Source organism: Centropristis striata, chromosome 19 (genome assembly GCF_030273125.1).
Source record: "Centropristis striata isolate RG_2023a ecotype Rhode Island chromosome 19, C.striata_1.0, whole genome shotgun sequence".
NCBI lineage: Eukaryota > Metazoa > Chordata > Actinopteri > Perciformes > Serranidae > Centropristis > Centropristis striata.
In genome coordinates, this window is record NC_081535.1 from 24,148,735 (window position 1) to 24,220,290 (window position 71,556).

Below are 71,556 nucleotides of genomic sequence, written 5' to 3' on the forward strand. Positions count from 1 at the left end.
AATGGAGAATTGATTAGTGGCAAAGTAATGTGGCAAAAAGTGATTTTTATTATGATTCTTATTCTTATTTACAAACATATAAAACCCCACATAACTTTATTATTTTAACAAAACATTTTGTAACACAATAGCAATTCAACCTGCCATCCAGTCCAGTTGTTAAAGCTCAAATATTTGAATAAAGAGACCAAAAAGAAAGTACAATTTTAACATTAATAAGTTACATCCTGTGTGGTATCACTTTTTTCATTGCAATTATTCATAATGGCATACAGTTCTTCCAGTCTGCTCCCATTGAAGGCATAGTGCTGGATCTCTTTCAAGCCATTGCTGTTCAACATGCTAAAAAAAGGTGGGAAAAGAGAATATCTTGTCAACCTTACTATTTTCTTTTGCCTACATTAAAGTGGTTCTTCTTATTTCATACTTACTAACTTATTTTATACTTACATGACCCTTTGTACTGTCATACACGGATATAGCAAAAACAAAATAAAAGCTAGATTGTACACAGATATGCCTAAAATTATTTTATAACTTAACACTGGTTTAATAGGAACTTTAAGAGGAAATTAGAAAAAAACACTATGAAATTGTCATTTAAATGCTGTGAATCAGTGACAATGAGTCTGAAAATGACATTTGCATCTACGTTTGATCCCACTTACATGGTCAGAGCATTCTCTGATATTCCAGTGAAAGAATTAGCAGGTAGAACTTGTATGAAGACATTCTCCACTATCTCACTGTCAGAGAAGTAAAAACATGGTGTATTTTACACCTGTTAAAAATGCATACATTTTTTTTAAAACAAAAGCCATTACAGTTGGGTCTAAATGTAAATGCTACTTACAGAATAAAATCCTCTTGGCTGGACTGAATATGTTGTAGTCCAGGAAAGGAGGTGAGACCTGTGTTGATGATCCCACTGGGTGGAGACAAATCTCAGTCAGCAGCCACTTCACGGTTACAGGGAAATGGCATAGATTTGAACAATTGATGCAATGTTGGAAACCATTTATAGAAAGCAACTGAAATTTTACTTACAGGTACTTTAAATTAGGCAGATCTTTAAATGCCTCCTGGTCAATGTATGTCAGTGTTTTGATTCCAGTTATCTGTCTAATGGAAACACAAGACACACACACACACACACACACACACACAATCGTCATAATTCAAAATATGCTTTGTAGGAAAATGTTCATAATTGTTGAAATATGTAATTTGTATCCATGGCCACATGCTCCACATTCAAGTTTTGCACAATTTACTGAATAATGCATATCCATAATGCAATCCATAATGCAGCTGCCTGTGACTCCGGTTTTCCATCTTATTGACTAGAAGGTCTAATACCCCTTGGCATATTGGCCAGTATAGTTAAAATGTATTTTAGCAGGAATTTATCTACAGTGACATACACCTGAGAGTTCATACAACACAAACAGTTCTTTGTCAGAAGAGAACAACATATTACTAGTATTACTGCAGGACAGAGGCAACAAAGTTTCGACTAGGGGGGGAAAGTGGCCACAGGAAAAGTCTCAGGCCACACCCTCTCAAATGTCGGCTCACTCTGCGTGTCTCCACTATAAGTTAGCCCCCAGAGGGATTTAGAGACTCTGGAGGTGACAGATGGTTTTCACTGTCGCTAACTGTGCACAACGTCAGCAGCTGAAAGCAGCATGGCTAATTATGCTCCGCTGATCATAAAACATAGTGATTGTGAATTAACGACATCACTAACTGTGCACAGAGTGTCCGGTGCTTGTTGTAAACAAACGAGATCACTAAGTGAACACCTCCTGCAGCAGCAGCACATACACACTGTACTGCTACAGAGCTAACTGTAGCTAACTGCCGCTAACATCGGCTCTTCTTAACAAGCCGACTCCTTCTTACTCTCCTTAACAAGCTGGCCTCCAGCTCGTTAGTGGCTCGTTAAGAAGAGTGAGAAGGAGTCGCTGGATCTGTCTTCAGTTGCTTTCTTGAAAAAAAGTCGCTAAGGGGGTCTGACAAGTCGCTAAATTTAGCAACAAAGTTGCTAAGTTGGGAACACTGCTTTGCCGGCTTTTACAATTGGTGTGTGATGTTGACGTGTAGAGTACTACATCACATACCGCTTAGTGATCTATCCAACCAGTAACCAAAAAGACGATTAGGGATGTTTCGGCAAGTAAGACTGGCCTCATTCCGGGTATTGTCCGGCTATTACCCGGTAGTGGAAACAGCCCTACTGTGGTGTAGTAAAGACACACTCGTGGTTGCCTACATGGGAAGTCTACGGTGGCCCTGAAGTGCAAAACATGCCAGCAATTCACACCAAAACACACCAGCAATTCACACAGCACGCCAGCAATTCACACAACACACCAGCATTTCACCACAGCACACCAGCAATTCATCACAGCACACCAGCAATTCATCAAACTGGAAAGGGTAGGTACATATTGGTCACTGATCCTCCTCCTGATTAGTTCCTGCCGTCATTCACTTCTCCATAGTAAAACCAGTCGCCAATGTAGTGCGCCCGTATTGTGATATTTATGGTAAATTCATTGAGCCGGTCCAGAGCGAGCTGACATGAAGGATAAACACTTTACTGTCATTCTTTTTCACTTTGCAGTATAAAACTCTTACCTGCAGAGAGGAGATGAAGTGTTAACTTTACATGGACACTCCACGTGACATAATCAAATTGCGTCGTGCCGAAAATGTATTTGTTGTGTCAGCGAAATTCACAATACAATGCCCTTGTATATTCATTCATTCAGCCTCTCCGCTTATCCGGACTCGGGCCGCGGGGGGCTGGAGCCTATCCCAGCTGACGTTGGGGGAGAAGCGGGGTACACACTGAGCAGGAGCCGCTGAACTGGTGACCCTCTTGCTGTGAGGCAAGAGTGCTAACCACTACACCACTGTGTAGCCCAGTAAATATTACATTACATTAAAAAAGAATCTGTTTCCAATCAATAATTCCAGTCTAATACCGGAGGACCTCGGGTCTTCTCACTCACAAACTCACAGAACGTGTCTCTGTGGAATATCAGAATAAAATGCCCTTTGATATTTACTGTACAGTAATTATCCAAGCGCATTTTATTATGAATTTCGCCGACACAACAAATACATTTTCGGCGCAACCCATGTAAAGTTAACACTTCATCTCCTCTCTGCAGGTAAGAGTTTTATACTGCAAAGTGAAAAAGAATGACAGTAAAGTGTTTATCCTTCATGTCAGCTCGCTCTGGACCGGCTCAATGAATTTACCATAAATATCACAATACGGGCGTACTACATGGGCGACTGGTTTTACTATGGAGAAGTGAATGACGGCAGGAACCAATCAGGAGGAGGATCAGTGTCCAACATGTACCTACCCTTTCCAGTTTGATGAATTGCTGGTGTGCTGTGGTGAAATGCTGGCGTGCTGTGGTGAAATGCTGGCATGCTGTGGTGAAATGCTGGCACGTTGTGGTGAAATGCTGGCGTGCTGTGTGAATTGTTGGCGTGCTGTTTGAATTGCTGGCGTGTTGTGTGAATTGCTGGTGTGTTTTGCACTTCAGGGCCACCGTAGAATTCTCATGTTAACCTCAAACAAGTTGCATTGCTAAAAGGTTACATACATGTGGGTGACCCTGGACAGGTTGTGGAAAGAATGCCTCTCAAGATATCGTATAGCAACATCATCAGAGATGTATCTGGAAAAAAAACACATAAAAAAAAAAAAAAAATACAGGAAAAATAAAATCTACTGACTAAAACAATTGTAGTAGTAGTAGAATAGTAGTTTTGCTTACATTGGCCCTCATGCATTAATAACTCAATCAAACACATTTGATGAGCAGATGTGAGAGATTCTTCTTATATTTTCTTTTACATTAACCAAATGTATTAATAATCCAAGTCCAAAACAGAGCCTGGCTTTCACTACTGTTTGATTTAAGACTGATAAGTAATCTGAAAGACTTCTTTAGTTCTTTATATTTACTTTGGTACTGATGGCATGGATTATGCTCATAATTACATTTTACAAAGCAGAATCACTCACTGATAGGGAGTATTCATCAAGTTGTAAAGAGCAATTTACAACAAACCTGTACTGTTGTGCAGCACCTGTACAAGCAAATTTTAAATGGGAATAAAAAACACTCTTGTACATTGTTACTGTGAAATAATTAATAGTTCAATAGATATTAATAATGTTAATATTAATCGAATATAGATATAATGTTATTTATTATTTATGAGTAATTCTTAATAAAAAAGCAACATCTTTTAATTTGGTGTTATTAATTTGGTGTAATCCTTACTAATGCTTTGAAGTCCAAATAATGAAATACATAAAATAAAATTGAAATTGAATGGAATTTTACTGAATTTGATCCGGTCTCCGGGTACTGTATCGTAATGACTTTTCCAATAGTTCCATGAGGTTGCACAATTGCCGAATCGAATTTCTATTTACGTACATATAATCTTGAAGAATGTCTCCTGAAGAATAAACTGTACTAAATACCAAAAAGACTGAAGTTTTATCACAAGTTCTTATGGAAGACATATCACACAAACAAGTCATTTTAGGTGGGTAGGCCGGAAGGTCACCAATGATGAGGCAGATTATTTTTGGAATTAATTAAAAATGCCTTATCCACTTTAAAAAAATAGTTGTAAGTCTAATTTTCCAATTCATGTTTTATTGTTCCTTAAGAATTGATTGTATGGGTGTGTGGCAGGAAAACACTGTTCTTTGTATTATGCTTGTACTGTGCTTTTGACAAGTTATATGGTAAGAACTTGGGTAACCATGCTAGATTATGATGATCCTGCATGAGCATACAGAAAGTGTTTTCCAATAAGTGGGAGGACCATTGGAGAATTGAATGCTGTCATAATTAATATGGTTCATTTTCAAAAAGGGTTAGTATTTATCTTACATGTGAGAAATGTTGACCAAGTTGGCAAATGCATTCTTAGGAATAGAAGAAAGTTTGGTCCCTGCAAGCCACCTGAACAGAAAATAAACAGCAGTGGGACTTCTGAGTCTTAACAACAAAAATCACGAGGTACAATCAGTTGAAAGAATGTGGTTACTTACACCTCCTGTGTGCTGGAATAGAAATCAGGCATGACCTCAGCTCCAAAACATGACACACTGTTGATGTCCCAGTCACACTGGCAACGAGTTGGACAATATTCCAAAAGGAGAGTGACCTTGACAGCACTGAACATGAAGAAAAGTAGATTAAAATCTGTCTTCATTGTGATGATTGAGTGGAGGAGACTCCCAGGTTGCGCTGCACAGTGAGAGAGGTTAACAAAGAGCCTGGGCTGTCCTGGAATTTGGCCAGAAGGAGGTGTCTAGCAAGATGAGAGGCTTCCACTGCTGCTCAAGACCTTCAAAATAAAAAAATGTTGTGTAAAACAAATGATCTCTTTATGTATTATTATTATTATTATTATTATTATTATTATTATTATTATTATATATCATATTATTTAATTTATTATTACATATTATATTATATATTATATACTGTACTACTATTATTATTAATATTATTATTATTTTTATTATTATTATTATATACTGTCTAGTCACTATAGCATTGTTGTCGTGATATCATCAGTATAATTACCATCATCTTGCCAACCTACGAACTGATCTTTTTTTAACTTCTTAAGTGTCCTTGTTCTATTCTGTGTTTTTTTCTATTGTTGTTTTTATTAATTCTACATCTATCTATCTATCTATCTATCTATCTATCTATCTATCTATCTATCTATCTATCTATCTATCTATCTATCTATCTATCTATCTATCTATCTATCTATCTATCTATCCATCCATCCATCCATCCATCCATCCATCCATCCATCTCAAGTCACATGGAAACTGTCTCAAGTCAACTTTCACCCTGGGCTTTTCTGCCATAAAAATATATTCACCATCGTTATTTGCAATTATTAGATTAATGTATAATGAATTGGCAGTTGTAACTTTTTTCATGGGTTGCGTTCACCAAAGTAGTAAAACTAATATTTCATTTTTATAATACACAGCAGTGCCAAAATCATAAAGTGTTGTTACCAACAATGTAATGAGTTGTACCATCTCAATACCATTAAATTATTTCAGATATTTTAGGGAGGGTTTGGCAGTTAATTTAATTGAGGGTACTGTCGTGAACCGACTCATAGATCACGACAAAACAAGGGAGACCACACATGTATTCAAGTTGTAAGAAAATAATGTTTATTTAAGTAATTGAAAACACAAAGAACCTTAATTATGTGAGTCAGTGGTGAGGTGTGTGCATGCATGCGATGTGTTGAAATGCAGGTGTATAAGCTGAAAGTAACTAAAACAGACCAACTAAAAACAGACCAACTAAAAACAGACCAAGGTGGTGGCTGTGGAGGAGAGAGAGATAGAGGAGAACTGAGACCTCAGCTCCTCTATATAGCCTCAGTGATTGAGACTGGATTCAGGTATGCTTCTCCAGCCTCCTCCAGCCTCTGCAGATTGGAGGAGTGGCCTGATCTGTCGCTCCTCCTGCAAAGGAAGACAAATACAACATGCCACAACACACAGAGGGGGAGGGGGTCATGAATTTCAATCATGAATTTGCAGTTAGGAAAAGTACAGACATTATTGTTAAAGTTGATTCAAATAGGAGAGATATAACCGGATGCGAAAGGTACCTGACTATTTGGAAGATATCCTACAGGAATGGGAGCTGGATTTTTTTGGCTGGGGCTCAGATTTTGAGGTGGACAATTTTTCTTCAGCAGTTCTTAGACAATGGGAAGTGGTGTGGGAAAAAGAATCACAAATAGAGCAGACTATGGTCTCATGACCAGTAAAGTTCCTGCTTATCAGGGCCATATCGACTTAAAAACAGTCTAGTTTCTGATTTAATTTTTGGATGTACATGGCTGCCTTTGAGGAAAATGATTTATGGTACTCATAGAACACGATTGCCAGATAGGTGTCAAGCTCTTCTCTGCGCTAGGGGTACACTTCGCATATTGTGTTTCTAAAAACACCAAAAGCCACATTGAATTCAGCCAGATTAAGAGTTTTTGACAGCCTTGGATCACTGTCTTTAAGGAGAACAAAAATCCCCACAATACACAAATCTTTTTTTCAGCTAATTCAGAGCCACACAAAAGAATCTTCACCAGATTTATGTCCTGGTCTGTCGAGAAAAGAGCAGAGTTTTTCCCAGAGAGGTATATTAATTAAACTATATGATTGTTAATTAATTACTATATTCAAATGAATTATGCATTTATGAAATAAGTGATGATCTTTATACAAATATTTATTAATTTATGCCAGCTTGTTATTGCTATTCAATGCTACTAAAAATGCTTATATAAAAAGTCCTTGTGCATTCGTTTAATGAAGATAGCAATAGATGTTAGAATTTGATTCCTATTTAGAGTCCTTCTGGTAGCCTTTAAGGCTTCTGAACGTCTCCCGGGTGCTTTAAACCTTTTTATACCATAGTTTAACAACTCATTTTAATATTAGCACATGAGCATTGTAGCAAAGCAGCTTACATGATTAATCTATTAGTGCACAGAGAGAGAGTACACACACACAGTCACACACAGACAGAGATGCACACAGAGACACATAGAGACATACAGAGACACACACACGGAGAGAGACATACACAGAAACACTCAAAGGTGCACACACACACACACACACACACACACACACACACACACACACAGAGACAGAGACACAGACACACATGATTATTCTAACAGTATCCAACCAAATGTCTCCCATCTGTTCCTGAGTTATGGCGTTAAAAAAAAGTGTTTATACAAAACTTTATGATGTCATAGTGATGTTGACCTTTGACCTTTGGATAAAAAATGACATGGAATGTAATAATACTAGACATTTTATCTTTGTACATTAGCAGATTAATTATTGAGTTATAGCAAAAAAAACTATTTTGTGAGGTCACAGCAACCATGACCTTTGCCCTCCAAAAATCAGCTTATCCCTGAGTGGGATAGTGGACATATGCGCCAAATTTGAAGAAATTCCCTCAGGCATTCCTATGACATCGTGTTCACAAGAATGGGACGGACTGAAGGACTACATAATGTCTCCGGCCGTGGCTGTCAGGAGGCATAAAAAACTGCATTATATTAATCAGCTCAATTAAATGACAAGCATTCAATGTAAACACTATATATTTGTATTCCTGAATATATATATATTTTTTAACTATAATGTGTGGCATTTAAAAAAAATGAATTGAATGCTGTTATTGGATTATTATGATTACTGTTATATAAATGTACCCATACAGAATGAAATGTGAAACATAATAAAATGTCTTGTGATTACTGACAAGATTGATTTTCATTGTATTGTTCAGAGGTAAGGTGGAAGAGCTGAAAGAACATTTTAACCAGAAATATGTGACACTGAGGCACGAAACACACAGCTGATTTAAAATTTAATAAGAAACAACAGCGCTGAAGGTTTTCATGGTGTATTTACATCATTTGAAGACACTCTTAGAGCAAAAAGCAATGCATTGTGAATTATGTTAAGCATACAAGTGACAAAATATGCAAGTAGTTATTTTTCTATTTCATACTAATGTAATGTAACCATGTGACAGATGGCTATATATATATTACATCTTTAATCATGTTTGTTAAAATATAAATGTGTATATTAAAATCAGTAATTAATGCTTTTAATGAGCAATAATTACCAAATAAATAATAAATAACTTGAATTTAAATATAAAATACAGAAGTATGGCCACAATTAAAACACTAACCATGGAGCTGCACGTCTATATTGTCGTTCTTACTCATATGCTAGGCTGATTGCTGATTCTACATACATACAATTTAACAAACTATGGTTGATTACTGAGCCCAATAATGGTTATTTATTAACTTTTCATAAATCTGTTTATTCTAGAGTCAAGAAGTGGTGACAATCTGTGACAGATTCATAAACAGATTATAAACTATGTTCTAGTTAGCAGATACTATCAAAAACTTTAAATCACACAAACAATGAGAATGCACATGTGAGTACAAGTCGAAAAAATAAATGCATACTGCTTGTATGCACTTTTTGGGAGGGAATTTTAACAAGTTGATTTTGGAGAAAAAAATGAATGTCTTTCATACCAAAGATATGATTGAAGAAACAAAACAAGTTAACCATTATGTGTATATTTAGTAACTCCTTGATCCCCAAAATGCATTATTCAGGAACACATGTATGTCCTCACAACGGACAAAATAAGCCATATATTCAGACATAATCCCTTCAGTACACACACGTAGAGATTCTCACATTTAAATATGCAATCAGTAATATCATACTGGTGATTGAAGTGTTCTTTTGAAGAAGTTGCTGGTCTCCATGCTAGAAGTTATATTCTTTGATGGCACCACCTTATCTGAGTCTGTTTGTACTCTGTGAACATGTGGATACCTGCCAGCATAGCAATAAATAAAACTTTCAAATAGATACGTTCAAGCGTTATGGGAAATAAGGATCCAGCATCGAACTTGATTCATTCTCTGAACTATAAAATCAGGATATTTAGGCCTCTGATGTTTCACTGACTTTATTTTTTTTTTTTTTATCCGGCTCTTGTACTGTAACTTTCTACACATTTTGTAAGTGCAATACTACACCACTGCAGTACCCCTGTAACATATAAATAGTAAACTTTAAATATGTATCAAATCCCAGTATAGAGTTCACTAAAAAGAAAAACCTACAGGGTTATTTTATGCAAAAAAAGTGAAAGTATCAGTAACACAACAGAGTCAGACTTTAGTGATTGCACCTTTATCAAACAGACATAATATTCATTCATTCTGGATTAGACAGTGATGAATAAAACCACTTTTTTCTAACATCGTCTCCATCTCTCATTACATGTGGGTAATGAGCTAGTCAATCGTTTATTCATAAACATCAGTCCAGGTGTTGAAATGCATTATCAGGTCAATTGGCTGGAGAGGAAACCACACACACTGCTCATGATTCCCTCACAGCATTCGGGACGTAGCATGCACCTTGTTTAGATTTTCATATCAAACTGCCGTGTCAGTGGAAACGTTCAACTGCAGGACGGTAAAAGCAGCCAGCAAGTAATTTTTGATTGTTAACTGGAATTTAGATGGTGAATATATGGCCCAGTATGCAATGCTGCAGTTCCCTTAAGCATACTAAACAGAAAGGCACCATTGATATTTTATCTGCGCTGAAATACTGTGAACAGTTGCTACATACTAGTGTATGGCACTTTACCTATAAGACATGAACACATTTGTACCTTTTTTTTTATTTATAAAACTCTTTATTTACTACATCACTAAAATAAAAGTTTCATTTTTCATTTATCTTCAGAATCTTTACAGCAAATAATTTATAGAAAATAAAGGTTTAATAGTGACTATTCCCTTTTTCCCTAAATGTAAAGGATTCTCAGCAATTTCTGTTGACTCTACACAGCAACTGGATGTTGTTTGGTGATGGAAATGGATGACATGTCTTGCAGGTCATCCTTTGTCGATGCTGGGTTAGTCCTGCTGCTGTCCATAGCCCTGAGCAACAGGGTTGCAGTGTTATCTGTAGTAAGGAAGGGTGCATGTTCCCCCTGAGGCTCCTCTGATTCGCTCACTAACATGCTATCACCACTGACATGACCGCTGGTGACATTGGTGCTGCAGTTGTTGATGTTATTGTTTGTATTTAGTATCTTCTCAGGTGATGCTGAGAACATGTGGCTGACAGCTGCGATGTCAGGGTCTCCTATGATTTGGTAGTAACCATTCTCCATAGTAAACAATGGGCTAGGTGGTAGGCTATCTACCACATGGCCATGGTTGTAGTGGGCAGAGGTCCTCTTCTGTTCATCTCGGCTCAAGGACTTGTGTGGCTGACATGTGTTTGACAACAGCAGAGGCCGCTCCTCCTCACCAGATGGGCTTAAAGCCACTGAGGGCACGGAGATAGCCAGGCTGGACAGGGGGGCTGACATCTCTGATGGAGGAGACCCTGGAGTTGTCGGACAAGTCCGGGACACCGGAGACAGAGGAGTTTCAGTTGTCATAGCAGGCACAAACCTACAACAGAAGCACAATGACAAAAGAAACACACTGTAAAAAATGTCTGTAGATTCTATGGTGAAAAACTGCTAAACCATGACAGTAAAAGACCATAAAATGATAAATGGGTTAATTCAGTTTCAGTCATAATGAAACACCGTAAATGTATATATCAGCCAAAACAGTATTTTTTACATTTAAAAAAAAAATACATTACTCCACTGTAAAATACACTGGCACCGTGTTTGTAGCAAAATATACTGTTATATATATGTACATCATTTTTGCATTTATTTTTTGTAAAAAATACATTTTCTTGCTGTTAAATGTACTAAACACCATATCTCCAACAGAAATATACTGTAGATTTTACGGTGGAAAAACTGCTAACCATGACAGTAAAAGACCGTAAAATGATAAATTAATAAAATTAATTCAGTTTCAGTAACAATTTGAACACTGTAAATGTATAAATCAGCCAAAACATTTATTTTTTTAAAAATACATTACTCCACTGTAACAAAAATATGATGTAATATATATACAAGCCATCACTGTAATTTTTGCATTTATCTTTTGTAAAAAATATTTTTTTCTAACTGTTAAATGTACTAAACACCATATCTCTAACAGAAATATAGTGTAATATTTAATGGTAAAATCTTTAATTCATGCAGCATTTATAAAGTATTTTCTGGTCAATTATATGGCAGAACAGTGTTTCATTTGATGGAGAAGCATTTTAATTTTTAGGGTAAAATATGGAATAAAAAGGCAATATTAAACGTGAAATCAACAGTGCTAATATAATTTTACCATAATATTACAAAAAGTTGCACCGTATTTATTACGGTAAAGTTCTGGCAACCACAGCTGCTGGTTTTTTACTGTAAAAACAACAGTTTTTTTTTTTTTTTTTTACAGTGCACACTAACTTAAAGATGTTTATGTGCAATGTTTAATTAATGCAATAGAGTTAAATTGCCTATGATACTGAATTACCCTGTTGGAGGTCAGGGGGTCAGAAACATTAAAAAATAATGAGCAACCCAAAAGAGTTGCATAGATTACTTTACTTACTTCATCGACATAGATATAAGTGATTACACAATTAAGATTAAACTGTATATTTGCACCAAATGTATGCATATTACCTCTTTAATTACATGATAATAGAACCAGAGCACTGACATGCAATTTGCTTGGTAGTGCAGTTTAGGGGTTCAATTTAGCCTTTGCAGGTGCTTCGAGACTTACATCAGGGATGGGCAACTTAAATGCTGGAGGAGGCCTGCCAGAGGGCCACATATAGGACAGATATGTTGAAACTGCAATTTTAAATATGTTTACAGTGCAGTAACTTAACATATTTTATGCTCTAATGCATGTAAAACAGTATAAATAGCAATACAAAAGGTTTGAAACAAATAAAAAATAACCACTTACTGTGATTTATTTTTTTTCAGTGCAAGAACAGCAGACCAACATTAATTGCAAGAAGTAATTTTGTGCATTTTTACACTGCACTTTTAAGATTTCATGCTCAAATGCATGTAGTTGTACTGAGGGCCACTTTAAGTGAGGGTGCGGGCCGTATGCAGCCCCTGGGCCTCCAGTTGCCCATCCCTGACTTACAGTTTGTTTTTCTCTTATTTGCGCATCTTTGATGCCCCTCAGTGTACGAATCGCTGACTGACTGATGCCGAGGCAGAGAGACAATCAGGGCTCCTGTTCACTCTACTATTCGAGTGTACAAATCACTTTTCACACATCTAGCGTTTATCTCTGAAATCAAGGGGAAATCCTTTGTGGGTGGGAGGAGGCGTCACATTGATCTGTTAAAGAGATCAAGGCTTATTGTTTCATTAATTGTTGATGAGATAATGCCACGGACAAAATATGAGTAAGTGTACTGGTGGTGGGTTGTGGGGACAGATATTGCTGACATGAGCCCCTCTGCAGAAGGAGAAAGTGTGCAGGAAGCAGGAGTTGGAAAGAGAACAGCTGAGTTGGATAAAGTTGTTGTGCATTATACCTAATAGAGAATTTGCCCTGCCTATTTGTCAAAGCTTTTTGCGATGGAAACATTGACTAAAGCAGTGGTTCTCAAATGGGGGTATGCATACCCCTGAGATATGTGAGATTTTAAAATATACATTTAAAAAGTAGCATCCATGCAAATATCCTTTAAAAAATAATTATTTCATAAATATTTTAAGAAAATATAAGTATAAGTTCATAAAATTAATTTTATATTCAGTAGGCTATTCAATTTAATTCTCCTAAAAACCCAGAGTGTCCCCCATACCATGATGATTGGACCCAACCTGTCATATGCCACCTGGCATCACCTGTCAATCACTGGAAAACTCAAAGATGGAGTCGTGGTTGAAGCGTAGCAGTTATAGTTTTAAATGGTTATATGCTCACTGTTTTTACTATATTAGTTTGAATCACTACATTTTAGTGATGAAAAATATTTGCAATAAATTTAGTCATGGAATATCTACCCAGTGTCAGCTGGGATAGGCTCCAGCCCCCGCGACCCGAGTGTGGATAAGCGGATAAGGATAATGAATGAATGAATGTTTGAAATAGTTTTTTTTTTTCAAATCTTTGAATTTTGTATGTGTTTATCAGTTCCAAATGTTTATAAATCAGACACTGATGGCACAGTGCTCTGTTTGTAAGTGTTTTTTTTTTTTTCAACCAAACATGCTTTGCCCTGGTTAGGGAATACTTGGCTGAAAAAATATTTCACAGGGAGTACATCACTGAAAAAAGGTTGAGAACCACTGGTTTAAAGGATGTATGTTGATAGGCTATGGTGCAAGGCGGGGGCGCAGAGGAAAGGGGACTTGAGTGAAGTGGAGGTTTGATGACTTATTATTGTTAGCTTTTCCCCCAAAATTTTTACATTAGTATGTATTGCACAGACTGTTCAGAGCTAGAGTGGCTGACATCACAGCGAGAGTGGAGAGGAGTATTCAGGTTTTTGAAAAAAAGATTTTAAACTTACATTTAGATATAGATTTTAAACTAAATTCATTTCCATAGTTTTGATTCTCCATACATAATTTCCAGCTTAAACCTTGGGAAATGTGTGCTTGTTATGGACAAGTATGAAAGTATTTTAAAAAAACAAACATATTTCAACTTCTTGCTTTGTGCCCTTCAGTGTGACAGGAAGTCCAAAATCTCTCCCATAGACACTAATGTTAACTGGGAGCAAAACATTCTGCAAGAAATGAGAAAAGGCAATTTTCTTTACTGTGCTCATGAAAACATTTGTTTGCAGAATCCACACACTTTCTCAAGATGCATCACACAGAAATGAAAGTGGAGTTGGAGTCATGGGTTTTAACTGAAAAGCATATTAATTCTTCCCAATTCTTCTTCTATTATTGTTAAGTATAATTTTGACATCTCTCTGTCTAGTTATTTATTCAGTTCTAATTTGCGTGAACTTTTTTTTAATCAACACTTTATCTATTTATTTATCAATTATTTAATGTATTCATCATAACAGTATATTGTGAGCAAAAAAACAGTGGTAGCATACTATTAAATTATTAAGCTTACATGTACCTGTTTTTAGATTCTGTGGAACAGGATAATTCGTTTCAAATTGCTTCTTGTGTGTCATCTGAATGTCTTTCATTATGTTGTCACTTTATTGTGTTATCGTGTGTTTTTTTGTTTGTGCTGCATAGTTAAAATGTATCAACTAATTACCTTAAACTTAAAGGCAAGTCCCTGTTGGAGCCGGGTGTGTACTTAAGTCTCTGCTGCCACCAGTTGCATTCAGACGACCCCGGCTGCCCTGTGTGGCACGCTGGCTATTCTCCACCAATGACATAACCGTGATAGACTCAGTGTCAGACAAAACACTGTTGCTCCAGTCATTACTCCGGCTGCAGAGACAGGGAAGGGTCTTTTACTTGGAGACAGGTTTCAGACAGGCCTCGGCCATGACATCAATATATTTGGGTCAAAATTGACTGTATTTCTTTCCAGCTTACTTTTAGTCTGAATGAGTTCAAAGTCTGATTTACTAATGCAGCAGTAAATTATATAATTAGCAACTAAAACCCATTTAGAAAAGGCAAGTACATGTTAAGCCGATCAGGAATGAGCCTGCAGAAACTCGTAAACATGATAATGGTGTCTTCATCGATGGATGAGACAGCCTAGTCATCCTGTCAAACTATAATGATTATAATAATGTTAAATAATGTAGTTAAGGATGACTTGGTGCAAAGGAGGCACAGAAAAGAACACAGGGAACAATAGTACACTGCAAAAAAGGTGTGTCTAAAAAACAAGATAAAAACACTAAATCTAAGGGGAAATGATCTTGCTGCACGGACAGATAATTTCACTTGACAAGATTTCTTAAATTAAGACTATTAAATCTAGAAATAAGCATGTTGTACGCTTAAAATAAGAAATTAACTCTTAAAACAAGTTAAATTAAAGCTGCAAGCAGCCATTAACTGGCCCGAGCAGAGTGCACTGCAAATTATTTGTTTATTACCAAGATTAAAAAAAACCCTTTAGATTTTAAAGTGTTTTAGAGTTAATTTCTTATTTTAAGTGTTCAACGTGCTGATTTCTAGATTTAACAATCTTAATTCAAGAAATTGTGTCAAGGTGTGAGGCCCAATGTCCTCACACAGGCTGTTCCTGGACATGTTGGTGTCCTTGGTGAGGCGTCCACTGGTTAACATCCATTACTGAGAGGATAGCTCTTGTCATTATATTTCATGACAAATATAAATGTTGTTATACCTTATTGTTTTAAATGGAACTTAATTCAACTTCAGTCAACTTGTGTTCTGTGTAATATCATCATCTACTTTGCATGCACACTGTAGCCCTTGTTATGTCTTTGGCATATTTAATCTTATTGAGAATATGATATGCAACATAAAAACATGGTTATTTTATATCTTTGATTTTCATATTATATAGGTTCCTGACCATCTCTGACTCCTCAACATCCCACTATATGTAATTTCTATTCTAAGCCTTGTAAATAGTCTGAAGTATTGATTTGATCTTTTTGACAAAAATAGATACAGAAAAGTGAAAAATTTGCATATATGAAATTCAAATTTGTATCATATTTGATCTTTTTAGCATCATTTTTCCATTAACTGCTGCATGTCTTTTGAATTGTCATGCTCAGAATATCTTGAAAACTGATATTTTGCTATCTACAAATACACACAATATATTATTATGCTCAGAATTTCTCCTTAAGAATTCTCTCACTTCTCATTAAATAGCAGATTGCACATATATATAGTTGTATAAATTGTTCTTAGCTTAACTCTTTCTAAATGAACAAAGATTTCTGTGTAAAAAATCTGCAGGTCTGTGAAAGGGCAGCAGGGTCTCGACTGCCTGCAGTGCATTTAACATCCGCAGGGAGCAGATAACCTGTCTTAGATTGTATACAACAGATTTTTCTGTAAAATATTGATCTTGTGGATGACATAGAGGTTGAAGAAAGTCATGTATTTGATATAATAAAAGTGCAGATAGGGTTCAGTATGATACTTTAACACATACATAATATAGTATACAATACTTAGGACGTATCAGTTCTCTAGTAGACACATACTTTTCCTCGGGTATCTGACTGATATGTCTGTTTTTCTTTAAAGCCATAATTCATCCTGTTTAAATGTGTTGTTGTTTGTCTGCTTTGTTTTCTTTTTCAGTTGTTTTCTTTTTTGTATGCAAGTTTACATTTGTGTAAAACCCTTATTATGTTGTTATACTAACTGTTCTGTAAAGCGGAAGAAAATAAAATCACTGTAGGTGATGTAATGGAGTTTACGTTATAATTTCTTCTCTGAGCTCGTTAATCAAAGTCTGAACCATGCCTGTTAAGCTCTCCTTTAATCACATCTGGAGGTCAAGGTGAAACTGGTCTCCCTATAGTTGAGGCATTTTTACCAAAAATTGGGGGTCAACAGCAGGGCCGGTTATTCCTACAGGCCACCAAGGCGGCTGCCTAGGGCGCCAAATTGGCAGGGGGCGCCCCCTTGTGGCGCCCTTAAGCATACATCTTTGTTTTAACAACATTGATTAACAAAACATTTTTTAAAAAGCATGGGCAATAAAACCCTCATTGAATTAAATGAACATGCCCCAACCCATATTTCGAATGAAAATGTAATATTATATTATATAAAATATGATACGTGCATGGGTGTCGTCACTCGTCATGACGATGCAGTTGCAAGTCACAAAACACTAGAACTAGATCACGCTAACGGTCGTAGAAGGTCAACTAGCAAAATGAAAAGGACCAAACTGTCTGGTGCACAGGGGCGAAAACGAAGAAAAGAGGAGGAGGAGAAGAAAGCACAGTATAGAGGTATGTATTTTCATCTCAGACATTAGTTCTAAAGTTTAATTAAAATTGTGTTTTCTTTCACTGTTCATGGTTGACGTTTCATTAGAAGCTAGCTATCACTGCATAATGTTACTCCGCTAGCATTAGCTATTTCTAGAAGGGGGGGGGGGGGCGCAAAATCTCAATATCGCCTAGGGCAGCCAATGGGCTATAACCGGCCCTGGTCAACAGCATACAAATTGAAACAAAAACAAAATTCACAGATTTTATATCCTGAATTTGATATAAATGAAGGGGAAAAAAAAGTTTTGAAAATGCATCTAGATCCCCTGCAGTTTTCACATGTTGGAGTGTATAGCCGTGTTTCCACTAGAGGGAAAAGTGGTCACCGGGAAAGTCTCAGGCCACACCCTCTTACAGTCACTAACTGTGCACACTGTCAGCAGCTGAAAGCAGCATGGCAGAGTCTCCGCTGACCATAAACATAGTGATTGTGAATTAACGGCATCACTAACTATGCACAGAGAGTCCGGTGCTTGTAAACAAACAGAGATCTCTAAGTGAACACCTCCTGCAGCAGCAGCACATACACACTGTACTGCTACAGAGCTAACTGTAGCTAACTGCCGCTAATGGGAGGCTGGCTCGTTAAGAAGAGTAAGAAGGAGTCGCTGGATTTGTCTCCAGATGCTTTCTTGAAAAATAGTCGCTAAGTAGGTCTGAAAAGTTGCAACAAAACTTTAGCAACAATGTGGCTTAGTTAGGAACACTACTTTGCCGGCTTTTACAAATGGCGTGTGTTGTTGTCGTGTAGAGTACTACGTCACATCCCGCTTAGCGATCTGTCCAATCAGTAACCAGGCTGTTTTCTGGGGAGAAAGAAGACCCTGCTCTTCAACAGGGACTAAAAAGGTCCCAACAAAAGCCAGCTCCGGACTGCTCGAGTGAGACCCGCCTCATTCCGGGTATTGCCCGGTAGTGGAAACAGCCCTTGTAAGCACAGGTCTTTTTGCATGTGCATCTGAGGTGCTGCAGTCTCACAGGGATGCTTGCAGGGAGGAGTAGGGGGTAGGGTTGTCTGAAATGGCACAAACACTTCATCACACTGCCATGCCTTCTCTGTAAGACAAGGTCACACTGCCATGCCTAAGACAAGGTCCATCTGTAGATCATCTCCATTCAGAACACATGCAGGCTGTGATACTTGATGTTGGTGGTTAGACCTGTGGCTGAATGTACTGCAAGTTGAGCTAAATGCCGCCTTCTCACAAAGCCAATTAGATCGGAGGGAGAACATTGTGTCAGCTGATTTTCCATTGCACAGAATTACCATCACTTTTTTTCCTGCTTTACCACATCATCTGAAGCTGAATGTGCATACAACACCTTTTTTCCTGCTTTACCACATCATCTGAAGCTGAATGTGCATACAACACCTCAGCCTGCTCTTGGAATATGTCACTCTCTTTCATTTGCTTCCCAATGCTGTGGAGACGGGATGTAGTGTTGCATCATGGAACAGCATGTACAAGTTATGATGACATTATGTCAAGTTGAAGCAGTTATTTTGTAGCTTGATGTTCCACATAAGAACAAGTCATGGGAGTCCCCCCCCTTTACCACAGTACTCTTGGTGGTGTTAAGCATACTGCCCATCTTTCTGAACCATCAGCAGGTCTGCATCTCCAGGTAAGTGCTATGTCTTACAGTTTGTTTTCTGTAGCCCTTTACTCAACATGGAGACAAATTGCGGCTTGTTCTGCCTGTTAGCCAGGAACTGTTCCTTCTGCATTGTGATGTTCATGTTGGCTCTAAATGTCACAGTGGCACCAATCTGTCTGCAACACCTGCAGCCTTACCATACTTCTTCCTTACATACTCTGTATACTGTTGGCATAAAGCTGTAAGAGTAGATCTACTGGACCATGGCTATGTGTCAAACCAACCCGTTCTCATTCCCAAAGCGTAATATACCGACGATTTGTCACACCCCTAGACGTATCATACTGACGCAAAGGGTATCCTTCCACGTCTGTGTGAAGCGCTCTGGGTTCGCAATTGACTCCAATATAAACCCGCTCGCGGCGCTGAGAAACGCTTAGAGCAGAGGCTACAGCCCTCTATTCACTCCAATAATATCCCGACCACGGCCCTCCATGACGCTGCGAGCGACAATCTGATTGGAGAACCGAGGACCCTGTGCACGGAAGTATTTTTCTCCATATTTTAAGGATTTCTTTCAATGACATCGTCAACATTTCTCAACACAAACACATCAAAGTCTCACTGATAATTCAACAATAAAATAGCTTCATGTTGTGGCTCTCAGTATCATTTTTTTCTCCTTCGATTCTGAGAAATAAACTTTTTTTCGTTTGTTTTACGGCACTCCGCTGGCGGACATTTCTCTCATTTTTAGTGAAAAAAAATAAATATTTTGACTTTGTTTCTGCATAAAAATGGATTTTGATTACATTTCTAGCGAGAAATATATGTTTTATTTTCTTAATATTCACTCAGTGAATGTACATAATCACTTTGTGGCGAAGATCTCGCCAAAAAAAGACGATCCGCTGTGTTTTATTTTGAAATCTGTTTTATTTTGTAATCTACCGCGATCATACCGGATGTGGTCCGATCCTCCCGGATGTGCTGTGCGAGAGCAGAGTCCGGGCCATTTACAGTGAAGCGCGATTCAATGAGATCTCATTGAATCGCGCTTCACTGTAAATGGCCCGGACTCTGCTCTCCTGTTTTAGTTATAATATCTTCATTAAACAAACATTGTTGTCTTTTTTTAGCATAGATAATATACATACAGTATAATTATTTATTAGACAGTGTGTGATATTCGATATATTGGGTAGAAATAGGTTTTCACAACCCTAATACGGAAGAACTACAAAACGAGAGGTCTAGGGAGTTGTAGTTTTTTTAATAAAACAGGTTTTCCCCTAAAATTGGAAGTTGGAAATACTTAATTAGTGGCTTTCCAGGGGTTTGAGGGGATGTCAATCACATTTTTGGCATCAAAATTTAAATATTGTCTTGTTCAATGGGGGATTTGTTATTTTTTCAGCATATCCTAAAGCCCCCCCACTCCCACCCCTTAGTGACTATGCTCACATTATAGTCCATGTCAACACCTTTCTATAACAGTAGGTCTCATGTCTGTAACCCTTTTTGTCTCTTAGTTATAATCATTTAAATATGCCCCAGGGTTAAGGTTCAAAGGTCAATATCTCAAAGCAAGAATATTATAGAACCTTGAAATTGATATATGTTACTCTCCAGGCCAAGACCTTTCCTAACCCTAACCCTGGGGCATATTTAAATGATTATAACTAAGAGACAAAAAGGGTTACAGACATGAGACCTACTGTTATAGAAAGGTGTTGACATGGACTATAATAAGCCAATAAGATCCCAGCGGCAGTAAGTGTTGGCTTGTTTGCTTCTTGAAACAGGAGAGAGAATTCAGATAGGGCTTGGGTAAGCTGTTTGTAATTCAGAGCTAACTTGACTTCTTTGCATTTCTGTGCCACTATGATCAGTTTCTTGAAGAGAAGCTGTGGATTGGCATGAATTTGATCTCCATTGGTCCTCTCAAGAGAGTGACAGATCCAATTTCTTAAAGGCACACGGAGCAGGTGTTAGTCCGTCCAAAGACCTCAGTATCAAAGTGTCAGCAGAATTTCTTGAATTTCAGGATATCCCCTTTGGAAAATGTAATTTGAGTTTCTGTTTGTCGGAGGATACAGTATTACATAAAAGTGGCTTGGGAACTGTGTATTGCTGAGCTAGATGACCCCCCTGTTTTGAATGATTAAAACCAAACTAGATTTACCAAATTGATAAAATATATTTGAAGTTTTTCCTTACCTTTGGCTAGAGAGCTGGGTGAATGTGGTGGGTTCATGGGTAGATGAAGCATTTTGGCTTGTGGAGAAGTTTGTTTCTGTCTCTGTCTCTGCACAATGCTGCACAGCTGTCCCATTACATTGCTATTAAAGGAAGAGCAGAAAACAGAAGACAATTTACATTTGTACAGATTTAACAGGTGTTGATGCCTTGTATTTCATACTAACAAGTAACGGCTTACATTGATAGGCTGCAAATCTTGAAGAGGCAAGTTAGAGATCTGATGTCCTCTGCCTGAGCTTGCCATGTTGGGACCAGTACCAGTATTGGAATTCTTTTTCCTCTTATTCCTCAGGCTCTGCCTCAGACGGTCATGGAGCTTCCTTCTCTGCTTCCTGTATGTGAAAAAACAAAGTAGAATGTGAAGCAGCCCCGATAACAACTGGACAACATGTCTAAGGGGGAATTAAAAATGTAGCTAAACAAGATCCATTTACCCCAATTTCATCTAATGTTATTATTTGATTGTAGTAATGACAATTGATACTTTTATATATTAAGGTCAGCATAAAATGCACTCCACCTATTTTTATTGTGTCCATTAGCACCACAAAATCCTCAAAGGTCTCATTTGGTTTGGTTGTATCTTTGATTATTTTGATGTGGATGATGTCTTGCTTTCTGTATGTATGTGAAACCCTGGAACGGTTCAAAACTGGTTTCTTACATTGGTAACTTATAATCTGAATGAGGTCAATACCTGAATGTCTCACAGTCTTCTGCAGCTACGTGTCTGTCCCCCCAATCAAACCTTTGAAATGTTTGATCAGGCCACCTTGCTACTAACTCAAAATTGACTTCCAAAAATGTCTGGGTAATTTTTGTAATTGAATTGTCAGTATTGTAGAATGTTGTATTAATGTTTAAGCCAGGAAACTCCAGCACAATAATAATTAGTTCAGAATTAAACACCTGAAAAAAAGGACATTTTTATATGGAATTTATAATATTTAGAATTTTTATTTTATTTCAATTTGTTGACTTGTATTTGGTTTCCTATATTTTTAATCTTGTCGTATATATTGTTGGGGATAGATTGATTTGATAAACTCTGTAACTTCAGTTCCTTTGAGTTAATTTCTCCACGTCAGCAGTGTTTGCATTATTGCTGGAAAACATGTTTATATGTCTGGATCGATACAGATGTTCACATCTGCACTGGCTAAAGAAACAGTGTCTCTACACTGTCAATTACTATGTGCTGTGTGTGAGTCTGAGTGTGTGTTAGTGTGTGTACGTGTCTATGTGCAGATGTGTATGTGGGGATGGGAGGGGTGGGTTTGTCATTTTTATTGTCTGTCTTTATCCTTATTTTTTGTAAACCACTTTGTGTTACATTTCTATGTATGAAAAGCAATATATAAATAAAGTTTGATTGATTATGCCTTGCACAAGACTTTCCCTCCCATTAAGGCTCTACAGGCATATTACATACATATCTGTGCTCAAGAATGGTGTGGCTGCACCCATTATAGTTCTGCTATGCAGAAAAACCCTCCAATCACAATTGTCTTGGACCTTGCTGAGCAAGGAAAGCAGGGGAGGGGAGTGACAGTGCCAGTAAGAGATGCAACCTATTGGCTTATACCAACAGATTACGTCTGGTGATCAGACTACCCTAGTTCTGGCTTCACTGGATGTTGAGCTTCTCAGTTGACCAGAACAAGATGCGCACACTGCAAAAAAGGTGTGTCTAAAAAGAAGATAAAAACACTAAATCTGAGGGAAATGATCTTGCTGCATGGACAGATAATTTCACTTGACAATATTTCTTAAATTAAGATTATTAAATCTATCTCTCTAATCTCTTTTTATCTTGGTAAGAAGCAAATAATTGTCAGTGCACTCTGCTTGGGCCAGTTCATCGCTGCTTGCAACTTTAATTTATCCTGTTTTAAGAGTTAATTTCTTATTTTATTCGTTCAACATGCTTATTTCTAGATTTAATAATCTTAATTTAAGAAATCTTGTCAAGTGAAATTATCTGTCCATACAGCAAGATCATTTCCCTCAGATTTAGTGTTTTTATCTTGTTTTTAAACACACCTTTTTTGCAGTGCATGGTTGTTTTAGGCTCAGAGTTCAATATTTGAAGTGACTAAGCTTTCGGTGTCCTGACCCTGAGGTTTTGGAACAGTCTCCCTCAGTCAGCAAACTTTGCTAAGTATTTTAAATCTCATCCTCACACTTATTAGCAGGCCTGCCACACTGCAAAAAAAGAAATGTTGGGTGAACTTGGGTTGGGTTTGCTCAACTCTGAATTCAGATTTTTGTCAAGTCAACTGTAAGTTGTACTAACTTATAATTTTACATTATAAATTATAATAACTTTTTATCCTTACTTCTGCAATGTGCTGAATTGGCACGATTGTAACGGCGCTATGAAATGTCAGCTAATGTTGCGACCACAATTTTGAGTTAGCATTGATACGCTAATGGCTACTCTTGTAGCTGTAACAAGCAGCACTGCTAGTATCAATTAGCCGCTTGCATCAGTTAGCCGCTAGCTAACGAAGACCGAATTTCACAACAAAGAAATAAGAGTTAGCAGAACTATTGTCCCTTATTTTGAACCCCAATTTAAAGATATAAGTAACAACAACTCACCAACTTGTTTTTGAGCATACAACTGGCTTCCTTTGTTGTGCTAACTTACATTATTGCCCTAAATGTCAATCATTTATATTTCCAAGTTTTACCAACTTAAATCACTGTTTTAGGCCAAAAAATACAAGTTGTTTTTTTTTGCAGTGCACGTCTTGTTAAATGATATATTGTCCCAGATATACACCCTTTCAAAGAGCAATGAACTTTTAAATGTGTGTGTGGAGGAGCTGCCTGGATCACACCAGTGGTGAAAACAATTGAATGGGTGTTATCATTTCCATAAGTATGAATAAGAAGGGTTACTGCTCCACCTTCTAGTAGGTTGAGTAGGTTGTTATCAGCACATTCAAAACTACTAGACGGTGAAGCAGGTCCCTCATCGCCCATACTGATGGTCATGATAACCAGTGATAATACCCTTTCAATCGTCTGAAAGTTTTAAAATGGTAGGGAAAGTCTACTGTTTTTTGGCATCAGGTTGACTAAAATCTTGGTGACATTCTTATATAACCAAAAACAATATCATATGAAATATCGACATGAACATGATACATCTTGCAGAGCTCTATAAGTTGATGTTCTTATTCTTTAATCAGTTACAATTAAAAATGCCTAGCATAAAAAGAAATTACTTGAAATACCTATATTTTTATATTTTCAAACACAATAAAGTTAACAGTTGAGGATTTGGGGACTTGGGGTAACTATTGTGGCCATAATAAAATCAGGGAGTGTACCTTTAAGTCATAAATGAAACATAAAAATGTGACATGAATTACTTTGTTTTGCAGTAGGCAACCACACACATGATTCCAACGACTAGGAGTGCAATGCAGATTCCTGATATTGTTAAAATGCGTTTCTGATACAGCTCCTCAGCTTCTGAAAAAGAGGACAGTCCAATCTTAACACTTCAAGTGTACAACACACACAGACAGACACATACACATACATACATTCAGACCATTGCAGCCAAAAACCCAAACAATGAGAAAAGGCTCAGTAAGGAGATTTCAAATTTACAGCAACCAACAGTTCGGATGCATCTTCTGATTGAACAAAGCATTTCCTTGAATGGCTAAAGTGGTAAGTGAATAAATAGAGCACTGCCACAAAGTTGGGGGGATCCAGTGAGAGGCAGTTCAAAAAGCATGGTCAAAAATGAATCAACTGTTTTGTATTGATAGCAGTATAGGCTTCAAACATCCTGTTTCAAGCTATGGGGAAATCAGAAAGAAATTATTCTAAAGTGCCATTCATCAACCATGCTTCCTGTTTTTTTTTTATTGATCCTTAAACCTTGAACATCATCTTTTCAGGGATGGACTCAGCCTGTGGTGTGTTCTTTTAAAGGAACAACACTGTAAAAAAATGTCTGTAGATTTTACGGTGAAAAACTGCTAACCATGACAGTGAAAGACCGTAAAATGATAAATGGGTTAATTCAGTTTCAGTAACAATGAAACACTGTAAATGTATAAATCAGCCAAAACAGTATTTTTTACAGTATTTAAAAAAAAAAATACATTACTCCACTGTAACAAAAATATGATGTAATATATATACAAGCCATCACTGTAATTTTTGCATTTATTTTTTGTAAAAAATATTTTTTTCTAACTGTTAAATGTACTAAACACCATATCTCTAACAGAAATATACTGTAATATTTAATGGTAAAATCTGTAATTTATGCAGCATTTATAAAGTATTTTCTTGTCAATTATATGGCAAAACAGCATTCCTTTTGATGGAAAAACTTTTTAATCATACAGTAAAAAATGGAATAAAATGTCAATCTTAAACGTGAAATCAACAGTGCCAATATCTTTTTACTGTAATATTAAAAAAATTCTACCAATATGTAGTACGGTAAATTTCTGGCAACCACAGCTGCCGTTTTTTTACCGTAAAAACAACAAAAAAATTTTTTTACAGTGAACAGTGAGTAAACTTAAGTGTGTCACCTTACTCTAATACTCCAGATATGCTTGCCTAAACACATTTATACTAATTTCAAAGCAGTATAATAGTATAGTATAGAGCTTACATGATCTCCCTCATGTAAGCTCTTATCAGAGCATGTGAGTGAAGTGGAGCAGAGCGTGAGTGAGCAGGGAGCGCAAGTTGGAAAATTTTGGATGAAGCGTGGAGCAGATTTTTCAAAAAGATGAACTTATCCCCCACTCCATCCCGCACCAGTAGCATGTTCAGGCCCGACACAGCACATCTGTGTGATGTGCACTCACAATATTTTCTGTCAAAATTTGTTTCCAAATGGTTTCCAAATGTTGGAATGAGCTGTGGGTGCTGGGTGAAGTGAAATCTGTATGCAACCAAATCATATAACTTAATGGCCACCTTGGTCCATGTTACTGAGGTAGTGAGGTACATACTGAGGTTTCTCAGTGAATTAGACACTTCCCATACAAAATGGATGACAGTAAATTTTGCGCTGTGAGTTGAGCACAGAGCCGGAGCAGCTTTGAGCAGGGGAGTGCAGGGAACCAACAGGTCCCTGAGCAGGAAGCAGACAATCACATCCCCCACTATGCTCACATGTTCTGGTATCCACCCATTGGCCTACTTACATTTTCTTTTCTTTCTAGAATATTCTTCCAGTGTTCATCAATGATTTCTGTGGAGCACTAAGCTTGAAACCCATAGCTGTATATTTCAGGGCTATATTTGTCTTTTTCTTTATTATATTTCAGCAATTAAGGAGCTTCAGTACAAAATGTATTTATTTTAACTTAGGGCCGGGACTCGATTAAAAAAAAATCTAATTAATTAGAGGCTTTGTAATTAATTCATCAAAATGAATCGCATTTTAATCGCATATAAATATTTGACCTGAGAACAGTGAGAAGTAATTTTTTTTCACATGGATTTTTAGTATACCATTGAATAATGACTGAATACATAAGCTTAAGCAACAAAAATATTGTTTCTTTTCGTTCAAGTCCAACAGACCAGTGCAATTTTTGCCATTAAGTGTAGCAATAGCATGTTTAAAAATATAAGAGTGTGGGTTGGGTATGGGTCCTTGTACTCGGAGTCGGGCTAACGTCCACGCTAGCTACCACACTAGCCGCTAGCTGCTATATGTTTTGCATTGAGGTGATACTTGAGGCTGGATGTGCTGCGGTGATATGTGAATTCCTTGTTGCATAGCAACACAACCATGCTCTTATCGACGCTTCCATCCGTTGTTTTTTTGTAACAAAATGTCCCATCCACATCCATAAGTGCGATTAAAATGTGTACAATTTTTGTGTAATTAATTAATCTTAATTAACGTTATTAGCGTTAAAGTCCCGGCCCTATTTTAACTACATTTACGAAATTCTGAAATACTTTTTGATTCTTAACAAAGGAACAGAAGCTAATTGCATTCTGTTGGTCAGTTGTCCCTATATTAATACTCTTCAGTCAAAATGAAGCAAATTGTACAAGCAATACAGAAGTCTAACTACACCAACATAGTTGGAGAATGTGGCATATTTTTTTTTTCCATAGTGGCATGACATTTACTAAAATGCAATTAAATATTAAACTCATTTTTATAGCGTAATGTCATGAAGCAGCTAGAGAGAGGGTCTTTTTCTCACTGCTTAAATTTAGTCCTGTGCATAAAACGGTTTAATTAACGTGTGGGTTCTTTAGTCTTATCAGCCATGACGGAGAACCTGAAAGGATCCAGTGGGCTCCATGCAATACTTCCCTACTCCTACTGCTGGTATGGTTAATGAATTTATTACATTCCATTTTAATTGAATTTTGTCATTGAAAAAGAAACAAAATATTGGCATTATTTCATATCCATGTGATATAAATGTGCCAGATTTGGCTAAAAGGCTACTTTTTATTTGCTTTCTTTTGGGCAGCTTAATGCTACCCTGACCCTGCCCTCAATGTGATGAGAGGAGGCAGAAACTACAGAGCTGCTAAAAGGAACAGGGGATATAAGGAACAGTTGGAAACATACATCTGATGGAGGTGGAAACAGGAAGGCAGATGGAAGGAGATGGGTGGAGTTAGGAGGACAGTGATGCTGCTCTGTGTCTCATGCTGAGCACTGGTTGAAACAGAAAATGCAGGAAGGGAGAGCTGAAGGGGAGTGAACATACAGCTTCAGAAAGGTACAGCCTCTTTGGCTTTCATGGTGTACTCAAATACATGAGCAGTGTTTGGACTGTTTTCCTGAATCAAAAAGGCACATATGACATTTGGCATCAAAATGATAGCTTGCAGATTCATCACAGTGTCATAAATAATGTTGATGTGCTGGTGCTATTTTTGATTGCAATATGTGTACAATGTGAAATCTTATTTGTGCTGAAGGTAAAGGCTGTATGATCCCTTCATCTGGCAAGAGAAAACTAGCTTCAGTAGAGAGTTTTAGCTCACAGTCTTACATCTGCAAACTAAGAGGAAGGAACAATCCATACCCATAAATTCAATCCCAAGATGTTCTGTCAGTGCAGAAAGGTGACAAGAAAAAGAACATTTGATTTTTCAGATGAGATGATAATATTTAAGTTCTCACATGTGTGTTTAATATAAAGAGATGTAGTCAGATTTAGCTTTAAGTATTAAGGGTTAACACAGGCATTAATCATACATTATACACTGCAGACTTTATATCTGAACTTGTATCAAATTTTTTCCAAAAGGTACAGGAAACAAATAACACCGAAAAATCACCAGGGTTTATTGTGATTAAGCACCGGGAAGGTAGGGAATGATACAGCTATTTGGTGTAGGTTGCTATTGCAATACACAAACATGGCACATATTGTAAAGGCAACACGTGAATCACACAGCAATAAACTGTAAGTTTGAGCCAGGTGAGATTTTGGCAACCTGCATTAAAAATATTTCAGTTTAACACAACAAGAAAGTTTGTTTGTGCTAAAGCCTATATCAGCAGCAGACTGCAGGCAACCTGATCAATGACACAAACTAAAGCATCACATACCATACATCAACAATGTCAAGAACTACTACTTTTCTTCATATCCAATGCCAGCCTTTTTTTTTTTAATTCATGCTCTCTACAGTAGCGAATGTGTATTGCAGGTCTCCTGCATGAAAGTCAGAAGTGCACAGCCATCCACTACCCTGACCTCCTCATAGGGCTGCACAATTATGGCCAAAATGATAGTCACGTTTATTTTGATCAATATTGTAATCACGATTATTAATCACGATTATTCATCATGTTAGGGAAAACATCTGTATTTTTATTGCACTACTTTTAAACAAACAATAGGAACAGTTTTTAGTGTGTGTACAGAGTGTCTGCTGCTTGTTGTAAACAAACAGAGATCACTAAGTGAACACCTCCTGCAGCAGCAGCACATACACACTGTACTGCTACAGAGCTAACTGTTAGCCTATTAGCAATTTGCAGACTGGACGCTAAGGGGTTAACATCCCCTCTGGCTCTGCAGCTGGGAGAGACTGCTGCAGGAGGACTGTGCCACTTCGACTCGTTCTAAGAACAAGTCTCAAAAAGTCTCCAATAACAGCAGAAAAAGTTGCTGGATTTGTCGCTAAGGGCATCTGAAAAGTTGCTAAATATAGCAACAAAGTTGCTAAGTTGGCAACACTGCTTCGCCGGCTTTTACAAATGTGGCGTGTTGTTGTGGCGTCGAGTACTACGTCACATCCTGCTTAGCGCTCGCTGGTTATTTATTTAGGCAGCTTCATGAAACCTTAACTATGCGTTCGCCCCCTGGTTGTTGGTGGACTACTGGTGTAGAAAGTACTTGATTAGATATGCAGGAGAGCCGCATTTTAAAATGGAAATATTACCGACGATCAGGTTAATTTAATGGTGGCAGCCAAAATTGTGATCATGATTGAAATGTGATCAATTGTGCAGCCCTACCTCCTCACACTAACTTTCACAAGCCTTCGGGCAGGGAGAAAAATAATTTAGATAGGCTAACAAGCTGTTTCATGTGATTGTACAAGTCGAATGGAAGCTACCACAGTAACTGCTCAATGTGTGGGCAACAAATAGATTGTTTCCATTTCATTTTTCATATCAGTGAAACTCAGTCAGACCAAATGTCTACCCCTCACTTCACAAAGGGAAAGCATAACTACACTGTAAAACCCAATGTTGCTTGTTTGTCTTTATAACCAATGTTTCCTTTATGATACAACAAAGATCTGTGCAAAAAGTCCTTTTTCACCTAAAATATTGAGTCAAATAACAAGATTAATTTGAGTTAACTCCATTGCATGGACACTCAACTTTTTTAAGTTGAAACAACAAGTTGGGTTTTACAGTGTACTCTCTCAGTTCTCTCACTAATGACATGTCAAACACATATCAAAGGACACATCCTGGACCTTTTTGTGTGTTTAATAAACACTGCAAACTGGTTTAAATCCCAGCATGTGAACCAGGAAATTAAGATGAGAAAATCTAAGTACAAAATAACATGAAATGAACAGAAATTGATGACATCTCGTTTAGCATTTCAACACAATGTTTATTACAAATTCTCAATTTTGAGTTTCCTGTACCTCAAATACTGCCATGCTGGCCTTCATTTATCAAAGGAGCGTAGAAACGAGCGCAGATCAGAGTGTATATTTCGTCTTACATCAGGGTTCACGTGTGATTTATCAAACGATCGTATCTCGCCAATCACAGTGTAAGAATGATCGGCTGTTGATAAATGTGGCGACTTGAAACTATACCTGATTCAGATGGCTCGCACTGAGAGTTTACGACACCAAAGGACGCAATATGGCCAAAAAGAGGATTTTTTTCCCTTTTCTTTTTTTTAAAAGTCAGCTTCATTAGCAAAGTGCACCGTCACATTTAACAACAGGAGCGAAATAGACATTTTACAGAAATACGCAGCGACAGAGGTTTATGAAATAAAAGTGCTTAAACTCAAACAAGTTCAGTGAATATTTTACATTTGGAGCACAGACTTAAAAGTTTTCACAGCTTTTTGGTTGAAGGAGGTAAACAATGTTTTAAAGTAAGTTTTAATTCTAAAAGAAGAGGAATTTCTCAGAGTCAGAAAGTGAAACGCTGACGTCCAACAGCTGCAACACAACAAACTGGTTTTGTTTGGCAGCATAAAAAGTGAAAAGGAAGGAAATCAGTGGTGCTGTCAGCAGAGTAGCAGTGGACCATTCAACTCCTGGTGAGGTTGGAATATTTCATTTATACATTGTGATATATAAAGCCTAATAATCTATAAAATATCCAATTATTGTTATGATTATGATGGAGAGATATTATTCACCTCTTTACATTTACTAAGAATGATGTCCCAGTCAAAGGAGGGTGTGGCTGATTGGAAATGTTTCTATTGGGTCAGAAGAGAGACGCTGACGCTCCGGTGTCCAGCAGGATAATAATAATAATAATAATAATAATAATAATAATAATAATAATAATAATAATAATAATAATAATAATAATGATAACAACGGTAAACAACAGAAGACAACAACATTTAATATCCTCGGCTAGTATTCTGGTTAAAGAATTTCATGGTCGCAGGATGTATTTCTCTTTAATGATGTTTTAGTGATAATAATGATGTAGTCTAAACATGTTTTGCTTTGTCACCAATAAAAAACAAAACACCACAGATTTTTATCAGCTCCAGGCATCAATACTACAGTCTAAGAACAATTCTCAGACTGTCCGACGTGTGGACTTCACGCTGACTCAAACCTGCAACACGAGCTGATAGCAGACTGAGATGAGATCGTACCCTCCGCTCACGTCCAAATTGATAAATGCCGAGCCTCGCGTAGAAATGATCGTACGCCCACTTTACGCTCACTTTCTGTCGTACACTTGTTTGATAAATGAGGGCCAATATGTCCTTAAACATATGCTTCACTGAAAATACTTAAAATCATCTTAATACCAAATCATACGTTATGTATTTGACTTTAAAGCATGACTACTGGAATTACGTGGCTTGGTGCATGCACTTCCATTAGTGTGCTTGCATATCTAGACTGCCATGCCAAATAGTCATAAAGGGAAGGGAAACACTCAACAGTCAACACTTTACATTTAGCATGCTATGAGGACCATGCATCTTAACCAACACATGCAAAGGGCTCTCTCTCTCTCTCTCTCTCTCTCTCTCTCTCTCTCTCTCTCTCTTTCTATATATATATATCTTACTCCATGTTCTGTTCCTTCTTTTTACCTTTCACCCCTTCCTTCCTATTTATCCTTTCCTACACCAGTGTCCTCCTGTCCAGGATGGCCTGATGCCCTAATTTTATCCTTCTTTATGTATGTATGCATATGAACACTGTACACGTTTATGCATATTAATAATAGTAATCTGGGGCCTCATTTACCAAAGAGTGCGTAGAGAAATGGCGTACTCCCAAAACAAGAAAAGTACGTAAGCAAACTAACCTCCACATGTATCAACTGTGCTTACTCCAGGTTCTGTGCACCTTTCCTTGTTACATCCCAGTCAGCGTGGAACTGAACACACATGCAACCACGCCCCGGCTCCTTCCACAGATCAATACACAGATGACATGCAAATGACTATAAATTGCCGGCATGCTTGCTGATTATCTAAAAAACATTGCCAAATCAACTTCTGCCATTGAACGGAAGGTGGACGTGGTGATCTCCGAGGTGAAGGCAGGAAAATGTGCTTTTTGGAGCCTCAGCTCTGGGATCAGCAACAAGGTGTCACAGAGACCACCAGAAGTGCCCCTAAATACACACTCCCTCTAGACTGTACCGCTGACTATTTTCGCAAGCGCCAACAGAGCAACTTTTGCGTAATGCGTGCCAAAATCATCTTTACGCATCAGTTTATAAGCCACACTTTGCGGATCACTGTGCACCTGCAGCGTTAATATCTCCATGTTAAACCAAAGGGGAAACAGTCAGTAATCGTGACTTTAACAGTGATTAAGGCAGGTTATCTGTGAAAAATTAGTTTCACTAGCTTTACATTGCACTGCATAATAATTAGAATCAGAAATACTTTATTGATCCCCGGAGAGAAAGGACTTTTCAATTAAGCCGCGGTTTGTTCAGCTGATGTATATACGCTGCGTACGCACAAAAATATTGCATACGCTGCTTTTCCCGAGGGTAATTGCCGTGAGGATGTGCTGGTTTTTTTTTTTACCTCATTAACCAGTTCTAAATATGAGGGGATAGAAGATTTCTTATCATCTATTAATATAGTTTATATTTCACCTGCGTACTGCTTACTTGTGCAATAATAGTATGTTGAAGTCTGTATATTTTTAAGGCTGTTTATTTTTTTAAGATTGTATATTTTCTTAAGTCTATATATTTTTGCTATTTCCACTATTTTTACATGCATAGCCAATATACCGAAGTTCCCTCTGCAAATCTCGGCAAATCTACAAGAAAAAAAGTTGCAGATTTAAGAGATTTAAAGTGGCAAATCTGCGCGAAAAAAGTTGCAGATTTACGAGAAAAAAGTGGGGAAAAAACAACTTTTTTCTACATCTACATTTTTTTCTCCTAGATTTGCCACTCTAATCTCGTAAACTTTTTTCTCAAAATATTACCCCCCTCCCCTGGGTCTGTATGTTTTTTTACACATTCTGGCAGTATGTAATATCCTCAAATATTCTCTAGGGGTGAAATGTGGAATTTGCAAGTATTTCAATGAGTGCCCTATTAAGGGTTAAGGACACTTTTGCCATGATGCAGGTCTCTGTGACACCTTGTTGCTGATCCCAGAGCTGAGGCAACAAAAAGCACATTTTTCCAGAGAGCACCACATCCACCTTGCTCGCAGTGTTTTTTTTCAATAAGCAGCAGGCAAGCTGGCAAATTTATAGTCATTTGCATGTCATCTGTGTATTCATTTGTGGGAGGAGCCGAGGCGTTGCTGGTGGCTTGTGCATGTGTGCTCAGTTCCATCAACGTGGGTTAAGGAAAAGCCTGGCTTATTTTGATAAATCTTGCTAATTTAAGTGAGAGATGCGTTCCATCAAAGTGGCTCATGTGACTCCCCGCTCAGTAACCATGGTAACTTATACCGCCAAACTAGCCTGCTCTGGGCCAGACTAACAGACGAGCTAACTTTAGCTGTGTGTCAATTTATTTTGTTTCTTTTCGTGCGTGCGTCACTTTTGTCCATGCGTAAAGTTTACACTTAGTTTTTTTATGTTACAGTCTGGTTTAGACGTTGGTTAATCCGTTTTTTAATTCATGCAACTTTTGTTTTGGAGTGAACCCTTTTTATTTGAAAGCTAAACATGTATAAATTAAGAAAATTGTGCAAAAGTTTTTTTAGTAGTCCTTTATTTATTAATTTTGTTTTAGCTGCTCAGATTTCTCCTGTTGATATGTAACAGAATAATTAATATAGGGCAGAGTTACTTCACCCAGTTAGGCCAATTTACAGTAAATTCATTGTAGTTGTGAGTTTTCTTAAGTTAGCCTACAGTATAACTGTGAACATACAGCTGTTATTATCCAGCCTACTGATAATATAACCAGTCTTATTGTATCTAGTGATCTAATTGTTAATTTATTAACAACTACAAATAACACAATAAGTAGGATTGAATTACTCGTGCATTTTATCAGTCTGCAATTTTTTGCCATGCCATCTCCCTGGCTCTGTTAATGGAGCAGTAGTGTCTGTTTTTGTGACTGTCGCTTTATATTCTTCATAAAACACCAACAGCATCATTTGCTTGGCCGCCAAGGAAAAAGTAGCTGTTTTTCACCTTGTTTTGTAACCGTCACTTGATATTCTTCATAAAGCTCCTTCAGCGCTGATTTTCACAACTTTTTGCGACATCTTATTGGCTGATCCCGGCTGTTCCACAATCGATTAATTCAGGCTGCTTATATATTCCACACTCATGCACCATGCCGTCTTGTCTAGTCTGGGCTGAGTTAGTGCTGACTAGACAAGTTGAGCTGTGTTAGTGGAACAGCTTTAGCCTCAAGTTAAAGTTGGTGTTCATTCTAACCAGGCTTTTTCAAAGAAGCCACGGTTTGTTTAGCCACGTTGATGGAACATCCCTCTGTAAGGTCATTTTGTTTCACATACAACCTCGTATGTAGGCTAACTTGGCGTTAGCACTTATTTGTTGTGATGTGGTAATTGTTTTGAGGTCAGCTAGCCATCTTACACACATTTGGATGTGTGTAAGATGGGTTAAAACTAATCTGCTATCTTTTTTTGTGTGTGTAATAGGATGGAAATGGACACAGTTACAAACTACATCATGACTATCTACGTACTCAGTAGCTCTGTTAATTTTTTCCATTCCTAACTCTAACCCTCAGTTATTTAAACTAAGACCAAATGTTTGGTCATTATTATTTTGCTGCTTGTTTGCTGTCTGTGAATTTATTTAATCCTGCACACACATGCAATCCAGTGTCCCACAATTATCTGCCTTGTACGGTCACATTAAAAACACAAACTAAAGCAGCACTTTAACATGCCAACCAACTTTTTACATTTGCTTAATTTTTTATTGTTGTTTAGGAACACCATTGTCCCTCAAGACAACAGAAGAAAAGGCATATTTGTGTTACTGCCCTTGCCAGAGTCCAAAGCCCACACTAAACACACTCAAAGCAACTAACTGAAACACAGTTCATACTTTGAGTGCGTAGCTAATACTTGCTAGTAACTGCAACACTTAGTTTGCACTGCACTAAGTACATGGCAGTTCACTTGTATGAAAGGCACAGTACGATTTATAGGCCATTTCTGTTCCACAAAACACATGTAAACCTCATTTCCCATCAACTCTCACTTATCTGTGGAACAGTACCAAGCTTCTCAACTTTTGTCAAGAGTGGCCCTTTAATGGTTTAACAAGTGGTGAACAGAACCTAATGTCCAACAGAGAATGCTGGTAAATGTAGTAACATAAACTTTGCCCCTGGGTCAAGAGAGATGGTCAGACGAAGGTTTGGTGCCAAGTTGGGATAAACCTAAACTTCACACAGTCTATCTTTTCAGAAGGATGATGACCCCAAACATATATCAAAAGACCCCAAGAATGGATGAGAAGAAAACACTTGAATATTCTTCAGTTGGACATGACCCATAAACAGAAACAAGCAGTTGTCAGATAACACCCATCACACCTGTTAAGGTTTTCATCAGTGTTGTGCATAATCACGTTAAAAGAGCGTGCTCATTGAGTTTTTTTTTAACTTAACACATAATTTTGGAACAAATAATAATGTGACCCTTACCTGTTACTGAACAGTTTACCTGTCTCACCTATTGATATTTCATCAGTTATTATACACTCATGAAAATGACATAGATTGGCTAATGTCTACACCTGGAGCTCTAACCTGCTGCTGCTGTTACATTTCTCAGTGCTTGGTGGCAAAGGTTAGACTGGAACTGCATACAGTGGCAAGCAAAAAAAAAAGTGAACCCTTTGAAATTAGCTATTTTTCTGCATTAATTTGATGTGATCTGAAATATGCATCTAAGTCCTAAAGACAGACAAAAATGGCCCTCATTTATCAAACGAGCGTACGACAGAAAGTGAGTGCAAAGTGGCTGTACGATCATTTCTATGCAAGGCTCTGCTTTTATCAGTCTGGACGTGAGGGTACGATCAGATCTCAGTCTGCTCTCAGCTCGTGTATGCAGGTTTGAGTCAACGTGAAGTCCACACGTCTGAGTCTGAGAATTGTATCGATGCCTGGAGCTGATAAAACTCTGTGGTGTTTTGTTTTTTAATGGTGACAGAGCAAAACATGTTTAGGCTACATCATTTATCATTAAAACATCATTAAAAATAAACACACCCTGGGACCGTGATATTTTTTTAACAGGCAACTAGCCGAGGATATTAAATGTTGTTGTCTTCTGTTATTTAATGTTTACCATTATCAGGCTCCGACACCGGAGCGTCAGCGCCTCCTCCACCAGCAGTTCTGCCTGAATAGGGTTTCACATTTGGCGGTGCCACACACACCTCTTTCTGGGACAGAATTCTTACTAACTAGTGAATAATATCTCTCCATCATAATAATAACAATATTTAGATATTATATAGGCTATAAGGCTTAAATATCACGATGTATAAATTAAATATTCCAACCTCACCAGGAGTTTAATGGTCCACTGCTACTCTGCTGACAGCACCACTGATTTCCTTCCTTCCTTCCACTTTTTATGCTGCCAAACAAAACCAGTTTGTTGTGTTGCAGCTGTTGGACGTCAGCGTTTCACTTTCTGACTCTGAGAAATTCCTCTTCTTTTAGAATTAAAACTTACTTTAAAACATTGTTTACCTCCTTCAACCAAAAAGCTGTGAAAACTTTTAAGTCTGTGCTCCAAATGTAAAATATTCACTGAAATTGTTTGAGTCTCTATAAGTACTTTAATTTCATAAACCTGCGTCACTGCATATTTCTGTAAAATGTCTATTTCGCTCCTCTGTGTTTTATTAGGAACAGTGCCCTTTGCTAATAAAGGTTACTTTAAAAAAAGAAAAGGAAAAAAATCCTCTTTTTGGCTGTATTGCATCCTTCGGTGTTGTAAACTCTCTGGGCGTGGCCTCTGAACAGAGTATATAAATAGGGAGTGATATTTATAAATCAAGCTTGCTTCCAGCCGCCACATTTATCAACAGCCCATCATTCTCACGCTGTGATTGGCGAGATACGAAGGTTTAATGAATCACACGTGAACCCTATCGTAAGACGATATATACGCTCAGATCTGCGCTGGTTACTACGGTCGTTTGATAAATGAGGGCCATGTGCTTAACCTAATACCACACAAACAATTATACTATTTCATGTATTAGATGCAAATCAGATCAAATGTTATGACAAATAATGCAGAAAAATAGGTAATTTCAAAGACAATTGCTTTCCTTGTTTGATTCATCACATGTATATGTATGTCTTCATTATTGTAAATAAATTATAAATAAATAGATTGACAATTAAATCTACTAAGACCCAGTTCAGGAAAAAATATTTACTGTTAAAAGTTAATTGAAGACTGATGTAAAATAGCCAATTACTCAAATACTGTATATAGTTTGAAAACTACTCAGCCTACTTTGTTCTAATAGGAATGGAAAGAAATCAGTTTTTTAAGAATAAACTTCTTTTTTTTAAAGACAAAACCTCTTCACTTTAAGTCATATGAAACGGGCATATCATTTCTATAACTTCTACAATAACATGCAACTTTAACAGAAAATACACACATGCAAAATGTTCTGGGCTACATGAATCACAGATCTAAAGACCAGGTAGACAACACAAGAACTGTTAATTGAGCATGCTCCAATACAAGAAAAGATGGAAATAGAAAATAGACATACTGTAAAAGCTGGCCATTACATAGTTTTGGCAGCGATCCCCAGTAAATTCATTTGGACACCTGAGCATGAAGAAAGAAGAACACAAAAGTAGAGAGGGAGTTAGTTTATACAAGAGCTGTGCAAAACCCACAAAGTCATCACTGGTGTTGGCAGGAAGGGCCAGCTAGACCAATTAGTCTAGCTATAGTCTATTAATCATCTCAGATCTTCAAACACAAGTATGTTGAATTATGATGTCCAGTTTAGAGTGATAATATGAGAAACTGTTTTATTTTGCACAGCATCTCCATCAAATTGTAAATTTAAAAATGTCTTAGTAGCAGACTGAAATTTGCATGTACATATGTGGCCACCCAGGACAAGAGTCTAGTCTGTGACATCATCTTATATGGGGAAAAGGGGGGTGGGGGTGGGGGTGCGGGGACCCCACCCAGAAAGGCCCAGATGCAGCTTCCCAATCAAAAAGAGCACTGAGGGCTCCCAGTTACGGCTCCGTTAGTCATGATGCCAGCAGCCCAACCAGTGATCCCCTGGGTCTCTTGCTTTTTTTGTATTTGATACATCAAAATAATCACTTCTTTCCAAACACTAAGTGGTCAGTCTAGTTCTGATGCAGGGAATATAAATTCCAAGTGGGTTTTTTTTAAGGGGGATGGGGATGAGGTTGAATGGGAGGAGCAGTTGTGTTTTACCTCCAGATAAGACACACCACTTGGACTGGATGGATGCGGTTTGCTGCTCTGAACAGCATGGATGGGGTGTGATGGGATTTGAAGTACATGCAAATTTGAGTACACTACTCTGCAGCTGTGTGCTTAAGCCTTCAGACTCATTTAGAGGGCTCCCCTTGAGCTCATAGAAATAGAGTTAGAGACAACAGCAACAATGACTAGCTTATCATTAGAATTGTATCACTGCATAAGGGAAACATGGATTTTCCAACCATTTCTTGGAGAAAATATGACGGGTGAAACACCAGTAATGACATGTGGGGTTGAATACAGTCGTGTTCACATACGTTTTGGGTCTGAGACTGTCTTAAGCACAGCTTGTTCACATCGGTGCCCAGTGAATCCCGCCAAGCACCTGGTTGATGGGTAGAAAGGAAAGAGATCAACAGTACTGACATGATACACACAAGACATGAGAACACATGGACAAACACAAAAATAACTATAGTGTACAGTCACAACATGGCAAGACTGAGGAAACAACCCTATTGCCAACCAACACTGCTGTTTCGCAGACAAATGTTTTTAATGTCCAATTCCAATTTACCATTCGCAAAAGCTCCGCCCCCTTAGTTACTGTTGCTATGCCCGTCAAGCTTCCAGGACTGTCAGCAGCCATTGAGCAGACAGGCACTGTTTTTGGAGTAATACCTCTGCGAGGTAGGCTGCCAGTTCACAAAATGCCACAAAGATTGAAATTAAATAGGTTCATAATGGCCTGTTGGGACGTTGTGTTCAACACTGATATACATTACAGGGCTGTACATAAACTTATTTTGCTGATAGCACTGGTGCTACAGAGGTTTTTAGTTTTATAGCACAATCCACAAAATTTCTAGCATTGGTATTTAACTATATATATATATTTAACACTTCATCTGTAGGCTACACTCTAGAAAACATGAAAAATGTCAATGGTGCCAAGATGGTAAATCATCCATAGCACAACATCGGTCAAGCCACCCCCCAGTTCCAAAAATACAGTAAAGCCAGCCGCCACTTGTTTTCGCAATGCATGTATTTACTAGACATTACACCCTCAGGGTGTCACTCAGTTGATTTCAGGACAATCTATCAATTTGAAAACTTTTGAAAACGTGCGTAATACACTATTTTTATTCTAACTTCAGATTGCAATTAAAAGAAAACGTAGCATAATCAGAGACTCCACTTTCATTCCACCTCAGGTGGCCACTGGACATCCCCAGGGTGTCCCTCGTCTGATTTCAGGACATTCTGATGTATTATTTAAAACTTAAAGCCTTTTGAAATTTCACATGATCTGCTATTTGTCTTTTCATTAAAGATTGCAATAAAAAGAAAACTGTCCATAATCAAGTGTCATTCTACTTCAGGTGGACAATGGACAACCTCAGGGTGTCCCCCAGGTGATTTCCGGACTTTCTGATGTAGAATTTCAAAATGAAAGCCTTTTGAATCTCAGATAATCTGCTATTTTTCCTCAAATTAAAAATGGCAGAATATGTGAGATTTCAAAAGACTGAAATTATACATCAGAATGTATTGAAATCAACTGGGGGACACCCTGAGGTTGTCCAATGTCCACAAACCAATGGGTGATGTCACTGTCATTATATATACAGTATATGTGTCCAACTGAAGTAGAATGAGCCTCTTATGGGGGGGTTTTCTTTTTATTGTAATCCGAAATTAGATGGAAATGCAGTTAAACCGAAAAACTGCTTTTATTTTGAAGGTCATACTAACATGTTGGTACCATAAGTTCTAGTATATACATGCATCGCAATACGAGTGGTGACTGGCTTGACTGTGTTTTCTGAACTGACCGCAGTATAGCAGAGACTGATGTAGCATTTACTGTACTGTGACTTACTGTGAAGGAGTGATTAAATAAGGGTTGATAATGATAGTTGATAACGGTGATATTCATTTGGCTTACCCAGAAACATCCAATTTCCCCCGAAAAAATTGGCAGCCCCCATTGTTTTACAGCGAGGAGATGAAAGTGACCAATCTATGAAGACGATAGCGCTAGGCTAATTCACCATTCCCTTTGCTGACTTTGGTAAACCTGAGGCTAATGTACATGGTTAATCGCTATACGGTTTAAAAAGATAAGAAGTTAGACTCTAGTTTCTCTAGTTCTGCACTAGTAGTGGCAATGATACTAGTTGACGGGAACCTGGTTTGGGTTATCTCATCTAACATAGCTAGGCAATCACTAGTTAGTTCATTTTTGCTAGCTAATAGCTTAACTTGGGCTATGTAGGTATTTTGATCTTGGAGATATTAAGTTGGGAGAGGGGTCTTCCACACTGTTTAATCCACAGCTAGCAACGCTCCTCTAGCAAAAAAAGGTTTAAACCAGACTGTACACATAAAAAACTAAGTCTAAACTTTCGGCACAGACATGACAAAAGTGCACTAAAAGAAACGGGATGGAACTGTTTTTTGGGATTTTGTTTCCACCCGTCAGAAATAAATTGACACACAGCTAAAGTTAGCTCGTCTGTTAGTCCGACCAGGAGCAGGCTAGTTCGGCGGTATAACTTACCATGGTTACTGAGCCTCGAGTCACATAAGCCATTTTACTATGGAATGCATCTCTCACTTAATTTAGCGAGATTTCTTAAAATTAGCCAAGCTTTTCCTTCATCCATGTGGATGGAACACCCCTCTGGTCAGTAAGCATAGGGCTTGGTCGGGCACGACCCAAATAACAAAAACATGTTGGCCCACCATTCACAGAGATTGGCATTGTGGGAGGCTTGTGCTGACTGCTGGCATCACAGGGATATTGAAGTCCCTGGCTGAGCCCTGTGTTGTAGTTCTCCCTGGGGAACAAGATGATCACTTCTATGTAACTGTGAGCTGCTGAGAGGAAGTCTGTTGGTGGCCTTCTTGGAGTCTCCGGGTGGCACCTTCTAAATCATACTATCTCGGGACCTAAACGCTCACAGGCAATGATGGAGAAACCTGGAGGGAATGACTGGGAGGAACAACCTGCCCAATCTAGACCCAGTCATGGTTACATCATAACAAACACTGTGCTACTACCCAGGGCCTAAGATGATCAACTTTGTGGTCGAATCATATGTGTGGCTGTTTGTCTTGGACACTGGGGTGAAGAGAGACGCAGGTACTGTATCTGTTCAATCTGTGGTCTCAGAGGGAGCAATGTTTCATGCTGTTAAGCTACAAGCAGGGCAGATCTGCTGGTTAAATGATGTGCAAACAGTATCCTGCCTCTTGTGCTTATAAGCACACCACACTTGCTGCTTTGATGACTTATGTATCATCAATACAAAGTAATTTTTTTCAGAATATTGAAGGGAAAGTCAGCCCAAATTACATTACAACGTGTGTGTGTGTGTGTGTGTGTGTGTGTGTGTGTGTGTGTGTGTGTGTTTCATGATATTCTTTATTCTGGCATTATCCATCCATCCATCTATCCATCATCCATATATCCATCCATCCATCCACCCAACCACCCACCCACCCATCCATCCATCCATCCATCCATCCATCATCCATCCATCCACCCACCCACCCACCCATCCATCATCCATCCATCCATCCATCCATCATCAATTCATCCATCCATCCATCCATTCATTCATTCATTCATTCATTCATTCATTCATTCATTCATTCATTCATTCATCCATCCATCCATCATCTATACCCTTTTATCTTCCAGATGATGGTGACAGGATAATGCCTGTGTGCTATTAAATGATTACAGATTCACTTATCATTAGGCAGAAGTCATTGACCTGTAAAGAATTAGTCTCGATGTCTTATGCATGGAATATAATTAATTAATAAAACTGCTCAGGTTAACTGCTCTGTTTAGGACAGGTCTTGGGACGATGTCACATGTACAACTCTGGTTGCTGCTCTTCAATCTTTGTTGTAGCTCAAAAATATTCAATAAAAAACAACAACTATTGGCCTATCATATCACTGATGAGTTCAAATTACTAAAATGCTGCATTCTTCTGTATTTCTACTCTTATCTTGAATTGTTCTTGCACAATAAAATATTGTTTCCATCATATCTGTGATGTTTTCATGAACTCATTATTTTCAGGGAAGCTTTCCCAAGGCCTTTTACCAAAGTTACATTCTGTATGCATTACTCAACATATAGCGGATAACGTTAATCAAAGAAACTTGAATCAAAGTCATTTTTATTATCTACTTTCCATGTCATACCTGCAAAGGAACTTTGTGCTGCCTGGCATGATTTCAAGGGTGAAGCACTCTCCTCCATTAACACAGTAGTTCCTCTGTCTGTCACTGCAGCGTGTCACATGACTGGAGGTCTTGGCTGTAGTGGTGGTGCTGGTGGCAGCTGCAGAAGATACCCACAATTAGAGCAGTACGGGAATAACACAGGCACATAAGTTATACTGAGTTTGTAAAACGAAGCTAATTCTTATTCTGGGTGGATGTGAAGGTGGATGTAAAATGGCAGATGCAGTCAGACTGGATTCAATTCAATGGATTTTAATGGAGACCCAATTTGACTACAAATTCAAAATATCAAAATGTCAGAAGCATCTCAGACCACTTTGTTACTCCTACACTCATGAGTTAAGTGTGTTCCAAAAACTGGCCTTGGTTCGCTTGTTTCAGACCACAACCAAGAACCCAATTGAAACAGAAATAATATGTGACCATATTTTAGGTGCAGTATTTATTTGAACATGGGTAGTAGCATTACATTATGCAAAAAAATTACCCCCTTCACTAATTAAGTAGGGCAGCATCTAAGTAGCCTGAGATGTGAAGGAAAAAGTGTGCAAAGTGCTGATGACACTATTTGTTGATGCTAATGAGGAGCTTTTTTTTTTGGGGATACAGCAATGACTGGAGGCAACTTTCTGTGCTTTTTGGGCTTTCTTCCATATGCAAACTAAATATTACATCACTGAAAATGAAGCATAACTCCTTTCAGGGTGAAAAATTTCCAGAAACTCCGTTTTAAGTGTTGACATGTGGACAGGACTGTGTTGTTTTTGGCTTGAAACGTCAGAGTGTGCACCGATATCTCCTTCATTAGGCATAACAAACAAACGTGGCAAAAATAGTGCTGGTTCTAACCTGCTAAAAGGACTTACAAATAACAACAAATAAATGTACGGTTATTCTTTCACACAGAGATGGGCAAAGATACATGAAATGTAAAGTATCTAGTTAAAACTAACAAAAATGTGTGGTTTCTGTTGGGCGAAGCGACTACTGACTGAGTGAGTGAAAGACGTGATGTTGATGTACTGTAAAGATACTGTATCGGCATTCAGCAGATTTTCAAGAGCAATAAATGTAAGTACAGTGGAGTAAGTTTGTTTCTAAAATCTCAAACTTTACAAGAAAACAGCCTAGTGCAAAAGACTACTGTACCATAGCAGCAATTATAGGGCTGTTTCCACTAATAGCCACACAATACCCGGAATGAGGCGTGTCTCACTCGCCAAAACGCCCCTAATTTAAATACGAGCAGTCCGGAGCTGGCTTTTGACGGGACTCTTTTACTCCCTGTGGAAGAGCAGGGTCTTTTTTCTCCCCTGAAAACAGCCTGGTTACTGACAACAACACACGCCATTTGTAAAAGCCGGCAAAGCAGTGTTCCCAACTTAGCGACTTTGTTGCTAAATTTAGCGACTTTTCAGACCCCTGTAGCGAATATTTTTAGCTATTGTTAGCTCTGTAGCAGTACAGTGTGTGCGCTGCTGCTACAGGAGGTGTTCACTTAGCGATCTCTGTTTGTTTACAAGCACCAGACACTCTGTGCACAGTTAGTGATGCCGTTAATTCACAATCACTATGTTTATGATCAGCGGAGACTCTGTGCATAATAAGCCATGCTACTTTCAGCTGCTGATGTTGTGCACAGTTAGCGACAGTGAAAACCATACGTCACCTCCAGAGTCTCTAAATCCCTCTGGGGGCTAACTTGTAGTGGAGACACTCAGAGTGAGTGGACTTTTGAGAGGGTGTGGCCTGAGACTTTCCTGGTGGCCACTTTCCCCCTAGTGGAAACACAGCTTATGACACAGTAAAAATTAGTATAGCCTCTAACACTGCAGTCCAACACCGGACCCAAACTGACAAGTCATATGAGACACTTGCATGTAGACTGTCATTAGGCAAAGTGATCAATACACCACTGCAGCCAGGCAGCCTTCTGCTAGTAGCTGTTTTTCAGGTTTCTGATTAGCCAACATCTTTGTGTGATTTTGTATATATACTGCTTGTATACTGTTGGTTGAGAATGCTCTTGACAGCATTTCAATTGTGTTTTTGCATTTTCTTTAAGACAGGGAATTTTGTTTAAACAGTGCTCGTGTGGACAGAGTCTTCTTTTTGAAGAAGACATTCCCAAAAAGGTTTATCCATGAAGGTTTCAGAACTCTAATTTGGACTATAAGTGGACACTAAGATGACAAAGTTAGGAGAGACTTTAGTACGAAAATCAACCTGATCCATTAAACATTCACACAATTTAGTGTTTCCAGTCCATCTAATCAAATCAGCTCACTGAGATCTGAAACTTATTCATGTCATACAAAAGATGAGACAACAGATTTAATCCGTTTCCTTTCTAAACTATATCAAATCATTATAATACTTCAAGAGTGGTATTGCACTTTTTTTTTTTATTCATGATTGAAATATACTCTCTTTCATGAATCTAGATATACCACATCATTAATGTGTCCGTTAATGCTGGAGCTTCAACAAATAAATAAAGATGTGAATGGCGTTTTAAGAGAAAACTCATTGCATTTATCAGTCTTTTGTGAACTTGAAAACATCAAGTTTCCATCAAAGCCAGTATTGATAATGATTTGGAAGTACTAATCAGTAATCAGTGGATGTTTAACATTTTACAATCATCCATAAATAAGCAGCCTAATATGGACATTAAATCTTGTTATTTGGCAGCAGTTTAGCACAGTGCCTGCTCAGTGAAGTTAGGTCTATGAGTTAGCACAGCTGTGGGTTTCACATACACTGCTCAAAGCAGAACAGTCATCTCTGTCATTATTGTGCTTGATGGATTGCAGAGATTAATGCAGATTTCTCAACTTATTTTTTGCTGGTGGATCAGAAACATTAAACCAGTGAGCAGGGACACTGTGCTGGAGCTTGGCCAATAGGCCACTTCACTTCTCTGCTGTTCAGGCTCTTTGGGCAGAGCTGGGGTTGTCTTTACAGAGCAATCAGCCTGCTGCAGTGGATGGTGTTTCTGTCAAGTGTTGTCAAGGACAAACCGTGATGCACTGCAGCAACAGAACACTCCCTCTGCTCTGAAATAACAGCAGTCACATCAGTGATAATGAAAAACCTTTGGGCAAAATAGTCTAAATGTTGTTTTACTGCATGTAGTCCGTTTGCCTGGTTAAAACCTTTTTTAAAATCTTTTGGGGATCTGATCTGTGCTCCGTTAAAAAACTCTCTCTATATTTTTAATTGTCGATTCAGTTATTTATCTATGAGAAGGTATTCTTAGCAACCAAAACAATAAAAATCCCTGCAGAGATAGTCAATGTTAGCCATTCCACAGGCTACCCGTTATCGTGAAACAAACAAGAAGTAGTGACACTCTTAAGGTTGCAAACAAAATGGTGATGCAGTGACATTTATCCAAAAATTGATCCTGACATTTTTAATTCATTTTTTCCCCAATGTTACTATGAAATTGAATGAGTGTTCTTAAATCTTGACCAAAGAGGTGCACTTGTGTTTACTGCATAATTAAGATTTATCTCTTTTCTAGCCACCCTAAGGACAAGTAGAGGGCAGTCTGGACTCACAGCAGCTTAGAATTGTTTGTTAGGGCTTTATCTGCAGAAAATCATCTACATTAGAAAAGTACAACAGGACAAAAGGAAAGGTTTATTTATTTTATGTTTTTCTTCTACTTCCATACTGCCAATGATGAAAGCTGATAAGATTATTATTTATTCTTGTATATTTATCAGAAATATATATAAGCAGGAACAGAGTGGCTAATGAGAGAAACAGAAAAACTGACAGGTTCAGACAGGAACCGAAGTAACGCGAGGCACCACAATATGTCAATTCTCAATTGTACAGTTACACCGGAAGTGCATTTTTCCACACTGGTCAACAAGAAATTCTCCTCTGTGTTCCTTTCCAATCATCTGTGTGTGTGTGTGTGTGTGTAGGTTGTTGTATATTTCACATTGAACAAACCGCAGCTGAAGAAAATTCGTGAAAACTAGTTTTGACATAAACTGTCCATGTAAATAAGGCTGCAATCGAAAATATTTTCAAACAATGAGATTGATGCATTTAGTATAATGGTCAAAAATGCTTTGTAATATATGAACATCTAAAGTTCAACATCATTTGAACTGTCTCTACTCAATATTATTTTTGTCCTTAATGTTATTTACTATTTTTGCAAATGCCATAATTATAGAATTGACTTCTTAGAAAAGTATCTAATTTTCATTGTTTAATGTAAAGGTAGGTCCCCATTAGTCACCAAATAATCTGTGTGAAATATCCTAATTCATGTAAATGATGTTCCCTGAAAGCATGTTTACTGGTTTTTCCGGGTGTCCCCATAAAGCCTGATTAAAACATCACTTCATCATTTCAGAGGTTTGAAGACGTGTATAGGCTAACTAAGCTATGACAAGATTACTATTTTTTTTTCAGCTCTCTACAACTGGTCCTCACAAGTGATGATTAAAACTTGAGTCCCCATGATCTTTGAAAACCAGTATGTGTGTGTGTGTGTGTGTGTGTGTGTGTGTGTGTGTGTGTGTGTGTGTGTGTGTGTGTGTGTGTGTGTGCGTGCGCTCATCTCTCTCACTCTCTCTGGTGAAATATGTAAAAGTAAATATGTAATTTAAATGACACAATCACCAACAGCAGTAATACAAGGCTATTTCTCATAAATGTGGAGGCAAATTTTGAAATTTCATTGTGGGGCATAACAATCAGGGGAATTGAAACACCATGAGAACAGCAGGGACAGGGCCAAGAAAGGGTTGGCAAGCATGAGATGTATATTTTATAGTCCTAATTTAATTTAAATCCGATAAGTTATATCATGCATATCTTTTATATTGTTTGTCATAAATAATCTGTGTGATTTCTTGGTAGATTTGCTGATGGCTGGAGAAGAAAAGTTTAAAGTGTGTTTCATTCCTGACCACAGCCAGCATCACTGATGGCTTTCAAGTTTTATTCCTTGAATGCTCAACAAAAGTCTTCCAGGCTCATTTGTATTTTCTCTGGCAGATGATTCTGGTCACTCTCCCATTCAAACTGATTTCCACCCACTGTGGCCCCTGACAGAGAGAGAGGGGATATATGCAGAGAATGTGGGAATGTGGGTGATCATCACCCCCACAATCCACGATTGGGTACAAAGCCCCAGACGACAACTGCCTCAATACAAGAGCTGCTGACCTGAGAAGGAAGATGGTGAACCAGATAGAAACCTGGAGCCCCCAGCAAATGCCAAACTCAGTTGCCAAGTACCCTCAGAAGATCAGCTAGAGGACGTGAATGCTGCACTGAGAACCATACCGTACAGATTCTAGGGTACAAAATGGATACAAGGCAAAAGAGACAGTATCCCCCATGGAAGAGAAGGTGAGAGGCCGAGATAAAGGCAATAAGGGGATGCAGAGGAAATACAGCAATCATGAAATCATATTATTGGCACTTGAAACTGCCAAACAGAGACTATCAGCTCTGGCCACCTGGCTGAAGAGATACACCAGATAGGTAGAGGCCAGGAGAATAAACAAGATGTCCTCCACTGAACCAGCCAAGGTGTATTCTCAGTGGCAGGGAAATAACAGCAACCGGTCAGGCCCACCAAGAGCTGAGATGGAGAAATACTGGAAGGCCATGTGGCAGAAAGAAGCATCACACAATGTCATTGTCAATGGCTGGTGGATGTGAGAGCTGACCACAGCAAGCTCCCAGAACAAGAACCAGTAACCATTTCAATGGCAGACATCCAAGTAAGAGTGTCAAAGATGAAGAGCTGGACAGCACCGGGCCCCGATATGATCTACACATACTGGCTAACCTAATGGCACTCCATGAATGCCTAGCAGTGCAATTTAACCCCACCCACAGTGGCTGACTGAGGGCAGGACAGTCCTAATCATGAAGGACCCAATCCAACCCATCCAACTATTGCCCAATAACCTGTCTCTGCACAACATGGAAGCTTCTATCAGGAGTTGTGGCAGATAAGATGAGCAGTCACAGAACTGGTGCACACCATAAAACTGCATTTAAATGCTGGACACTTTCAGTAAAGCTGTTTCCGTAGAGTGGAGTTTGCGGAACCCAGACTGGAATGTCTCATGGATGTTATTTTGGTCCAGAAAAGATGACAACTGTTTGGAGACCACCTTCTCTAAGATTTTAGACAAGAACGGGAGCTTGGAAATAGACCTGAAATTATTTAGGTCTGTCGGATCTAAGTCTACTTTTTTGAGTAGAGGCTCCACTTTAGCATGTTTAAAAGCACTGGGAAACACACCAGTTGAGAGAGAGAGATTCATCATTTTGGTAACCCAGGGGCCAATTACATTAAACACAGAACCAAATAGCCTGCAAGGAAGGACATCGGATGAGCAAGAGGAGGGCTTCATTTTAGTCACTACTGCAGAAATATCATCAAGGGTCACAGACTTAAACGAGGACCACACATTGGAGACAGGCTCTGTACCAGCAGGGGAATCACACAACAGGGGCGGGATCTTATCCTTAATTGACTTAATTTTGTTAATGAAAAATCTTAAAAAATCATTGCTATCAGCATCACAGCAAACAGGGAGAACTGGAACAGTAGGATATGCAAGACAATTTATAGTGTCGAACAACACTTTGGTGTTTTTCTTGTTTACCATTACCAACTGACGGATATAGTCAGATCTGGCATTCTTCACCATCTCATTGTATAAGAACATAAGATCCCTGAGATAAAGCCTGTGCACCTCAAGGTTTGTGGATTTCCACAGACGCTCAGTCTTTTGACAAAGTCTCCTGAGATTAGAGATGCGTTCATTGATCCAAGGGCACCTTTTCTTCCGAGTTGACAAACTGGATTTGACAAGAGCCACCTGATCCAGGATTTTTACACAGTGTCCGTCAAAGCAGTGCATGAGATTGTCCACATCAAGGCAGTCCCTGAACACAAGAGGGTCAAACAGGGAGGAGAACCTGTCTGCTGTATTAGCAGAGATAACATGTCTCTGGGACCTCACTTCTGGAGGCCTAGGCTCTGGGCGGAAGAGCAGATCAAACAAAACAATACTATGATCATTCACATGGACATCATTCACAGACATAATAGAGATGTCCAGGCCAAGTGTAAAAACTAAGTCCAAAATGTGGCCTTTTTCGTGAGTGGGCTTAGAGACATGTTGCTCAAAATTAAAAGCTTCAGTCAGCGATAAAAGTTCCATTGCAGAGCAGGATGAGCTGTCATCAACATAATTAATGCTCTGCTGTTCTATTTAAAATACATTTGACCAAATATAAACAAAAAATAATCCTATCCTGTCACAATTTTGATATATGTTGTGGAGATGCAAAGAAAAAGGCAAATTTGTGTATCTGTAAGCAGAAAAGGTGTCTAGTTTATTTATTTAAAATAAGAAATATCATAAACATAAATTCCATCATACCCAATGTAACGTATATGTCATATCACAGATCTTTGACATTTAGGGGTAGTATTTTTTTTTTTTAAAACATCATAAATGTGTTCTATGTGTTCCACTTGGTCTGTGGTACATCCCCCATCATTTCCTTCAAGGATAAATAGGTCTGGGTTATTAAGGGTTAATTAGTAGTAGTAGCACTTAGTCATTTAGTATTCAAAGCTATAATTACTGTTCAAGTGCTTAGAATAGTTTAGACTACAGCACAACACCAGGTGTGGGCTCGTGGGACCACAGATGTTTTCAGCAAAGCCCCAAATCTTTATTGCTCATAACACATGGCGTTTTGTACTAAATGGTAGTCTTAGCTCTTTAGGTTCCATTGTGTTTTTATAGTCTGTGGTCAGGCTGAAGCGCTGATGGAACACAAACATCAACATCCCTCAGGAGTCCTTACTCGGAACAGCGACTTTACAGAGTGAGGGTATAAGCGCAGCCTCCTTTTACAGCCTTGTGTCAGATAATACATTAGAAATGTAAAATTGAATAAAGTAATTATGATTATTTGCATAACTTTCATACTCATTGTCCCAACAAATAAGAACATATTTTTTTAAAATCCTTGTTGCTTTTTCTCTCTCTTATATTGGTGTATTACTACAGGTAACCATATCCAAAGATATGTGCTTCATTTCAACAACCGCAAGGTAAAATATAAACAGTATGTTGTCTTAAATGTCTTTCCCACTCTGCTCTACAAAGTCTAACTACAGTAACTAGGCAAAAGGTAAAACTGAGGAAAAACTGCTTTAAAGTTGTTGTTTTTTACGTTTTTTTGGCCATCAAAATGGGTTGTAGGTAGGTTAGTGACATAAGACTAATTTCTACATGTATTGATGATGTAATTTTTACGCTCAGAAATCATGACGATTTATTTGACCTTTGACCCCAAACTGTAGTTACTGCACTCTGGTATAAGGTTCAAAAGGTTCAGCTTTTATATTTTGTTTTCAGTGAATAAACATTTTCAAATGGAATTTTAAATATAAGTGTATTTAAAAGTGTTTAACAGCTCTATTCAAATGTTTTTTCATTTTAGACTTAATAATATAAAGTAATGTTATATTTGAGTATTAATATAATTGTATCTCACTTTTTTACTTAATCACTTTCTAGATAATAATTTCCTCTATCAAACAAACTTAGAATGGCTATTATTATGTCTTCACTATTCAAAACAATGAAGGAATACAAGGCGACACTGTATCAAACCGTGGTAAGTGCAATTACTGCAGTCTGCTTTGGATTTGAGTTGGATTTTGTAGTCACTGTAATTTTTATGTCATTATTTCTCTAAAAATTATGCAAAATTGAAATCTAAATTTTTGCCACAAGATAAAACAGACATCAAGGGGTTAATTCTTAGTTGTAACTCGATTCTGACCAAAAATGTAGCAGCTGCAGTTAGACTTTGTAGGGCAGAACTGATGATTAAGTCAGAGACCTACGATCACATTCACCCAGCCTATATGTTAATCATGGATGTATAATAATATTGTCCAAAATATTGCCCCAACATGCTCATGATAACCAGAAGGGTTAGAAACTCTACATCAATTACAGAGCAACTGTAACTGAAGATGAAGGCACTGGCCAGCTTTTTTTTATCCTCTTCCGACATTCAGCAAATTGAAAACATTACCTTGAATTTCAAAGTGTTGATTACATACAGGTTTCATCCTGAACAAGCCAATGCAGGCAGCGGGGCAGGACATGCTTCATTTATCTGTTTACATTAAGAAAGGACTTGACAAGGTACAGTACTTTTTCTTTAAAAAAAAAAAATCTTTGTAATCACTTTAAGTCTGAGGTGGTCTACCAAAAGAATTAAAAGTCGAAACGTATGGAGTGAAAATGATGCACAGGCCTGATATTATTTACAGAGGATTTTCATAAATAAGTTTTGGAAGTAAAAAACAGTATACTTGTATTTGAATATTTGTGCAAAATGAACTGAACTCCCATTTGTATTTCTGTATAATAATTCACACACTTAAATTCCTCAAGTACCAGACCAGCGTTGTGAGTACATTTTTCATTTGTGGCCTGTTAACAGGTGACCCTCCAGTACACTGTAAAAAAACAACAACAAAAAAACAGTTGTTTTTACGGAAAAAAAGGCGAACTTTACCGTAATAAATATGGTGCAAATGTTTCTAATATTACGGTAAAATGATATTAGCACTGTTGATTTCACGTTTAAGATTGCCATTTTAGTCCATATTTTACCGTAAAAATAAAAAGTTTTTCCATCAAAAGAAAATACTTTATAAATGCTGCATGAATTAAAGATTTTACAATTAAATATTACAGTATATTTCTGATAGAGATATGGTGTTTAGTACATTTAACAGTGAGAAAAAGTATTTTTTACAAAAAAGAAATGCAAAAATGATGGATTGTATAATTATTACAATATATTTTTTGCCACAAACACGGTGCCAGAGTGATTTACAGTGGAGTAATGTATTTTTTTTAAATACAAAAATGTAAAAAATACTGTTTTGGCTGATATATGTTTCATTGTTACTGAAACTGAATTAACCCATTTATCATTTTACGGTCTTTTACTGTCATGGTTTAGCAGTTTTTCACCGAAAAATCTACAGACATTTTTTACAGTGTAACAAGCCCGATTCCTAACCTCTTGGCCATGGACTGTCCCTTTATGTAGCCATCAGGGTGAAGTGAAAGGGTATATACTGCATCCAACTATGCTGCAAAAAAAAACAGGTGGTCACATCCTACAGTAAATTGTCCCACACACTTTCCCTAACCTTACAATGGAGCTCTGTGGAGTCTTCTTGTAAACGTCTGATCACTGTTTCTCAACAAAATGTTGGTTGTTGAGATGGGTCATTAACCTCTTCCACTCCACCCCTCCTTTTTTGGTTGGGGGAAAGGGGATCTTTAGGGAGAGATAGCAGGTCAGCAGTAGATGTCACATAGAAGTGGTGTATATCATCTGAAAATTGGAATCTGAAGATTCATTTTAAATACAGCTCAGCACCATGTATCAGGTTGTTCTAGTCATAAAGTTAATAAAATTGTGTTTTTTTTAACCAATCAATTCATTTAATTATTAAAATTGTGGAAGTATAAGGGCTTACAGCTTTATGATATGTGTATATGAAATCCATTCCCATGCTCAATTATGTCTCATAAGTTGTTGTTTCAACAGTTTCGGGTCGGTATAATTTGTGGCATTTGATGCTAAATTTTACGGAAGAGGATTAGGGCCACAGAAGAAAAAAATATTTGAGTTCTGACTTTATTCTCAGAATTCTGAGTTTAAAGTCAGAATTCTGAGAATAAAGTCAGAATAAAGTTAGCCTGTTACGGCACATGTCCAAGGTTTGAAAAAAAGAAAAGGTTTGATCTGTTAAAATCACAGAGGATCAGGGAGATTTCAAAATAAAACACAGCGGATTGCGTTTTCCTGGCGAGATCTTCGCGACAAAGTGATTATGTACATTCACTGAGTGAATATTTAGAAAATAAAACATATATTTCTCGCTAAAAATGTAATCAAAATCCATTTTTATGCAGAAACTAAGTCAAAATATGTGTCTAATAACTGTCCGGCATGTTTTTTGTTCTGATTCCCGGAACCTTGAAAGTCACGTGACTTGGACACAAACCAATAGGAAAAAATATCCATGGAATAGCCACGGGATATGACTGTCATTAACTCAGTCAGTTTCACGGAAATTTGAGTTATTCGGTGGCTATTCCACGGATTTTGAGTTAAGCGAATCCGTGGCTATTTCATGGATTCCTGTGAGACCAGGTTGTATCCGATATATATCCACTGCCATGACTGTTGAGGGACCGCATTATAAAAAGAAAATTCAAATACAACTGGAAAAAATGACATACGTCTGTGAAAGGGAGACTCGTGGGTACCCATAGAATCCATTTACAATTAGATGTCTGGAGCTCAGAGGACAAGGGACCCTCTAAAAATTTTCCAGCATGACATGTTTCAAATAACATCTACATTTATTCACTGTAGAAATACAAATGAGTCTACTAGCATCTGAACGATGTAAAGTCATCTACAGTTTTACAAAATCATCCAGTATCATCATCCCATGTGTCCCATGTGGCATCACAGTTTGCTGACCTGCAAAGGGAGTAGACAGCCATGTGCTTCCTTCCTCATACATGCTATTTGCTATGTTCCAAGTTGCATATTTTTAGTACATACCGCAGATGCATTTACAAAATTAGTGTATATGTTGAATGCAGTATGCATATAATTGGGACATCCCACTTAATAATAATATTGCACCTTTAACTTTGACTTTTGGTTCATATACAGTATACGCTGTACAGAGGATTGTGGGTCAGAATAATCAGAATGCATAATCATGCATGATCACATGCAGTAGGTCACCCTGGTAATTTTGACATATTGCATGTGATATAGTTATACTGTGTACTGGGACACACTCATACATTTTCTGGCATAATAAAGAGTATGGTCGTACTGAAAAGTATGGATGGGGTTGCTACTTTACACCTTCTTGTATCACGTGCCTTTGAAGAAAGAAATTCTGAAATTGTGTGACATTATATCTCAGGGATGGGCAACTGGAGGCCCAGGGGCCGCATACGGCCCGCACCCTCACTTGAAGTGGCCCTCAGTACTACATGCATTTCAGCATGAAATCTTAAAAGTGCAGTGTAAAAATGCACAAAATTACTTCTTGCAATTAATGTTGGTCTGCTGTTCTTTCACTGAAAAAAAGTAAGTGGTTATTTTTTATTTGCTTAAAACCTTTTGTATTCCTATTTATACTGTTATATATGCATTTGAGCATGAAATATGTTACGTTACTGCACTGTAAACATATTTAAAATTGCAGTTTCATCATATCTGGTTAAGTGCACGGTCCTATATGTGGCCCTGTGGTAGTGTCCATGTAAAATTGTGGCCCCCTTCAGCATTTAAGATGCCCATCCCTGTTATACCTAGTACCATTCTTTGAGACTCCACACAAAAAATAGTCTTTGGAGAGATATTGGACAAGCAAACGACTTTACATTATGTCCTCAAGTAACAACTAAAGTCAAGTAACTAATGCAGCAGCAAGACAATCATGCATTAAAACTCTGTACAAACATTTCCTGAGTGGCACGTACAAGATCATTTTCTGTTTTTTAGGATTCTCGCTGAGGTAAGAAGGAAAATCTGATTATTATGCAAATGATGAAATCTCATGACGCACACTTCCTCATTATCAGGTGACATCATCTAGCTGAAAGGAATGAATTATGACAAGTTTGTCTATTTAACCCTTAATAGGGCACTCACTGAAATACTTGTAAATTCCAAATTTCAACCCTACAGAATATTGGAGGATATTACAAACTGCCAGAATGCATAAAAAAACATACAGACCCAGGGGAGGGGGGTAATATTTTGATTAAAAAAGAGTTTACGAGAAAAAATTTGCAGATTTATGAGATTTAAAGTGGTGAATCTGCTAGAATTTTTTTTTTTTTTCCCCACTTCTTTCTCGTAAATCTGACGTTTTTCACGCAGATTTGCAACTTTAAATCTCATAAATCTGCACATTTTTTTCTTGTAGATTTGCCACTTTAATCTTGTAAATTTGCAACCCCCCCGTTTTTATTTTTATTTTTTATTATTCATACTTGGCGCTAATACGCCGTCATAGTGAAGTTCTCCTGGTACAAGTCACTGAAGAATAACTGTTTGTACGACTGTTTCTTGCAGATTTCTTTTCAAATTTTTTCATTTTTACATTGGAGGTCAAGGTCAATAAAGTTAATATTATTATATTATTATCATACTGATTTGTCAGATGTCATGGTGTCACTGTCTGTGACGTAGCCTGATCTTTGCTGATTAGCTGGAAGAAATCCATGTGGTTCTATGACCAAACAGAGAGACATGGGGACCTCATTTTGGATATCCACTGAAGTTACCAAATATAGTTCTTCGCCTGATAAAGGGTTAAGAGAGTTCAGTGAAACTGACTTGGAACACTGGTATGAACAAACCTCACTGAAAAAAGGACTAAAAGTTTAGGATAAGAATATAGAGATGGTGAGGCCTATTGACTCCTCACTTCTCGACAGCAAACATAACCATTTTTTATTTGTTGAAACACAAGAGCAGGTACTGCTACAAGGAATTCTACACCTATTGTCTGAAGTAAAATAACTATCAAGCATTTTCATAATGTGCAGTCGTTCGCAGACATCATCTAGAAGGGCTGCTGATTAAGAAAGCAGCATAAAACTTGACACTGAGGCATTGGTTTTAAACCGACCTCTGTCCACCATCATCACCTTAGATTAGCTAACCCAGACACCGTGTTATAAAGCACACAGTGATGTGACTACATCAGACACGTCATCATGGCGAGCCACTGGCAGACAGACAATATAAGTGGGTTGTTTTTCCCTGCGGTGGAGGGATGGACGGGGGCATCAATTAGCCTCCAGCAGACTCTGACCTTGAAATGGAGCACAGGCAGAAAACAGGAAGTCTCCCTGTATCACAGGCTGGAGTTCCAGTTTGTGTCTCACATCATTTATTGATTTTCACTCTTTCATATGCCTGAAAATGTGCATCTACACATTTGAAGGCTCTTCCATACTATATGCTGCCTGCCAGATTAGACAGGAAAACCACCAAAACAACATCCTTTTAGTGTTCCTACATTACTGTAATTTAATTAAAGAACGCATCCATACTTTAAGAGGAATGGGTGAATACTAGAAATGATGCATTCACTCACTGTAGGAGTTAAATAGTAATGTTGTAATGTTTGCTGCACACTTATCGGTGTTGCAATATTTCAGAGGCTTAGTCATGGGCCTCTATGCTACACTCTGCAAGTCACAACGTGTCTGCTTTCAGCCAAAGACCCAGCACTTCCTGGCACAGTTGACAGAGCATTTACAAACTCAATGATTAGACATTACAAAAAAAGATAGATTCAAAATAGAAAATTGAAATAAAAAAGCATTTAATCTCTTTTATAAAAAAGTACTGGGCTTGTGTTTAAAATGATGAAAATTTCAGTCCAGGGTTAAACAGGACTCTGGCTTGTATCAACTGTTCATCTTAAATCATGATATTAGAAACCAGTTTTGGAACAAAGGAACATCCTCTTTGAATAGAAAACCCCCAATCTCACAGCTTTCACTGAACTTAGTGTTTGGTACTTACAGATTGTTGGGATGATATTGTCGTTTAAGTCCTGTGTTGTTCGAGGGTGGGGAGTCTGCTTTGGGATGGTGGGACGTTCAGCGTTGTATTTCAGTGTAACAGAGGGATCAGACTGTGTCACTCGTGGAGACTGAGGCACGTATGGCCCTCGTGTAGATTTCTCTTCCATTAAAACATCAGGATGTCCTGGAGTTATGGCGGTGGTCAAGGACACAAAAGATGTAGATGAATGAGGAATTGACACAGTAAGTCCCAAAATGGGGGTAACTGATATGGTAATTGGGTCTTGTCCGATGCGTTTAGGATCTAAGTGTGTGGGTGGTTCGTACTCAAAGATCTTATCCACAAAGACCCATTTAAGGCCAGCAGTGCAGAGGGCTAAGCTGAGCAGACAGGCCAGGATGGGAAGAATGCAGATTTTCTCAGAGTGCAGGCAATTGTTAATCTGTTCCATCTCTATGCACACACAGCAGGTTCCTGGCAAGGCCACAATTCCCAAAGCCCCCAAATGCTCCCCATCACTACCTCCACCTCCCTCTGCACCGTTCTCCCCACTCTCACCAGCTGCCTCTGTCTCCTCTGGTTTCTCCTCGGGGACTTGTCCAGTATCAACAGTAGAGCTGGTGGGGGAGGCCGATCCAGGAGGGGGAGTTGGCCCTGCAGAGAAGTCCTCCATTCCCTCAGTCATCCTTTCCAAGTGCTGGTTGAGGGGTCTCTGAGCACCTCAACTATTAACTCAGAGAATCACACAGTGGCTGCCTGCCACCAGTCTCCTTGAGTATCTTTTCCATCATGAGGCTGCAGATTCAGAGCTGGATTTCAGAGGAAGGTAGAAAAGCTCTTCAGGGTGAGTCTAACCTTGTTAGCAGCCTGGGAGGTATGTACGCAGCCTTCTGCACACGAGGGAAAGGAGTTCCTTACTCATGCTTTTCCTCTGGAAATGCAGTCAGTCTATAAATAGAATAATTAAATTGGTAGCAGGCCAAAACAAAAAAGATTGCCAGAGATTCTGATTCCTTAAATGTTCAGCATGGTCTGCTAGAAGGCAGCGGTGGAACAGTAGCGCTCACTCACCTGAGCACTTGGGCAGAAGAGGCGGTGTCGATGTGATGCGCCAGCTGCTTTAGCTGTAGTGCAGAGGACAGGACGGCCAGGCACTGCAGTGGCAGGAGGGACATGCTGTCTTGTCTGTGGAGCTCCAAGTAGCTGAAAGGCTGAATCATCAGGGAGCGGCAGGTGCCCTTCCTCTCAGCACAACCACAGAAACAGATGAGTAAGGGAAAAGAGAGAGAAAGAGAATCATAGAGAGAGGGAGGGGGAGGGAGGGAGGGCTGCAGTAGCACAGAAGGGCAGAGAAGACGGGATACTCCCCTTTTTCGTCTCACACCCCTCCTCTCTCAGTCTTTCCTCTCTAAGTGGTGAACAGGGCAGCCGCTGGCCTCCTCCCTCTCTGCCTCTCTTCCTGTCTGGTGGTGCCCGTGCTCTCGCTGCAGGCTGCTCCCAATCCCAGCACAAAGCATCCAGCTAAGCAAGTTCCTACTTGATCCAATTAGAGCGCATGTCAGCGAATCACAGGCAGGCAAACTGTTGTAGCCACCTCCTCCTGCACCACTCCCCATTGATTATGCTGATACTAAAGGGTGGGTTTTTTGTCAAAGGGTATAGGAAGCAGACATATGATCCACCCCAAGAGGATGCAGACGTTCTACTTTTCTCAAGTATCTGCATTCATTAGTGTAATAACATATGTGTGTGTGTGTGTGTGTGTGTGTGTGTGTGTGTGTGTGTGTGCGTGCGTGCGTGCGTGTGTGTCACACAAATATCTCTGCCTTTTTTTAAGTATCCAGTTGTTTTTTTAAATAGATAATACATAGTAAACTGGAGATATTGATCATAAACCTAACACAATAGCTTGTGTGACAGGAAACCCCCAGGCCACCCATAAAACTATTAACTCCCCAACCCCCACCCTGTAAGCTAATTGGCAAGCAGACAATCCAAAGTCTTCTTGAGGAGTCGGGGCTTAAACAAGATGAAGACAGTCACAAAGGTCAGGTCACTGCCACACATTGACACTGCTGTGACCCTTTCCAATCCTTGGACAGAATTAATACCAGTAATGGTATCTGTGGGAGAGGACTTCCTGTCAAGCCCCTGAATTAGAGACCTGCATATTGATCAACTTCTCTGCATTTCGCTATGTATAGGAACAAAAAAGTGGCACATTATACAATTAAAATAAATGAATAAGAACGGTGTATTACCAAATGGGGGGGAAAAAATAGAACAAATCTTTTATATTTATTTATTTATCTATTGTCTCCCCTGGTTCTCATTGGCTCATCAGTCTGGGCTGGAAAAAAATAATTTTCTCAGAGTATTCCACTTCAGCTATGTAAGTCAAGAATCTCACTGTTCTATGTGTCGCCATTGTTGTTGATCACTGCAACAAACTGTTCAGCTAATTAGAGCCAGAAGTCACAATGATTATCATACAGGAGATGTGAAAATATAGCAATACAAACACATGGGAATCTCTCTCTCTTTATTTTATTTTTTGTCAATCATGCACTGCAAAAAAGATGTGTCTCAAAACAAGATAAAAACACTATATCTGAGGGAAATGATCATGCTGCATGCACAGATAATTTCACTTGAAAAATTCTTGAAATTAAGATTATTAAATCTAGAAATAAGCATGTTGTCTCTTAAAATAAGAAATTAACTCTTAAAACAAGATACTTTCCCTCAGATTTAGTGTTTTTATCTTGTTTTTAGACACTCTTTTTTATCCAGTGTGATCATTTATTTATTTCCTGTGTCACATATTTCTGTCCGTTCACTCACCACAAGGGTACTTAATACACTAATGGATTTTACAAGCTGACAAACAGGGATATGGGAAAGACATGGTACTCAGTAGTGTGAAAAATGAATGGGCATATAGGGGCGGGTTTTAAAACATGGGTATACAAATGTTTTTCACATGTATCTGGTAATCAGTTTATTAGGTAACCAAAACTCTTATCCTATGGCACAACACTATGTTGAGCACTAAGCTTACAATCACAGTTGCTTGAGGGTAGGAAGAACCGAATGTACTGAGTAGTCCATCAGAGGTGGTGACCATGTAGAGATATATCTTTTGGATTTTCAGATTAGAAAATCGGACTTTCATACACTCCAGGCCTCAGGGTGTCTGAATATTTGTTTACTTTCTTTTATGGGCTTAAATTTGTCTCATTAATACCTGTAAATGCACATAGGGTGATCTACAAATAGTCCTTGATTTGCACACCTGTTTTGCTATCGACAAATACAAATTACTAATTTGTAACTTGTATTTTGGTTTTTAAAAATAAATGTGTATTTGTATTTATTTATTTATTTTTTTGCTTAGTGTAATGTCAAAGCAGACCAGGGGGCAGGACGCTGGCCGTGCCCGCGACTCGTCGCTTCTCCGGACTAGCTGTACCGCACGTGGTACCCGCTCCCGATGGAAAAACTTTGACAAAGTGCACAAAGTGCACAAAGTGGCACAAAGTGGCACAAAGTGCAAGAAAGGAATATTATGAGAGAGGACGCTGGCTGCACCCGCGACTATATCGCATCCTCAGACCAGCTATACCGCACCCGGTACCCTCAGCTCACTTTCCCTTTTTAAAAGAAAAGAGAGAGAGCAAGACAGCAACTTTGCAATCCATAGAGAAGCCCAACGTTAGACCAGCTCTCCACCAAAAGGTACCGGAATCACAAAGCCACCGTTCAAACTCTCCTCCTTCTTCCTATCTCTTTCTTTTTCTTTTCTAACATCGTCTGATCTGCCGTAGTGAAAATCAGACGTTCAACGTTACCCCACGCAGCTGGGTCTATTTAAAGATGGCGCAGGGGGAGCCACGATAGGCGTGGTGTGTCTCAAATGATGATTCACGTCAGGTGCCAGGATGTCAGCAATCCCATAACATATATTCTATATGTAGTGGAGAGATATTCTCATAAAAAAGAGAACACTTTTTTCTAGGTTAATTTTATAACCCGAAACCCTCCCAAAGTCTTCGATAATACCAAGAGCCACAGGGGGACAGGGTTCGACAGGAAAAGGAGGAGGTCATCAGCGTACAGAGAAAGTTTATGGTTTTGCATCCCCCTGCGTATTCCCCCCAGTCCAATTGGCACATCAGAGCAGGGGTGACAAAGGGCACTTGTTATAACAAGCTCAATCCTAGCTGCCAGTACTTTGGTCAATATCTTATAATCACATCCAAGTAAACTCACTGGGCGGTATGATTCAAATTTAAGCGGATCCATATTTTTCTTAAGGAGCACAGAGATCATAGCCTGTGACATTGTTTGAGGTAAAGATGTTTTATCAAGGACCTCCTTACAGTGCATACGGAAAGTATTCACAGCGCTTCACTTTTTCCACATTTTGTTATGTTACAGCCTTATTCCAAAATGGATTCAATTCATTTTTTCCCCTCAAAATCCTACCCAAAATACCACCATAATGAATAAGATAGAAATCACTTGTACATAAGTATTCACAGCCTTTGCGATCAAGCTCAAAATTGAGCTCAGGTGCATTCTGTTTCCACTGATCATCCTTGAGATGTTTCTACAGCTTAACTGGAGTCCATCTGTGGTAAATTCAGTTGATTGGACATGATTTGGAAAGGCACACACCTGTCTATATTAGGTCACACAGTTAACAGTACATGTCAGACCACAAAACAAGCATGAAGTCGAAGGAATTGTCTGTAGACCTCCGAGACAGGATTGTCTCGAGGCACAGATCTGGGGAAGGGTACAGAAAAATTTCTGCTGCTTTAAAGGTCCCAATGAGCACTGTGGCCTCCATCATCCGTAAATGGAAGAAGTTTGGAACCACCAGGACTCTTCCTAGAGCTGGCCGTCCCTCTAAACTGAGTGATCGGGGGAGAAGGGCTTTAGTTAGGGAGGTGACCAATAACCCGATGGTCAATCTGACAGAGCTCCAGCGTTCCTCTGTGGAGAGAGGAGAACCTTCCAGAAGGACGACCATCGCTGCAGCACTCCACAAACCAGGCCTGTATGGCAGAGTGGCCAGACGGAATCCACTCCTTAGTAAAAGGCACATGGCAGCCCGTCTGGAGTTTGCCAAAAGGCACCTGAAAGACTCTCAGACCATGAGAAACAAAATTCTCTGGTCTGATGAGACAAAGATTGAACTCTTTGGCGTGAATGCCAAGCGTTATGTTTGGAGGAAACCAGGCACCGCTCATCATCTGGCCAACACCATCCCTACAGTGAAGCATAAGTGGTGGTGGTGGCAGCATCATGCTGTGGGGATGTTTTTCAGTGGCAGGAACTGGGAGACTAAGATTGAGGGAAAGATGAATGCAGCAATGTACAGAGACATCCTGGAAGAAAACCTGCTCCAGAGCGCTCTTGACCTCAGACTGGGGCGACGGTTCATCTTTCAACAGGGGACAACGACCCCAAGCACACAGCCAAGATATGAAAGGAGTGGCTTCAGGACAACTCTGTGAATGTACTAGAATGGCCCAGCCAGAGCCCAGACTTGAATCCCATTGAACATCTGTAGAAGGATCTGAAAATGGCTGTGCACCGTCCAACCTGATGGAGCTCGAGAGGTTTTGTAAGGAGGAATGGGCGAAACTAGCCAAAGATAGGTGTGCCAAACTTGTGGCTTCATATTCCAAAAGACTTGAGGCTGTAATTGCTGCCAAAGGTGCCACAACAAAGAATTGAGCAAAGGCTGTGAATACTTATGTACATATTATATTTTCGTTCTTTATTTCTAATAAATTTAACTTTTTTAAAGTTGTCATTATGGGGTATTTTGTGTAGAATTTTTAGGAAAAAAATGAATTGAATCCATTTTGGAATAAGGCTGTAACATAAAGAAATGTGGAAAAAGTGAAGCGCTGTCAATACTTTCCGTATGCACTGTACATACTCTACAGAGCAGGGCTATCAGTTTAGGAGCAAATGTTTTATAAAATTCACTCGGGAACCCATCAGGGCCCGCACTTTACCTGTCTTCCTATTTCGAATCGCATTCTCTATTTCCCTTGCAGTCAGGGGTCCCTCTTATCTATCCCTATCTGCCCTCCCTAGGGATGGCATTTCCAGATTTTCAAAAAAATTCTTCACTCGCTCCCTGTCATTTACTTCTGAAGTATAAAGATCCTTGTAAAGAGACTTAAATTGGTTGTTAATACCTTTCTGATCTATAATTTTATTTCCCAGATTATCCCCTATCTCCACGATCATACCAGCAGTTGCTGATTGCTTCAGCTGGTGGCTGAGGAGCTCGACCTAAGATATAGATCCTCCTCACGTTGTTTTATTAAGATATCATATTCAGTTTGGAGCAAAATACGCTTCCTATGAAGCTCCTCAGAGGGAGCCCTAGAATTTGCTAGGTCAACTTCTTTTATGGCCTTTTCCTTTCACCACCATTATATGAAATTATTTGTCCTCGTATATAAGCTTTTAAGTATTCCCACAAAATGGCACTACTTATGTCAGGGGTATCATTAAGCTCTAAGAAAAAGACTATTTGCGAGTTTATAAATTTTGTAAAATTATCATCTGCCAATTGCCTGTTATTGAGGTGCCACATTCTCTGATGTGGCGTGTTCTCAGGAAAGTGAAGTTTCAATATGACTGGGCTGTGATCGGATATTACTATATCAGAGTATTCTATATCTGTTACTATAGGGGTCAGTTTATTATCTAATAAGAAGTAGTCAATCCTAGAATACATCGGATGTGGTGGGGAGTAAAAGGACTACTGCCTGGAGGTTGGGTTTACGTATCTCCATGGATCAAATATACCATATACGTTACAGAAGGAGTTAATGCATTGTGCTGATTTGCATAATACATTAGATGTTGGGCTAGAGCGGTCCAGAGTTGAATCAAGGACACAATTCAAGTCTCCCCCAGAATCAGATTATGGGTATCCAAATTTGGTAATAATGAGAATAGGTCCTTAAAAAATTGAACACACAATGCCGACCCTGTTTATCTTTTATAGTAGTTGTTTCTATAGATTGTACATTTCTGTGTATGAAGATGGCCACTCCCCGACTCTTGCTATTAAAATTTGAGTGATAAACCTGATTAAATCCCCCCTACAGAGCTTGGGGATGTCCCTGTTTAGCAAATGTGTCTCCTGTAAATAAACTATCTATACTCCCTGGTCTCTCAAATGTGAAAATACCTTACTTCGTTTAGCTGGCTTATTGATCGTCCTTACATTCCGGCTCATCAGTTTTGTGGCCATTGTGCTCGGATCCAAGGTTGTTGCCATGTCAGGAGACCGTAGCCTGATGTCACCATTGCACCCCTATGGTGCCCACTATCCAGATCACACCTTGAAGATTTGGCAGCTAAAGCAAAAAAAATAAAATAAAAATAAAGTTAAAAGGAGGGGGTCTGGGAAGGGAGGGGGGCATCACACACACAGACACAGTCAATACATAACACATAACATATATGAACGCTAACCCAAACATAATGCTCTTTAACGAGCTCTCTCATGGCCAACCGGTCCACCATCTCCTGCAAACCAAGCCTACCATGTGCAGCTCCGTCTGAAAAGTATAACATCACCCTTTTGACTTATTCACCTAATGGGAAAAGCAAACGGGGAGCTCTCAACAATGAGATAATGAATAGGGTAAAGTAGTGAAATATAAACAAAAAGCAATACCATAGAGGGTAGGCAACAGCAGTCAAGGGGGAACATTCAACCCTTACACCTTGAATAGGGTTAAACGGTGCCACCTGCCACCATTGGGAATTCATCCACACACCGATGAACGCAGCATTGGGAGCAATTTTGAGTTCAGTATCTTGCTCAAGGATACTTCGACATGTAGGCTGCCATGGTCAGGGATCGAACCACCAACCCTCCAATCAGAAGACAACCCACTCTACCAACTTAGCCACAGCCGCCCCAGGACATTGTCAGGACTGATCAACAATATCCTGCCTATATTAGTCCCCCCATTTCAACAGTGTAAACATGTGTAATTTCTACTTAGCCGGGATCAAGTAAATCCATAGGCTTTACCCGGGGCTTAGTTCCTTCTTGATGTAACCCACAGCATCCTTTGGGTTCTTGAAGATTTTCGTTTGTCCTCCTTCTGGCGTAATCACCAGTATTGCCAGGTAACGCAGCCCGTATCTGACCCCCGTGCAGGTCCGCAGGATGCTTCTTGCTTCCCTGAAAGCTGCTCTCTTACTGTTTACTTCCTGTGTGTAGTCCGGGAAGATGTGAATCTGTCCACTTCGACCCTCGGGTGTTCTCTCCATTTCCCTAGCCTTCTTCAGTATCTCCTCTTTCTCTGTGTAGTAATGACATCTCACTATGAATGCTCCCGGTGTGCCCAGTCCAGCGTTGGTGTTGCTGCTCGACCCAACTTTTCTTTCAGTAAGCCAGCCATAAACTCCGACGGCTTATTGCCAGCCTCAGCCCCTTCTCTTACCCCCACGACACATATGTTGTTGGCCGTGATTGTGCCTTGAGATCTTCACTCCGCTCCCTCAGCTTCAGTATCTCCTTCTCCATTTCTTTCAGTCTTGTTCCCATGTTGGTTATGGTGTCGGACTGATCATTTAACGTTTCATCCACCTGTTTTTTCACGTTCGTCCATCCTACCAGCCAGACTGCTAGTTTTGTCACCAATCAGCCTCACCTCCCTGCGTAGCAATTCAAACTGGGCTTTCATGCTCTCTTCCAAACTCTTGGTCCATTTCTCCATCTCGGCCGTCGCCTTTTTCTATTTCTTCCTTACACTTTGTGATCTCTGTCTTTGTCTTCTCTCTGTATTTCGTCATCCCAACGTAGGCTTTTTTAATCTCGGACATCATTTCCTTAGCCCACTGAGGTATGTCATCGGCTTGTGATGGGCTAATATTGGCCTTGCTAGCTGAGGAGGGTATGTTGCTAACCACCTGTTGCTTCTCTCCACCCATTCGAGTCGATCGAGAAGTCATTTTCCATCTTAAAATGAACTGAAAGTGCACTTAGCTCCTGAAAAAAAGCGGTAGGCTATTTGTTCACTCCCCCAAACTGATAGAAGTATGGCGACATTTACACGGAGCCACCGCACACACGTCTTCACACGGCAAAGCACATCTGGAAATCCCCTCAGCTATAAGAAAGCAAAGAAATGAAAAGGAAGCTAAAGATGTCGCTTTGTTGCAGCAAATTCCATCCATCTCAACATTTTTCACCAGAAAAGTGGGGCAAGGTGATGCTACCCAGCGGTGCCACTGCTACAACTCACAGCGGGGAAGACCTGCAGGATGCTAACACCACTAGCTCAAGTTCACCAGAGACATTTGGTAGTGGTAGAGCAGCCTCCTACGGACACTGTAGCGGACAATGCTTACAGTACTATGGCGGGCAACAGCCGGCCGGTGGCAGCCATGCTAGGTCAGCCTGAGCTAAGTCCTCTCACATTGCCAGTGGAGGATGAGATGTTGGTGGCCGGGAACGAACCTGAGAGTGCCATACAGCAGAGGGATCATGATGAAGACTCCTGGTGTGAAACTGTTACTGATCCTGCGTAGTGGGGAAATATATCCAGTGACAAAGTAAAGAGTGTTCTCATTGAAAGAGGGCTCCCTTCATTTCACAACAGATGAGGAAAATACCCTGCATCAACAACTGCGGACTAGGTGGCGAGGTTTGTTCATTAACCAATGACATGATGTGCAGTCGCCTGCCTAATGGACAGCTAGCACCACGAGAATGGTTGGTGTATTCACCATCAACTGGACATGTGTTTTGCTTTGCAAACTTTTTGCGGGAACAGAAAATGCATTTGTGCACGGTGAGGAGACATTTTCTCCTACTGCAGATAGGATTCAAAGCAGGAAATAGCCAAGCCAGAGATGTCCATTTTAGAAAAAGTAGACAGGAGGATGTGATGGTTAACTGTGTCAAAGGCAGCTGACAAGTCAAGTCAATAAGAACTGAGGACTTTGCTCTTGCTCTTGCTTCTTTTAAGGCTTCTGTCACAGACAACAGAGCAGTTTCAGTCGAGTGACTGCTCTTGAAACTAGATTGATTTGAATCAAGAAGATTGTTCTGTAGGAGGAATTCTGAGAGTTCCCATTAAATAGTTTTGGATAGGAATGGAAGAAGTGAGACAGGACGATAGTTGTTGACTTCAGCAGGGTTGAGGGAGGGTTTCTTGAGTAGAGGTGTTACCTGAGCCGCTTTGTGAATGCAGTGGGAAAAGTGCCGGAGGACTGTTACACATTTTTCATGTGCGATAGCTGGCGTGATGGTTGGACTAATGGATTGGAGAAGGTTTGTTGGTATAGGGTCCAACGAGCATGTAGTAGGACAGCTACATGTCAACAGTTTGGATACCTCACTCTCAGTGAGGAGTGAAAAGCAAAAAAAATGAGGTGCTAGCAACCGATTCAGTGCCACCAAGCTGAGATCAAATCAAATAATTTATTTATATAGCGCTTTTCATACATAAAAATGCAACACAAAGTGCTTTACAAATAATAAGAATAAAAACAGACAATAAAAATGACAAAACCCACCCCTCCCTACCCCACATACACAACTGTAAGTATACATACACAAACATGCACACACACGCATTTAATCATAAACGCACACAAACACACACTCAGACTCACACACAGCACATATTGATTGACAGTGTAGAGACATGGCAAGGCACAGAGGAGATGAGGAAAAAGCAACCTGTGGGAGCATCCACACTGAGAGGTGCCAGAGCCCACAGCCATAGAGGATGCCGTCACAGAGACCACCACGACCTGGGGAGACCGGGGCAGACTCCACACATGGTGCAGAGCCGCCTAGTCCCCCGGGCCCATTGAGTTTCCAAGACCACATCCCCATGGGTAGACTGAACACACCCCTTAGTGAGGAGGCCCCCATGAGGGAACACTGGAGCTAAAAACTAAAAGACTAAAAGACAACAGGACAGGATAAAAACTAAAAGACTAAAAGACAACAGGACAGGATAAAAACTAAAAGACTAGAAGACAACAGGACAGGATAAAAAATAAAAGACTAAAAAACAACAGGAGAGGATAAAAACTAAAATACAACGGGAAAGAAAATATAAACAATGTGATGAACAACTAGATGGCTAAATAGATAGCTAAATAGGAGAATAAATAAATAAATAGTAAAATAATCAGTTAAAAGCTAGACCAAACAGGTGAGTCTTGAGCCTCCTTTTAAAAACATCAACAGTCTCTGCGGTCCTGATGCCCTCTGGCAGGCTGTTCCATAGCCGCGGGCCATAATGGCTGAATGCAGCCTCCCCATAGGTTTTAGTTTTAACTCTTGGAATAATTAAAAGGCCGGTGCCAGAGGACCTCAGGACCCGCGAGGGTTGATATGATAAAAGCATATCCGATAGATAAGATGGCCCATGACCATTAAGACATTTAAAAACTAATAAAAGAACCTTAAAAATCGATCCTGAAACACACAGGGAGCCAATGCAGTGATTTTAAAACCGGTGTAATGTGCTCCCGCCCTCTGGTCCTCATCAGCACGCGTGAAGCTGAGTTTTGTTATAATTGTAGGTTGTGGATGCTCTTTTTGGGAAGACCAGAGAGCAGGGCATTACAATACTCTAAACGACAAGAGATAAAAGCATGCATCAGCACCTCTGTGTTGGCCTGAGAGAGAAACGGGCAAACTCTGGCTATATTCTTAAGATGGTAAAAACCTATCTTAGTTACATTTTTAATATGAGGAATAAAACTCAGAGTCGAAAATGACGCCCAGGTTCTTTACACATTGTGAAATACAGTTGTGTGTCATCAGCATAGCTGTAGACGCTGATGCCTTGTCCCCTTGATGACGTGTCCAAGGGGATACAGAGAGACATGTAGTAGGACTTCTATATGTCACAGTATTAGGAGTCGGGTGGGGAGTGAGCTGGTCAGAGAATTGGCTGCTGATTGCTGCCACAAAGAATGATGCAATTGTATCAGCGGTAAGGCTGGTAGGAGGAGGCGGAGGGTTGAGTAGTGATGTAAAGGTGGAGGAAAGTTTCCGGGTGTCAGTGAAACTGTTGACTTTGTCATTGTATAAGGCAGTCTTTGCAGCAGTGACGCTGGTTGAGAAGGAGGATTAGAGTGTCTGGTAGATTCTGGTCACAGCTTGGTGCGCTGTGATCGAAGGGTATCAGTCAACCATGGGTGGGATTGGTTGGGTCAAGCAGGCCCTGTAGATGAAGGATATAGCTTGTTCAGACATGAGTTCAGAGTAGAGCAGAGTGAGTCAGTGGCATCATCTTCAGAGAGGAGAAGGTGCTGAGTGGAGGTAGGGCATAGGTGACAATAGAGAAGTGGGTTCGGGATAAGTTCCGGAGGTTACTGCTGAACGTAACCATTGATGGAGGAGCGGAGGGTTGCTCCGGCAGAGTGACATTAAACTGGATAAAAAAGTGATCTGATAGGTGGAGAGGTGTTACCACCAGTGCATCTGTGGCACAGTTTAGGATGAGAATCAGGTCAAGGTTCTTGCCAGCTTTGTGAGTAGGAGGACTTTGGACAAGCTGGAGGTCAAAGGAATGAATTAACGACATGAAGTTATTAGAGTCTGGACTGTCGAAGTGGATGTTCATGTCGCCCAGGACAAGCAGCAGACAGTCATGATCAGGTATCAAGCAGGATATCTAGCTCATCTTTAAAGCCACCCAGGTGGCCTGGTGGATGGTAAATGACAACAACGTAGGCTTTAACAGGAGCAGCTACTGCAATGGTGTCATAATTGGTGGAATGCAACAGTGGAGTGAATTTCCATTTGTTGGAAATTAGCAGGCCAGTCCCTCCTCCTCCTCAACCAGAAGGACGGGGGGTGTGGGAGAGGGTGTAAATAGTGGAGAATGCAGCTGGGGTGCTGTGTTCTCAGGTATGATCCAGGTCTCAGTGAGAGCAAGGAGCTGAAGAGAAAGGTGGTCGTAATAAAATCAGTTTTATTTACTGCAGATTGGCAGTTCCATAAGCCCATGGAGAAGGAGGCAACTGTGTGTGAGGACTGTTTTAGAGCCCTGAGGTTAGTTTGATTTCTGCACCTTTTAACAAAATGTTTCCTGTGTGGACCGGGGACAACAACTAGACTTGATAAAAACAGACCAGGAGCACAGTAAACTATGGCAGAACTGGTCGGTGAGTTATCCAGGTTGGGTGTGAAAGACTTAGAATAAGGCTTTTAACCAGTTCTTATTTAATTTAGGTTTCGGGGTGATAAGAAGGTTTGAGTCATATATTTAGCTGCAACTCCTCATCTGCATTTGCCATGAGTGATACGAGTATGACGTGGGGTAGATTAATTTATGTTAACATATTCATCATGCAGCAAGGATTCAGTAAGATAAATCAGTATAATAACATATTAACTTATTTAGTTATACAGCTTCAGATGACAGGGATCTGATGTTTAAGAGTCCACATTTAGCTCTCCTGTTTTGTACTATTGCAGTGGAGATTTTATTT

General features: G+C 39.0%; 2 protein-coding genes across 3 annotated transcripts in view; both read right to left on the bottom strand.

Moving 5' to 3' along the window:
* LOC131992843 (thyrotropin receptor-like) overlaps positions 1 to 5,265 on the bottom strand; it is a 10,392-nt gene extending 5,127 nt beyond the window's left edge. Inside the window, exons 1-7 of the mRNA XM_059358542.1 lie at positions 5,102 to 5,265; positions 4,941 to 5,012; positions 3,630 to 3,704; positions 1,048 to 1,122; positions 854 to 928; positions 669 to 746; positions 274 to 342 (exon numbers count right to left, since the gene is read on the bottom strand). Coding sequence (XP_059214525.1) covers positions 274 to 342; positions 669 to 746; positions 854 to 928; positions 1,048 to 1,122; positions 3,630 to 3,704; positions 4,941 to 5,012; positions 5,102 to 5,265 — 608 coding nt within the window. The remainder of the gene's footprint in view (positions 1 to 273; positions 343 to 668; positions 747 to 853; positions 929 to 1,047; positions 1,123 to 3,629; positions 3,705 to 4,940; positions 5,013 to 5,101) is intronic.
* A 3,877-nt stretch (positions 5,266 to 9,142) lies between these two features.
* Positions 9,143 to 59,781, bottom strand: nrg1 (neuregulin 1). Of its 2 annotated transcripts, XM_059357596.1 has the most exons (9): positions 59,107 to 59,781; positions 58,033 to 58,983; positions 43,303 to 43,441; positions 38,372 to 38,430; positions 28,477 to 28,500; positions 24,805 to 24,907; positions 21,600 to 21,753; positions 21,380 to 21,501; positions 9,143 to 11,145 (listed from the first exon to the last, which is right to left on the bottom strand). In XM_059357596.1, the coding sequence occupies exons 2-9, from the start codon at positions 58,718 to 58,720 to the stop codon at positions 10,524 to 10,526; spliced, it is 1,911 nt and encodes a 636-aa protein (XP_059213579.1). In that variant the 5' UTR covers positions 58,721 to 58,983; positions 59,107 to 59,781; the 3' UTR covers positions 9,143 to 10,523. The 2 variants fall into 2 exon arrangements, with proteins under 2 accessions (XP_059213579.1, XP_059213580.1); XM_059357597.1 differs by lacking the exon at positions 28,477 to 28,500 and having other exon boundaries at positions 58,033 to 59,781.
* Between the last annotated feature and the right edge of the window lie 11,775 nt (positions 59,782 to 71,556).

Excerpts from the sequence above, each read along its gene's own strand:
- nrg1 (XM_059357596.1), bottom strand. The coding sequence starts at position 58,720 with ATGACTGAGGGAATGGAGGACTTCTCTGCAGGGCCAACTCCCCCTCCT. Across the intron at positions 43,442-58,032 it reads CAATATCATCCCAACAATCT|CTGCCACCAGCACCACCACT; the intron begins GTAAGTACCAAA and ends TATCTTCTGCAG. Across the intron at positions 38,431-43,302 it reads AGCACAAAGTTCCTTTGCAG|GTGTCCAAATGAATTTACTG; the intron begins GTATGACATGGA and ends CTTCATGCTCAG.